Source organism: Pelmatolapia mariae, linkage group LG2 (assembly GCF_036321145.2).
Source record: "Pelmatolapia mariae isolate MD_Pm_ZW linkage group LG2, Pm_UMD_F_2, whole genome shotgun sequence".
In the NCBI taxonomy this organism is placed as follows: domain Eukaryota; kingdom Metazoa; phylum Chordata; class Actinopteri; order Cichliformes; family Cichlidae; genus Pelmatolapia; species Pelmatolapia mariae.
In genome coordinates this window covers 37,115,850-37,187,938 of record NC_086228.1, presented here as the reverse complement: position 1 = coordinate 37,187,938, position 72,089 = coordinate 37,115,850, and the positions used below count along the sequence as shown (strand labels likewise).

The window sequence follows — 72,089 nt, the reverse complement described above, 5'->3', positions numbered from 1 at the left end:
ATTTTAGTTTTTCTTTTTTGTAACTCTTGCCTCTGCATGATGTCATAGAGAGGGAAGATTTCTCACAGGGGCATCTCAAACACACAGTTTTGCCTGTAAGCCCTCAAATCCCACCTACCTACTGTTTGAATCTTTTGTTTTCATGGGGCAAGAGAGGTGACTTAAGGGGAGGGTGACCTTAAATGAAGATGAGCTAAAAGTGAATGAACTGAGAGGCTGCACAAAAACGGGGTGCAGAAGAATTATTTTAAACTGTGCATCATGTAAAGTAGAGTTCAAGGGTAAAAATACTGCACCGGAAAGCATAATAGCTCCTCTTTAAGCAAAAGACTCTTCAGAGACTACAGAAAAGAGAGATGACAGCACTTCACGTAATGCATTTATTGCTCATTACTCATTTAAAAGACCAATCTATGGCAGTTTATAGCCGCTGGCTGTGGGCGAAGCTGCAGTTGCTGTGCCCGGCTGTGATGCGTGAAGCAGTGGTTGGGTATGTGGTTATTGTACAGACTTCAGCTGCACTTGTGGTTGTAGACTGCGTAATGGAAATTTCCAGCTGTACTAATATTTGCGCTTGCAGTGGTTCTTTGACAGATGTGCTACAGGTACACAGTGAGTGCAGAGATATAGATAGTAGACTTGGCTAGCAAAGTAAGCCACTGTAAATGCATTACTGTTTTTTTTTTTCAATAAAGTCACCTGATATTACTATATCTTACCTGTATATACAGGTATATACTGTATAGCATTATCGTTCTGCCACATTAAAGACTGTCTGCTAGTTATAAATGCCATGCACCTGTGTTTCCTTCAACAGACCTTCATTTTAGGAGAAGAAAATGCAAAAGTGTAAAAAATGTTGTTAATGACTAAATTTGACTATAAATTCATTACTTACATTTTCTACATGGAGAAAAGCAACCCTGAGTGTCTCACCTCGAGGCATTCCTCAGGACACCGCACAAGCACTCAGAAACTGCAGAGAGACAAACAAAAAGTAGGTATAACACAATGTTAATAAAACTTCACTTTTTCTAAAGCCCACGGGCACTTTCACATTCAAATTAAATCATTATACAACTCTACATTACAATAAACTTATTGTGGAAACTGTTGTACAGAATCTACTGGGTCAAGCAACCAACATAAAAAATGCTTATTTATTTATTCATTTATATTGGGAGAGCGCTAAATGATCATTGAACTTTATTCAGCCGTGCTAGAATCTCCGTTCACCAAAGAAAATAAAACCTGGTGAAAAAACATCGATCAGAATAATAACAGCTGCCAAACTTGACTGCTGCTCAAAATATCTTTGTGAGGTCAACGAGAATCTGCCGACTCAGCAAAGTAATCATAATGATTGCAGGCAGAAAGTACAGAGTACTGAAGGCATGTGGATAACAAGCACATAATAATTACATTATCTGAACTATCAGATCATCTCTTTAACACCCCGAGAGCATAACGCTTCTTTGGACTTCATTGTAAACGTATATCCTCATTTCACTCTGTGTGCACCAAACACAATGGACCAACCTCAGAGTCAACGTTCATCACTTTCACGTTACACATCCAACAGTGATGCTCGTCCTCACAGAGAAGCACAGAAATCAGAGTTATCACAAAAGCAGAATAACACCTAAGTGCACTCCATGATTCAGTAGCTTACAGACTCACGTGTAGTAGCTCTAACCTGAAGTCATTTATGATGATCAATTAATCAAGTATGAGCGTACTTCATTTCTCATAGACTGCTTTTGCATTTGGGCTTTATTATTGTTAAACGGATGATGTCATAACATGTAATATGTGGTATGTTGTTATTTAGCCAAAGTTGCATTTATCTCCTTTTCTAACCTGCTGAGGACCAGATGTCATCAAAACCAAAACCATAGAACTGAAAGAATGAGTGCGTTCTTTTTTCTCTAAGTAAATGCATTTTTTCTAAAGGGGATATTAACATGAAATTCTCACCAGATGTCTGTAGCAACCCATCCACATGCAAAGAAATCAAACATAGATGCCCATAAAATAAATGTTGTTTAATAATGAGAAATAACACAGAGAAAAAGTATTGAACACATGAAGAAAGGGAGGCGCAAAAAGGCATGGACAGTCATGACATCAGCTGAAATCTATCAGTGATTAAAAAGCAATTCTGCCACTTTAATATCAGCAAATTAATATCAGCTCTCTCAAGACTTTCACAACCTTATTGTAAAACATCCTTACAGATTTTCTAAACTGCTGAAGGTTCCAGTGAGATCATTATTTCAGCATGAAATTTTAGCGCTCCCCGAAAGATTTCAAGGAGGAGTGAAAAGAATTATCAGACGAGTTTTCCAAGAACCGAGGAGCATTTGTGGAGAACCAAAAAAAAGACAGCAAGTACAACTGTTCAACTTTTCAAAGAAAACAAGAAGTAATGCGCTCAACCACCATGGCCTGCATGCACGTTCACCACACAAGACTCCATGGTTGAAGAAAATCATTTAGACAAGCCAGTGGAGTACTGGGAGAATACAGTCGGGTCAGAAGAGACCAAAACTGAACTCTTTGGGTTCCATCATACACACCATGTTCAGAGGTAAGAATGCACTAATATTACCTCAAAAACACCAGACCAGCAGTGAAGTTTGGAGGTGGGAACATCATGGTGTGTTTTTCAGCATATGGCACTGGCACGCTTCGTATCATATCAATCCGTCAATGATTTGAATTCTGTCAAACAGTCTGGAGTCTGTTGCCATCAACCAGGATGATGAAGATGAAACGAGGTTGGACATTTTTCAGCAAGATAATGATCCCAAACATGCAGCCAAGCAAGCTCTCAAAAATAAAGCTGCTAGAATGGCGCGGCTAATCACCTGACCTGAATCCAGCTGAAAACCGTAAGAACTAAAGTTCATAGAAGGGGCCAAAGCAACCTTCAGGATTTGAGGAGTGGGCCAAACCTGAGCAATGCAATGCTAGTTTCTCCATAAGAGGCATCTTGTGAACCTGCCATCACCAACAACGACTTTCATATGAAGTATTAAATACGTTTCAGTAAGTGTGTTTAATACTTTGTCCATGTGTTATTTATTATTACACATAACTTAACTTATGGACATCTACGGTTTGACTTCTTTGCATGTGTGGATTGGACGGGTTGTTACCGACATCTGGTGATGATTTCATGTCAGTAGCACCTTTAGAAATATATTCACTTTACTTCAACTGTGTTGAATAATCCTGAAGCTTGTAAAGCCAGGACTGACAAAAAGCTAACTGCTAGAAACATATCCACATCATGGAATTAATACTTTTAAAAAAAAAGAAGAAAAATGTTAATATCCTCTAATTAGACGTGGGCGAGCTGCTTCCCCCAGCCTTTGCCTTTGAGTCAACTTCGGTGAGACATTATTCATTATTTTTTAAATATTTCGACGGAGAATCATCCACAGTGATTTGTTGTCTGCCACCTTTCTACTTAGTATTCTTTAGTTTTGGTCTTTGAGAGAAGTAGAAGCACCTGTGAACTGCATTCTTTACATTCATACACTTATATTTCTCAGAAATAGCTGCATATGACTGGAGACAGAATGAGAGAAAGTGTTGGTCTGCTATTACAAGGTCTGAAGCCAAAGGCTTGAATTGATACAGCTTGAGACCAACGTATCAGGCGATTTGTCACAATAATGTCTGCTTAAGAGCATTCTGAAGGGAAAAATTCCTCCACCTTAAAAGAGCCCTCTGAGGGCAGAAGTGCCAACTCTGTGTCGCTCTCCATTTTTCTCAGTTCTGAGGATAACCATGCGACTTCTGCCTCACTACCTTGTCTGCTTCTGTGGCTCATACATAAACCTTTGGCCTGAAAACACTATATTCAAAGAAAAAATAATTATTGTCTGCATTCCTTTGGCTAAACCTAACTTACCTTTAGACAGCTAGAAATCTAAACCCAGCTCTCGTGTTTTAGTCAAATCCTTGAGCACGCTAAAGATTTAGACCTACACGTATGTGTAACATTTTCAAGTATAACGTGCAGTTTTATGAAATGCTGCAAAGCGACATGATTCATTACTGAAGAATGTGATTAATGTTTTAAAATACCTGTGTTTGGACAGTTTTCTGCATTCTTAAATTTAACTTGATATCTGAGTATTTTTTGTTTTAGAGCATTTTCAATCCTATAGTTCCTTCACTCTGGTCCACACGAGCTGAAGAGTCTGCAAACTTGGAGCTTTTTGGTTGGTTTGTTTTCACACAGAGAAAAATTCAAGGGAACTCCAAGCAAACCAAAATGCGTCACTATAAATCACGTGAGAATGTTCAGCAAGCTCATTGGCCAGATGTGTCTGGGGTGGGAGGGACAAAGCTAAATACAGGAAGACTGTAGATTTGTATGTGACTGCCTGCACTGAACCCACATCAGGAAAAGTTATGATATATGAGATGATGGGATTTTATTTTAAGATTTCCAAGCTCAGCATGACCCCGTCACAGTTTTAGTGTTAAACATGAGAAGGCCGTCACTGAGGAATGTTATAATAATACTGTGAAACTGTCGTAAATGTTGGAGTTATTGATTCAAGTTTTGATATTGTTCTAACAAAACATTTCAAAATTCATCTTAATCCTCCTATCGTATATCATCATATATACATACACAAGTTAGTTTTTAATGACCACTACTTTAAATAGATAATGATCTGGTCTTCTAGCATTGGGCCTATCTGCTGACCACTCCAATAAATTGATTAAAATGAGGTATTTTAGCGTTGCTCTCTTACCTTGACCTTGTAGGGTCAGAATCAAGAAAGACTTTGACAAAGCATGGGAAATAGGCACAAGGCTGAGAGGGCATGAACAGGAAGTATGGAAATTAATTTAATTCCCTGCTGAGTTACATTTCAGTCTCTTTATTCTAGCTGATCATTATCTTCTTCCCCAACTCTGCCAATGAGAAGCCAATTACATTACGTATGGGTACAAATATGCATTTCAAAGACCTTTAGAAAGTGGCTTCAAATGAGGAAGGTTATTGAAAGGCATATCTACTTAACACAACACAAGCAATCTCTATGCTGCAAACGGTAAAATTCTTTCAAGGGCAAAAGACTCAATTATTCAGTAGGCTATTTACTGCAGTTAAGAGGTAAAAATGCATTCCACATAGCTGTGTGTAATCTCAGTGGTTCTAACATGTGACTCTGTTAAACACCGTGATTGTAAATAACAGCTAGAAATATTAAGGAAACATCAAATTCCTGAGCAAGTCTGTCCAGATGGAGGCTGCTGCTGTCCAGCAGAAAACACATCAAGGATTGTTTATGCACAGCTGGAAAGGTCTCGAAGGGAAAAGAAAGCCAGTTTGATTGTGCTGAGATAAATGGCAGCAGCGATGTTGTGTAAAGAAAGGCCACACCCTGGTGTGAGAGCCACAGTGTTGGTCTGCTGATTCTATCAAGCCCAAGGGGAGAGTTACAGGAGGTGGAATAGTTCTACAGAATGAACCTTGAAGCTGTAAATTGCCCTTTTCACATTTTTCAGAAAATAAACTCTTCTGATGGCTACAATCATGTTAAACTGATGATGACTGGGATCTTCATCTTTAGGAGGTTATGGAAATAGATGAAAAACAGTGTTCTTGGTAAGATGCATACAAACTCAAATCCAGTGGTTTGTTATTACGCTCCTGTGGTGCAGCAATGACCAGCAGCAAGGTTAACTTATGTTAATTTTAATACTGGGCGCCTCAGGGCTTTGAGCAGACAACCACGTGCCATATGGGTGAGAGCGGCCGGCCCGGGTTCGAGTCCGACCCCTGACCCATTGCCGCATGTCTTTCTCCCTCTTCACTGTATCTGTCAATACAATGAATATTAGCAGTAAGTACATAAAATGTTAAACTGTTGCAAGAATATTACAATCTAATGTGGGCATAACAATGTTCCTCTCTGTCACGTTCTTATTGTAAAAGTGTTCACTTATGATCCGTCACCAAGTTTCACCAATTTCAATTATGTCACCAATTTGTAACATAGTGTCATTATTTTTGCAATATCTAAAAAGAAAGAAACATGGACACATCTGGACATTTTTATTAGGCAACTGAAAACAGCAACAACTGTACAAAAAAATAGTGACAAATTAAGAAAAAAAACACATTTACAAAATGATCAACACTCATATCCAGTTCAACTATAATTTGAAACTCAGTTTTGACAAGTTAAACATTTAATGCACATTTTAATTATTATAAACAACCTTTTAATTCCCACCACCAGAAACAAATGAAAATTTGCAGTATGTGTTTAATGAGCTATAACGACTCTGCTTGAACTTTCTCAATGTGGAGTCATCAGAAATCCCTCTGCAAATATGAGGTTGACTTTCTACTGACACCCGAAGAACAATGATGTGAAGTCATGTTTAACCAAAATCTTTAACAATAACCTCAAGAGTACTAAATGCGTCATGATACTGTTCTCTAAATACTAAATAAGGGTATAGTATTTCCAGTTTCAGTTACCCATCATCATTTATAATTTAGAATAATACTAACAAGTAGCCTGATCAGGGTTAATTGTGTTTAGGAAGGTGATACATTTTCTCCCTCAATATGATGTTTGCCAAAGAACGAGGACATCTTGATATGATATACTATGGGTCCAGAAATAGAGAAAAGTGGATGACTGAAAGACAAAATCATTTGTGGCAGGTCTACAGAACTACTGCATCTATGCATCAGCCCCTCAATTAATCTTTTTCTAAACTGATTGAATTATGAATGAGAAAAGTCCTACCATTTGATCCATCATGCAATAGGACCTGGAAAGTTCTGCCAATGGTTCAAGGCATGACAGCATCATTCATCATTCATGACATTGATCCCTTACACCAGGGGTCGGCAACCTTTCTGATGACGAGTGCCGTCTAAAATGTCCTCAGAAGTCAATGTGCCATATGATTGCATTAGCAATAAATTTAATAACACTCTACATCAACAGTTACACACTATATAGAACAACTTTATACAATTATATTTGTTCGCAGATGTTTGCAGTTATCAGCTATTTTGAAACAAAAAAAGACTTTTTTATCCATAACAGCAAGTGAACTGTACAACAGAAAATTCAAATGCTATTTATGGTCTCCTCACAACAATGATAACGAAAATAAACTGGGCCAACATGGCATGTTTGTTAATACAGAGACACACATGTTAATGTGATCTCTGGTCTCCCACTCAGAGACACAGGTCTCCGAGTGTCCAGCATTCAGACGGCTACCTGCTCACACAGATATGTAGAGCCAAATACTGTCAATAAGGCCTCTGCAATGTTCTGAACACAGTTAACCTTGTCAGGTAGTGATGTCCAGCAGGTGAAAATGCAGCTCCATGAACACGCACAGCTGTGGATTCCAGCTGCGTTCGTAGTTCTGCAAACTTTGACCCCACAGAGTCGAGCTTTTCAGTTCAATCAGCTGCATTTCGATGTCGCATTAACTGGCATTAACTCAGCCAGTTAATGCGAGACAAATCCAGCTGCTCATTAAAGCTTTCTGGATTGATCAGTCTCGAGTCTACGGATGTATCCGTGTGTTTCCGTGGTGCTGATGCTGCACTGAGCCGACAGCTCCTGAAGCTTTTGAAGTGTCGGAATGTGGAAATTTCAACATCGCTTGAAAAAACTGCCAGCTAGCAACGTCCCTCTCACCGGTAGGCGAAGTGATTTTTAGCCAATTACAAGTTGAAACTGGTAGTTTGGGTTGTTAGCTAAGATACCGTCATTAAGAAGCGGCACAACTAATGTGTCTATGCGAGCTAATTTGCGATGTGCACTGCTGGCCTGGCCATTTATTTTTTAATGCACCTGCTCAGATTAATTCACTGCGTGTCGTGCCCAGGGCTGGACTGGGACAAAAAAATCGGCCCGGGATTTTTGACTAGAGACTGGCCAACCAGGTATTAAAGCCATAAAGCCTTTGAATGAAAACAGATGCTGCTGTGACAGTGATGTACAGTCTTGTTGGTATATGTATGATTTCTATACATTTTACATCAGATAAAAACTTTGGTTGTAAGATTCAGATAATCATTTAATAAAAGTGAAACATTTTAAATGAGAATAAGAAAGAAAAGTATTTCTTTGTGCCCCCCTCTCCCTGTTAATGCCCTACCTGCCCCCCTGGCAAAACTTTGCTAGACCCGCCCCTGCACAGTTACCAGCTGTCAGCTACTTAGAAAAGGATCCTGGTGTTATTTGTCTCTCAGAAACAGTTCATAACTTCCCTTCAACTCATTCATGTCACCTAAAAGGTAAAGTTGTTTCTCCATCACCTGTTCAGCTCTGATGATTCAGTAAGGACATCTCCTGGTTTCATCTTCATGTTTCCCTCTCACCACATATCCAAACCGACATCATGAGCAGCAGCTTTTACAGCTGTGACTCCAGCAAACATCAGCTGACACTAGAAATTAATATTAAATCAATTCTAACAACAGCTGATCAAGCTTAAAGGTGCTGCTGTTGTTTAGCGCGACATCTGCTGGTTTCCTCTTTCTGGTGCAAAGTGGGCGATAAACAAACAGGAGAGAAAAGCCGATCAGCTGATTATTGATCAGTTTCATGATTGAATTAGCAACAGGAGAGGGAGGGGAGAGAATGAGAGGAGGAGAGGCAGCTGTGCAGCAAAGACACCGAATAAATCCAGCTTTGTGTCTTTTTCCATTCTAGCTGAAGTCCGGGACAAACTGTGTTCCTTTTCAGCTCAATACAAAACGCATAATATTTTCTCTGAATACGAGACGATTCCATTTTTTACAGGACGGTTGGCAACTCTACTAACTAACCTTATGAATAAAATAAAGTTCACTATCAGTAACATCATAGCACCCACCCAGCTGTATAGAAACTCCGTCATGCTAGCTAGTACGCAGTACGAGTTATTGTAACTGACTGTAAAAAGTCAGCACAACGAAAATAAACTCCACCTAAACTTGGTTTATATCTGACCCAGATAGACTGCAGGTCATAACTTCTTACCTGAAATTCAGTTCACCTGACACTCGGACCGGCGGCCGCCTCAGGTCTCTCCTCCTCCTGCCTCCCCTTTCCCTCATCCACCTGCTGGCCTCTGTGGAAGCTCCGCCATAGCCACCACCAAACAACTGAACAACTGAGTTATTTTTACACATCTGCCAGCATCTGGACAATCCACCACCTTTCATTGTTTATACCATTACAAAAAAACAAACAAATAAAAAAAAAAACATCGGCCCATGAAAACAAAAAAATCACCATCGAGTCCAGGTATGGTCATGCTATCAGTTAACCCTCCGTGCCCAGGGTTGCCGACCCCTGGCTTAAAGAAATGTGCATAAAATTAAATCTAAATTAATACGACATAGTTTGCACCGCACATTTAAAATTCTGCAATAAAGATTACATAGCAAATACAGTTTTGGTAAAAAGAAAGTACACTTCAAGTGAAATGTGAGAAAGCGTATGTATTGGCAGTTTGTTGGTCTGGAGCATCCAGGTGTGTGTTAACGCAATGCCAAGTAGGAAACCATCAGCAATGACCCTAAAAAAGGCCCATCAAATTGGGAAGGGTCATCAGAGAATTTTCAAACAATTAGAGATCTCTTGTTCTACTGTGAGGAGGATTATTCACAAGTGGACAGTTCAGTTTTGCTGGCATTTGGTCAAGCACTGGACAAACTTAAACTTTTGTATATATACACTTGTTACATCCCTGGAGCAACTCTGGACTAACAGACTTAAGATGTGTTATTGTATCCTGGGGCTACACCTGAATGATTTCCTGCTTCAATGCCAGATGCTAACAGCAGCTACAGACAGCTGCTGGCTGAGAGTCTGAGGAGCAGCGGCACAGCGATGATCTTGAACCAATCAAATCAAACCCAAACAAGGCTCTGAATCTAACTAGATGCCTGTCATGCTGCTATCTATGAAGTGGAATTGATGAATTTTCTGCTAATTTTTCCTCCTGTTTTTTTGCTGCACAAATTCAATTTACTTCTTAGATCTTATCGCTTCCATGGTTACTGTACATAAGCAGAAATTTCAGGAATTTACTTATTTATTTTTCTGATCAAATTCAAGGTGAACCTCTTCTCATCTGTGAAAAGCACAGACTGGACTTGCTAACTCTGGTATTTCATGGCAAATTCAAACGATTCATTGTGTATCCTGTTCCTCCTTGCACAAAGGAGCAGACGCTGGTCATGCTGATAGGACAGAGGCTTTCTACGGCCCTGTCCAGCTCTGTTAGAGTAACTGCCTGTCTCCTGAAATATCCTCCATACTCTTGACACTGTACTGGGAGACACAGCAAACCTAGCAAAGGCCTGTATTGATGTGTGATGAGCTAGTATCACTCCATGATGCCAGTAGTGACAATGAACCTAAACAAATGCAAAACTAGTAAAAAATAAATAGTTGGAAAAGAAAGAGAGGAAAAAATGTGAGTGGCCTCCACCTGTAGAACCATTCCTGTTTGTGTCGTTGATCCTCCTCTGGTGCACCTGTTTTTAATTTCATTAACACCAAAGCATTAAGCATTCATTAACATTCTAGTGGAGCTAAATTTAGAAATTATTGTGACTTATTTCAACTGATATTAGGGTTCCTTGCACCTGCTTTAACCCCTGGCTGCGTTTATTTTTCTGTGAATGTGTGGAGTCAACCTGCTTTGTAGGATAACAGCAGTGTTTCTTTCATTATTGTTCCAGTACTTTTTCCCTGCTTGTCTTCTACAAAGCAGATGTATAAGCCAGGTACATTCATTAGAATTGAAACAAAGCCATAGTCCGTAGATGTGAGGATATTTTCGCTTGGCAACATCTGATAGAAATGTCCTCCAACGAGCTGCTTTATCATGAAAGTTTTAAATGACTTTAAGTACATTTCACAGCTTGTACTTTTCCCATTTTTACTTGAGTAAAGAAGTAGCAGTAATTTTAGTATTTGAGATTTTACCACATTATTTTTTAACACAAGTATCTGAACTTCTACTTGGTGACAAATGTGTACAATCTTGCCTCCTCTGTTAATATATATTGCAGTGGATGGTGAAGGGCTCACTATCACCAGTATAAGGTAGAGGTCGCCTTATTGTCATCAATTAGCCATCCACATCAAAGATTCAAAATCCAAAGGCATTTCTAAGTCTTCTTCATTAAAACTTTTGTTTTCTCCCTCCATACACCCGGAGCCACAGAATGCAAAGTAATAAAAATGTATAACCCTGCAGAATGTAAGTGCCTGCTCCCTGAGTAGCATGTCGACCGTTACTTAAAGCAGCTGCAAAAAAAGAGCCACAACGCACATACAAAAAAGAGTGTGCATTTTTGATCAGAACATGTTTATCAAAAATAAATGTACAAAACAGCCCTGACTGGGGAACAAACGAGGCGAGAGTTTTATTATTCAATTTTGAAGATGAAGATAAAGTAACATCAGCGATCAAAATGAACAGCGTCCCAGCATCCCAGGGATGATAAAAAATTGATTTGGAACACACCAAACAACATTTGGGACCAGTTCTGGATGATTAGACTGCACGCTACACAAATGATACAAATGAGTAATTCATCAAAACCATCAGGCGTAGACATTTGGTGGGATGAATTTTATGGTACCTTTTTAAGCCAATCAAACAGGAGGAAACAAAACGTATCGCCCTACTTCTGCAGGTTGAGCAGAGCTTTATTAAAGCAGGAAGTTTGAAAAAAAAAAGGTGAAATAATGGCGAAAACGCTGGGATGAAGGTTAGCGAGGAAAAAGGAGAGAGTATTAAGTGATGTGGAGACAGCGAGCTCGAGCACATTTCTCCTGAAGTATATGCTCGCCCTGAGTATCGAGGCATCTGCTATGCTAATGTAACCTTCTCATTTACAAGAATAAGTGGTAGATGCGCGCAGATGTTTAATTCATGGTAAACTAATGACTGCAAATGAGGCTAAACTCCAAAAGAAAACATTAACCTGTTTAGAACATCAAAAATAATGATGCAACATATGCTCAGGACCCGTGATGACTCTTTCATGCTAGCCTGTGGGATCCTCTGCTCTTCACTGGCTCTTCTCTTTTCCTTAAGCTTTACAGTTCATAGATTTGTTATTAGAGCCTTCTTATGATACTTGCTTCCACTTTACTGAGCTTTACTGTGAGTTTCAGCCAACACGTTCTCATCCCAAAACGTAACATACCGACGGTATGTGACAAACCGTCGGTATGTTACACGTTCACAAACACGAGACACGTTTGGAATGAATCTAGACGTCTACATTTATTTTACTTACTCATCAAGAATCGCTTCGGAAAATGTATCTAATACGATTAAGGTTGTGGTTAAGGTTAAGGTTCGAGTTAGGGCTGGAACACACGGCTGGAACGTGAGTTACTGCCGGGAGCATCATTCTGTTAGATTTCATGCACAATCCGGGGTGTATCATAGGGATGCGGTTACCTTTCGCGTTACTATGAGACGCATCGGGACGTGACAAATCGTCGGTATGTTACGCGTTGGGAACGAGAGCGGTTCAGTACATCATTTAGATGCAAGACTACAACTTTATATTTTTGGTGAACTTTGCTCACTTTTCAAGCATTTAGTTGCTTCTACTGCTTTCATTTCCTGATATGAGACAACAAACATCTTTCGTTGGCAGCGTGCGTTCGAGCTGCAAATGTCCTGTGAGTTTGTTGTAGCTACTAAAAGGATCACAGCACGATTAGGGAATGTTGGAAATTGATTTCTTGTGACGTTTGGCCCCAGTAAAGCTCAAAAAGAGTCATCCTTGGTTTTGAAATCATTTCTCAAAGTTAAAGGTTTGTTTGGCCCGATAATCCTCCTTCTCCACAAAGATGTGATCCAGAGGGGAAGCGTGTCGCTGAGGATTGGAACGGTCAGGGCCGAGTTTATTCTGTGGAGATGACTCCACAGTGTTTCACATTTTGATCCACTGAAATCTGGAGGCAATCTCTTTCTGTTTGCCTCCTTATGCACACCTGAGGCAGTAACACCTGCTACTACCTTACCACAACTTAGGAAATGCTGATATGTCTTAACCCGCCCCAAACCTTTGCTCCTTTAGCCGCTCTATAATGTTTTTGGTGACCACTTGGAGCTACTACAGACAGCCTCCTTTTGACAGCATTGTTGTTATTCAGAGTGTTTTGCAAAATTGTATCTATGATGAAACTGCTTTTGTATTTCTCAGTGAGAAAAGCTTGATTTCTTGATCTTCTGATCGTGTGGTAATCTTTAGTCTCCTGGAAGTAATAGATGGAAGACTGAAAGTGCTGAAAAAACAAGCTGATCCATTTGAATAGTGACACTTTTATTCATTCAGATTCTTTCTTGTTCATTATCTCATCTTCTACTTGAGTCACATCCATATTTATAACAGGTGACTGAAAGCTGATGTACTTGAACTTGCTTCTGTTGAGTTGATCCAATCTATCCGAGTATTGAGGTGTTGAAAGTGCAGAAATCTGTTTCAAAGGAAAGGCGATTTGATGTTGTTGTAGCCTTTTGTAGCCTGGTTTCACATGGCTGATTTCCCATGGTTGGTGACCTAGAAATAGGGCGGAATCTGAAATATTGCCCCCAAGCACCAGACATGGACAACAAATAAGTGAAAGCTGACATGTTATATCCTCAGTCTATTAAAAAGACTCAAATTTCATGTAATATAAAGTGTTTCTCAGCTGATGTTTAGCCAGCGGTCTGTTAATTAAAATTCTAAAACATGCCTCGATAGCAAATACAGTAGCCATCAAGGTTAACAGGACAAATATGCTTTAAAAGACAAAGTTCAGTAGATATCAAGTCCAAGCCAGAGTTTCATGAGTTTAAAATGGAAAGATTTGACTGACACTTTCAATGTGAAATTAATTGGTTATAATCAGACAGCCACACAACACACTTCAAATACAAAATATATTTCCATAGTCGGTCTCATCGGTGTGGTAAAGATAATGGAAAGTCTTATAGGGACATTTAGTTTCCTGGAAATATACAAATATATGTTTGTTTGTTTTTTTTTTACATTATAGGCTTTGATTTTATTATAATTTCAGCCAAGCAGTCAGTGAAGTCAGGTAGGCAGTGGATAAAATTTCTGTTTTCAGGGATATTTGGACAATGTTTGAAGCCCAGTTACCCGAATACTAAATCCCTGATCTCGCTGTGTGGATTAACAGTTGGTAGCTTTTAGAAGCAGGTGCAGTTTAAGGCAAAACATTCCCTCAAACCAGCCAAGTATGGCATAAAGATCTGGTGGAAATATGATGCCAAAACTCATTTTGCAAAACTGTGCTGAAAACCACTGATACTCACATTATTAGAAATGTTTACATCTATCATAGATGGAGGAAATGTAGGCAGGGTTAGCTCACTGATTTTATTTTGTATTGTAACACTGGTTAGACATTCTGGAGCAGTTAGCCAAGCCAGGCAGGGTTATTCTGACTATGCCACCAACTGCACAGTCGTCCTGTTGAAAGTGTGACTATATTACAACACTTTAAGGTAATTTGTCAAAGGTGTGCATGTGCCGAGAATAGTGAACCTTGGGATGAGGCAGCCACACACAAAGGCTTTGCATGACCAGTTCAGCAAATATCACACATGGGTGCTCATGCACACACATGCAGTGGTGCGCAGGCAGAAATATGGAGGGCGCAGGCAGTCAAATGAGTAAATATCACAAACACGAGGACACGCACCTCTGCACAGCCACGTGCGCTACATGAGCAAATATCAGCTGTGAAAAAAATGTGATAGGCAGGAGGAAAAATCCATTTGTGGGTAGACAGGGGAAAGACATCCCGTTCAGAAGTTATGAATAATGTAACACAGTAATCACAGCCACTGGTAGAACCTTCTCACTGCACATATTCTTACTTGAATTTTCCTTCTGTGACTTCTCAGGATGTGTTTCATGACAAAGGCCTACTCGAGAATAACGCTGTAACTGCTCGCAGCTCTAAGGATACATCGGTTTAATTGGGGTGTTGATTTTTTTATTGGGCACAATTATAGTGGAGCCAAGCACCCGCCCTCATGAACCTTCAGCAGTACTGAGGCATTCATCTGCACTGTAAAAAAAATTGTAATATAAAAGTGTTTTACTGTGCATTTTACAGTTTTGTACTGTTCTTCTAGAATATCATTAAATTCACATAAATAGACTGTGATTTACATTTCAAATGTACATTAACGTAAAATCACTGTAAGTGTAATAAAACGTAATTTTCTTGTTTTTTAAATGTATCTGTCTGTACATATGCATATTTAGATTGTTAAAATACATTCACAAATGTATCATAATTTCACAAATATTTGTCCGTTATTTGAAAGATTGAACTGTTAAATTCAAATGTAATGCTATGGAAAAATATATAAAATGATTCTTATAAACTTTTTTTACATCAAATAATAATTATTATTATTGTTATTTAGGGCGATCGTGGCTCAAGAGTTGGCAGTTCGCCTTGTAATCAGAAGGTTGCCGGTTCGAGTCCCGGCTCGGACACTCTCGGTCGTTGTGTCCTTGGGCAAGACACTTCACCTACCGCCTACTGGTGATGGCCAGAGGGGAATTATAAAGTGGAATTGTAAAGCGCTTTGAGGGTCTCATAAAGCGCTATATGAATGCAATCCATTATTATTTAAACCAACTGTTAACTGTATATTTCTGTACATTTAAGTATTATTATTCATATTGCCGCATTCATTGACCTTGTTTATAGGTAATTTCATTGTTTAATCACATTAAAATGTTCCTAATTTAATGTTTAAAAGCACTTGTAAAAGGCAAAATCCCATGTAAAATTAGGGCAACAAACTGTATTGTCATTACTGAAAATAACCGTATTTTCATGAGAAAGTTATTTTCTGTTATTTTATGGTATTATTTTGGCGCCCCAGCTGCCAGAATATTACTGTTTTTTTAGGATTTTTTTTTTTTACGGTGTGCCTTACTAGATACTTACTTATTGCCAGACTATTGAGGCACATCCCCTGCTTAGGTTTCATGTTACCTTCAGCTGAACTTTAGAACGCAATCTTTCATTGACAGACAACTGGCCCTTGTCAGCACTTTTTACACTAAGTTCTTTAAAAATCTATATGGCTTTGATGGCACTATAAGGAAGACTTTAATCCATAATTCCATAATTTAAAGCTAATTTACAATTGCTACCAGCAGAATGTGGTAGTAAACCACTTATTCTGATCGTTTTCAGGGGGAGGGCATTCTCAGACGCACTTAGATGCACAGAGTTACACTTAGAATATTAAGTGTTACTATGATTTGGGAAAAATCCTTCAATTCCACTTTTAACCCAGTGGCCAACTCATTAGGACACTAGTCAAAGTAAACTTTATTTTCATCTGTATCCAGTGCAGCATACAGAGAGACGAGATGACAAGGCTCCGGTTACATCAGTGCAACAAAAGCTAATAAAAAAATATAAAAAGAAGAAGAAAATAAATATACGCTTAAGTCTTAGAGGATCAAGAGAAGTTACAATTAGAATTCACAATTTACAGTTTGGGGTGGTTTAAAGTGTAGCAGCTTGTAAACCTGGAGTAAAAAATTATCCATAGATTTTTTTAGTTTGACAGTTAATAACAAGATAAAATGGTGAAGTTTCTCACAATGAAGAGACCTTTAAAAATCCAACCTATCATGTTCAAGTTAATAAAATAAATCCGGCTTTACAGGCTCCAGGGTATAAATTACTACAGAGTGGTTGTGAGTCTGAAGGGAAAGTGGGTTTGTTTATAGCTCAGAAGACCAGTTGTCCAGTCCCTGCTTCCACCAGTCTGTATGTTACAGAGTGCAGATGTATTCATCTGCCTGCATTCTGGATGTTTAGGCTGCTAGTCTATTCTTTGTATAACTTTTGTCCATGAAAATTCAATTATGTTGTTATCATTCAAGCCCAATGATTTTCTCCGAGCCAATGAAATTCTGTTCCTTGTGTCATTCTGCCTTTCAGATTCTGACTCGCTTCTTCCCGGCTCCACCTCATCCTGATCAGCACAAGTGTCAAGACTCTCCTACTTCCATTGTTTGACTCTATTCTGCTTTGAAGCTTCTTCTGATTCTAATCGCCAATTTATTACTTAAACGCTATAATTCAGTAAATGAATTAAGTTATTTTAAATGATCTCACCTCTGAGCCAAGCCTCTGCTATAATGTAAGCTAATTACTGTGCAGCTAACCTTAGGCTGAGGGTAAGTGAAACCTCCTTAAAGACACCATTGCTCCTTTCCTTCTTCATGTGGCCACTGGAGGTCACTTACCTTTAAAACTACCTTTAGACTGCTGTGTCATGTGTGTCTTAGAGGGTGTTTTAATGTTCATACATGAACTTTTAACTAATTTGTGACAATTTGTTTGGGAGATTTTCCACAGTTGTCCATTCTCACGTGTGGCCCACAGCAGGAGACGCTCTGCAGAAGTGTTCATTCTACTGGAAACATGTAAGGTCTAGGTGATGGAGTTTCCTGTATAGACTGTACAGGAGGCATGCACTGGACTGTTGTTTAGTATGTTCTGTTCAAACAGAGAGCTGACAGGTGAAACACAGACTAACGCCCGACATGACTGTGTCTCACATTTGTGTCCTCAGATGAACCTCCGTCTCCTGATATCCACACAAGTTCATGTGTGACAGTGGTTTCAGACACAGAGAGACCCCTAGAGTTGCAATAAGTCTGTAAATGTGCTTAAGTACATTGTTAGCTCACTGCTGCCTTGTGGTCTGTTGAACTGGCAAACACAGCAGAGTGAAGAATAACAACATAAGACAGAGTCATCTGCTTTCTAATGACTGCAACTAGTTGTTATTAGTCTGTTTACTATATACTGTATGGAAACTGGATACATAGGGTGGGCCATAGAGAACTGCAATCATACAAAAAGTAAACAAACATTTGCCATCTTCATGCTTTTATGACAAGCAGGGAGGTTTTACAAGCTGTTCCAAGCCGTGTTGCAGATGTGCAGAATCCAAACAACCAGTCAAAACCTGGAGAGGCTCACACGCTGTACAGTACACTCCAGAAGGAGACCGTCCTCCTCACTCGAGTGTGTCACCTAATTGAACTTTAGCTGCATGAGAGGCATGAAGCTGTATCTCATTAAGGCAGCGAGCATGAAGGATAGATCTCCCTCATATCTGTGTTTTAATTGCCAGCTCTCCTTTATAATCAGATTAACTGGGAGAGCAGTGAAGAGGCAGATAAGACAAAGGGGTAATTGAATTAGAGGCAAGGCAAGAGGGAGCAGGAGGGAAGAGACCAAACAGAAGAGGATGTTTAAAAGAATGAGACAATAGTACACTGACTAGTTGTTAGTAAGAAATGAGGAGTGCAGGAAATGAAAAAGAAACCCAAAAACTAGGGACAGATGCTCTCTGTCTCTCTGCCTCAGTGTATTGGTCGGCTCAAAGTCTTGCAAGGTTCATGCGTAAGCGTTGGCTGGGGTTTGGGCATCATTATACAGTTATTACAGGGTTATCGTTATAGCAACAGCTCTGTCCGCCTCTTGATAAGATAGTGGTTATCAAACCCACTCATCATCTGATGAAAGAATCGAGATGGCTGCAATGATCTGATCAGCAGGCAAAGTAAACACAGCTCTGTTTTATTTGTATGGATGCAGGCTGAGTGATCATGCAAGCCCGCAATGAAAAGTCCTGTTGAAAAATCAAGTGCAGTGCATGTAGTATTAATGTGGCTACACTGGGAACTGCTACACACAACATACAGCACAGAATCATTTCACGAGTTATGTCTCAACCCATTAACAGCAGGTTTTATCCTGAAATCAAGGAAGCAAACAATTTCCCAAGTTTGTCACGTTGTCTAAATAGCCTTGCAGGAGGTTGTTATTACTCTGTCATAATATGATTGTGTCTAATGCAAGTGTCTTGCTCTAAATGTAATTTGGGGTTCAGTTCAATTGGCAGGAGGATGCAGATCTGTAGCTGGTTGATAAATGTGTCTGACACGTGTGCCAACCTGTCAAGAGCTGTCTGCTAAGCTTTGCCTCTGCTAACTCGAGTCACTGAGCTGGACCACGTCTGGGCTTGCCTTCTGGAGCATTTTTAGTAAAATATTATAGTAGTGCTAACCTCGAGGCTTTAAAATGAAAAATTCAAATCCAGTGGGTGAAGATGTTTTGAGACGGAAGAATTACCTGTAATCCAAAATTACACTATAACCAGAGTCCCAGCTCTGACTGGGTGGCTGGGTGGGAGGGACTGGTTACATAAGGCAGACTAAATTTAGATACATAAATATAATGGTTTTTACAATACATACAGCAGGAGATTTTGTTTAGGCTACTGAATCCCCACAGTAGTGCAGTACCTACAGTACGATCAAACAGATACTATGTGTATATACTATGTATATATATATACACACACATATATATATATATATACATATATATATATATATATATATATATATATATATATATATATATATATATATATACATACATATATATATATATATATATATATATATATATATATATATATATATATATATATATATATATATATATATATATATATATATTCACACTAACATCTTGAAGGAATTTGTTGCTCAATTGAATTGTCAAATTTAGATTGTATGAAAGCCTTGTATATGCCATATAGATGTTGGCACTCACACTGCCCTGGGTGATTTTATGAAAGGTTTCATTGGTCCACTTGTCCAGGAACCAATAGGCATTATCCAGTATCTTTATAGTATCATATAGGATACAACAGTTCTGTTGCCTGGAATATTTTGCACCATGCCAAGTGTCTTCTTGAACATAACTCAACAATGGCAATCAGCAAAGGCACTTGGATGAATTTGATTGCAGCACCATCAAGGGCTTACAAGGAGCTGCCACTTTGACCTGAAATACTCTATTCATTTGGCAGTATGTGCTTAAATTTTGAGTGATGGTTTTTATTTAATTTGTGCTTGAATTTTACTGACCTCTTCTCTTCCAGCAACCTCGAGAGCACATTGCTCTAAGCAGCCTGGGTCTGTGATCAGCCAGAAACAGGAACTGAGTCGATGTCATTATCGGCTGACTTCTGCTTTTGCACTTTTAGGAATTTAACAGTTTGGCCAGGACGATTTCTAAAGCATCAAACTTCATTGCCTAGTTACAACATTAGTGAGATAAGACATTTAAAAAATGTTCAAATTTGACATTTACATTACTTTGGTGAAATACTGTGTATACAATATTTGCATTAAATGCATTAGATTTTAGTGTCAAAGTAAACTTTATTATCATCTTTGCTGTATACGGTACAGTATATAGAGAGACGAGACGACGAGGCTCCAGTTACATTCAGTGCAAAAAACAACAATAAACATAAGAAAAATAAGAAATAAATAGCATGATAATAAAGTTCCTTTATTTATTTCCCCTCTTATTTTATTTATTTATTTATTGTGTGTACAACCAAGAGCAACACTACAAATGGCTTTGAGGAGACAGTGTCTTCAGCTTCATCTGCAATAAGAACTACAAAGTCACATGAAAGACATTAAATTCTTGGAGCGAGATCAGCTGTGAGATGCAGCTGGAGGCGGCCATTACAGCCGGCTTTTTGCACTCCCCTCCAGTGTGGTGTTACTGATGTATACTGAAGTCTCTCTGGACAGAAGACATAGTGTGAGAAGCGACGCAGCGCCATCAGCTCCAGAACACCACGCGTGTCTGCACAGGAACACATTTAGGAACATGTAAGTCACGTGCTTGTTGAAAGTGCTCAGATGCCATTACACAGTTGCTGCAGGTATGCTAACAAAGCGCACAAAAACAGAGTTGGAGTGTAAAAATACAAATAACACAAAGGCCATTGAGTCAGCTAGCAGTTAGCGTGAGCTAAACTAGGGTTAACATTGCACTCAACTACCAGTGAATCATAGGAAAAGGCAAATCTCCAGTGAGCATTTAGCAGTGACCACAGCTTTAGATGAATGCTGATCTGCTATATTTCAAAGGGTAATTGAAGAAGAAAGAAAGGGAAAAAAGAAATGTAGTCTTATAATTTTGTGCAGAATTTATGATTTCAAAGCATCTGTGAACAAAATTTTCAGTAGAGTGGAACTGGTGAAGATGATGTGATTAATTTTTGAGTAGCAACATGCTTCAAGACCTGGTGGCAAGGAAATTGCTGAGTGCATTAATTATTACTCACTCAGTATAAAACAGCTGTCTAACCACAGCCTAGATGTATCAATTTTCTTTTCAAAGTCAAGAGCCAAGCAAATACTGCAGTCAGCTGGAAAGCCCAAGCAGACAGCTTGTCATCTCTTTATTGGAGTTGAGGTAGATGTAAACACACACTTAAAAAAAATCAAAAGATTAAAAAAAGACGTCCTTGTTGATAGCCTGTTGCATTGAGGTTTGTCCGTGTGTTGAGTGCATCATTAATGTTATCTGGGACTTCAGCTTCTACTAATTTTCATGTGATGCTGCTGCAGTAGTAATGATATTTAAAGGCAAAAATAAAAAGGCACAGTATTTAACAGCAAGTTTGAAAATCCCCAATGGGAATATTGTTAGCAGCAAAACAGCCAACAGCACGACTGACTAGCAGACATGAACACTGAGAGTTTGTTTTTGCCAATTCGTCCTATAAAATATGGTATTTTGGTCAAACTGTAATTTAGACATCTGTTCAGTATCAAACATATAGTCACTTTAGTGCTCATATTGAGTATATATGTTTTACTAATGATGTAACTCCAGGAAATACCATCTCAAATACAATCTGTCCTTCCCTTCAACAGTTATGGGGAATAAATCCTTCAGGATGTAAAGAATGATACAACTTTTGTTTGTGCCTTTGTTACCTTAACGTGAAGACTGTAAATAGGGAAACTCTACAAACTCTACTTATGTGCTCATCGAAAAAGGTTAGACGGTGTTTCTGGGAAATGAAAAATCACTTGGTGATGGTTCAATACCAAAATTCGCAGTATGACAGCACAAATGCGTTCTGTTTGCACTGATTCTCACTATCTTTGGATGTGTCCTTGTTAGGTTTGGGTTTGTGAGCATGTAGTCTAAGGTTCATATCGTTAACAGGTTATTGTGTGACAGTGCATCTCAGGGCACATTGGGAGTATGGACTTATCATAAGCTTGAGAAGAAAGCCATTTGTTACACTACCCGACATTTGTGCAGTGTTCCCTCTGAGACGCTAGCCTTTCAAAAGTCACATTGTTCACCTGTGAGTATCTGGACTGAGCAGCACTTTCACTTCTTTATCTGTTTCATGTTGCACCTTTAACTTTGACATTTCCTTTTCTTATAAACAACACTTCCTTCAACTTTACATAAAAAGAATCCGTGCAGAATAAAGTTGACAGTGACAAAATAGAAGAAAGCAGCAGGAAAAGGAAGTAGGGATGGCATGACAAAGGTCAAGACTCAGCCAAGTGTACTTAACCTATGGCACAGTCCCTCACCCGCTGAGCCACTGGGGAGACCCCATCATTGTCACGGGCTGCTTGAAAGAGAACAGTCAGCAGGGCACAGTGACTGCCCCTGGGCAAGCCCCGGCATAAAAAAAATCAAACGCACCCCAGCAGTGTGAGTAATCTCACGGCTAATGTCTAATATCTAATGGCCTTAATCAAAAGCCCCTGCTACGATCCTCTCAGCACTGTGTTGATAAATCACAGTGCTAATGAAAAATGGTCCGTATAACAGCACAGCGCTGGTAGGCCGCGGCACAGCCCCATTTGTTAAAGCAGCTTCCTGCGGTTCTGGTGTCAGTTTAGCTTCCTGTCCGCCTCCCTCTCTACTGTTCCCCTCATTTGTATTAGCATCTCTCCCTCATTTGATTTAACCTCTCATTCTCATCTGTTCTCACTCGTCAACATTTTGTTCTAGCTTCCCATTTATTCCTCCGCTTCCTGCGGGTCTCTCCGTCCTCCGTGTGCGTGTTCCCCCATCACGTCCTTCCTCTTTCTCTTGCACTTTCTCTCCACTCACCTGCCTTTCCCTCGCTTTAGTTTGCTGGCTAGCAGCGTCCAGTTCTTTAATCTCTTCTCCGCTACCCCCCCCCCCCCCCCCCCCCCTCATTAGTTCCCTAACGCTGTTCTGTTGTTCCGTCGTCTCCCTCCCTCTCTCTTTACCTCTCTGTCTAATTTGTTAACCAGAGGTGTCGTGTTGTGATCTGTTCTGTGGTCTTGGTGGGTAAAGCTGCATGGTGAACAGAGCTGCTGTGAGGAGGTAATTAACCGCTCCTCATTTAGACAACAGGCTCAATCAGTGAGACAGAATGACTACATGTGGGCTGGAATGCCAATTGCAGAGTCCTCAGGCACACACACACACACACACACACACACACACACACACACCACCTCCTCAAACGACCTTCAGAGGAAGAAGAAGAAGAAACCACCAGATAATGAAGAGTCTACATTCATGCTGAGGATGTATAGATTTTTCAGAATATGAGATGAGAACATTTGCTGATGCCTTTAAAAGAAAAGAAGAAGAAGAAAATTCTACTTTGCATTTAAGCACATTGGCGGCTCCACATGGCAGCAGCTGGTAACTGTTGGTGAAGCGTATTTGAACTACATTTCCCAGGGCTCCTGCGAGGCAACATCAGTAAATGACACTCGTGTTTACACGTCCTGGCAGTCCGCTACGCTTTTGGCTGAAGGCAAACATGAGGGTGGGAGGGGAGAAAAGGGAAGGAGGTTTTGGGGGAGGATATAGGTTTTTCTCTGAGAGCCAAAAAAATAATAAAAATATGGGTTTGCTTTGGAAAGCAGTGGGAGCGTCGAGTGGTCCATTCCTGGATGTTTTCTTTTCTTTGGCTTTTTGCCCACCGTAAACAGCAATGAAGGCAGACTCCAGAGACCTGGGAGGAAGAGAGAAAGGGGAATAACGTGGAAATTGCTGTGGCCTCATTATTAAGAGAACACGCTGCATAACATTCAGCTTATTAGGTTTTCTTTATTATGTTCTCTTTCATGGTTTTATGTGACGTAAAGGGGTTTAATATTTCTGTTCCATAATTGGTGTTTTGCACTGCAACACGATAAATCAAAAATGGAAGCGCTGGTAGTTCGTGTCAGCCTGTGTGCTGCCAGTAACAGTACCTGCACGCTCCTCTATACACAAGGAAGGATTTAACCTTCTAAAGCCTGAACAATGGGATGTGTATCGAACCTTCTGACAATAATAAAAATAAGAAATTAAATATCAGTTTGCATATATGAGTTTTGATTTGTATCATTTTTGCTAAATCCTCCATTTTTGTGCAATTTATTGCTGGAAATTGTGCAATTTTTTTAGGATGAAAAATCAAATTGATGATGTAGAGGTTTCAAAAACTCACAGAAACACATGTACTGTGTTAAGTATGATACCGTGAGTGTTACAGGTTTAAAATATATATTTTTAATTTATTACCTGAGAAAATATGATTAAGCATCGTAGTATTGTAATGCTACAAACTTCCGTTGATGACGGTAATGTAAAGCATGTAAAGCATCTAAAAAACAGCACGAGCACGATGTCTTGCAGTTGGTGGGTAGAAAAAAAGTTGGTTTTTTTTATTATATTTGATTTTGGGGGTTTCAAAGCTAATCCTGATTTCTCATGTAGTACAAAAACCAGTTTCCTAGAAAAAACTGTCACTGCAAGTGCTTCCACTCACATTCGGTGTTTTCAGAACAAGTGCTTTCATTTCTGGTTGGAGCAGCAGTATTTCACAAAAGAAGCAGAAATGAAAACCAGTGCCTTCCTATACTGCTGGATATTAAATGACATGAGCAACAGTCTCAAACTCCTGTGAGGAGACGTCTTCCTGGTTTGTATCAGCTCCACATAAACACTGTTCAAGATGAGATCGGCACTGCTATGTTCAAAGAAAGTTGGCAGTGTTGGGATTTGAACCCAGACCTTCTCAGAGGTGTAAGCCTTTGTCCACTCAGCCCATTTGAATGAACCTGTGGTACTAAGAACTAAATTTACACGTTGTCACATTGCAGTTGTTGATTAATGGGCGTCTTGCATTGGAGCAGTTCTTAGAGATCAGTGAGTTCTGAGCTTTTGCTCTGCAGTCAGCTGACTTCAGTTCCTGTGGAGGAAGAGGAAAAACAGCAGAGGCCTGTATTGATAGAGAAAACCCTGGACAGGGGTCACCAGTTGTTATTTCCTCTGACAAACAACTGCAGAACATTTTAAACTCAGTGTTCAAGTCATCTTTATTAAATCTTGTTGATGTATCTACATTAGTGACTTTTCCACATGTTTGAAGTACCCAGAGTCGGTGATAGCTGGAGCCATAGCAGAGGATGGTTTCAGTCTTCTGCTCCTCTTGAATTATTTACTCAGTGTCTTCGTCCTGTCTTCCTCCCCTCACCCCCAACCAGTTGCAACAGATGGCCCTGCCCCTCCCTGAGCCTGGTTCTGTTGGAGGTTTCTTCCTGTTAAAAGGGAGTTTGTCCTTTCCACTGTCTCCCAGTGCTTGCTAATAAGGGGTCATGTGATTGTTGGGGTTTTCCCTGCGATATTTCAGGGTCTTTACCGTACAATATAAAGTGCCTTGAGGCCACTGTTGGGATTCGGTGCTATATAAATGCAACTGAACTGAATTGAACTGATGTCAGAGATGTTCTGTATGCAAACTGCACACGGTCAAGACATGTTTCAAAACATGAACTTTGGATGACGGTCGTTGAGGTGATTTTTCCCAGTTTTCAGTAAGAGTGAGATAAATCATATAAACTGTAGCTACTAGCTCAATAGTTTGGGACAGTTTGCATTAATCAACACATTCAGCTCTCTGTTCCATACAATTAAATCCGTGTACATGATTTAATTATAGGACTGGGCAGTGAAGGAAGAGAATCACACCATGCTGTTCACAACAACAAAGGCTCTGCTATCAACGATACGTGATTTAAAAATGCGTTTTTAGGTTATCAAGAGCTTCCTTGTGACGAGGTTGTAGTTACTGAGGACTTAGGTTTTTCAAAATCAGTAAAAGCTGAATATGAAACAGCAGAATGTACTTCCACTTTTTAGACTGTGTCTCCTAAATGGGTGGGAGGCTGTAATGCAGGGCCTGGCAGGAAAGCTGCCTGGGCTCCAACCAAAGACACTGATTTCCATCTGTAGCTACTGGCACATTTATTATCTCCTTTTGTTTCAGTTTAGTCCTAACAGTGCTGCCCTATGTTTTGTGTGTTTGTGCGTGCATGGGATTCTGTTTGACCTTGTCAAAGTCCAGTTTAGCTGTGAGTGTACAACATGGGCCTTTTTAAAAGTCTGTTTTGGGTTTCCACTCACATTCATAGACTCCTAAAGAAATGAATACTACATATTATGAATTTTGATTTGTTTTCATGGTCATAAAAACTGAGACTGCCTGGTTTAGGCTGCCTAGTCAGGCATTTTTCTCTGGTAGGACATTGGTCATTTATCCTACCAGCACGCAGCTTGCAGAAAATTGGTCTTAAGTTTGGAGTTTCACTTTAGAGAATGATTTTCATTTAGAGTTGCTGGAGGAGGAATAATAACTTTGCCACTTCCTCTAAAGCTCGGGTCGCATTGCTCGGCTAAATTTCAGATGGGCTGCAAGAAGTTGCAAAGGGCGCTCCATGAAGGCAATTAATCATTGTCAGAGATCTTTGATTTAAAATGCTGACATTGCATATTTCCTTGAATATAAAACAGTGGCTTTTCACACAATTAATATTGGTTGCAAAAGTGTGTGGTCTTAATGCATTTTCACAGGGCATTTCACCCACAAGAAGTTTGAAAAGTGGAGCAAACACTCAAAGCATTTATTTATTTCTAAGCTGACCCCAGAACAGCGTGTCTGCGTGAAACTTTACAGAAAAGAATGATTAATTACTGATTTGTTTTATTCCAGCTTCAAACTGCAGTTTACATCTTCAGTCGTTTAAAAGCTTAGTTGAACCAAACAGCAGATTTTACCAAGTGTTTCTAGTCAGGGCTTAGCATGAAGCCTGCTCAGTACATCTTACTCACATGAAATGGTTGCTAATCTGTTTTCTTATTTCCGTTAGGCATGTACTGTATATCCATAATTGGATTTGGATGGATTGTGTTCAGTTGTCAGTTGCTGTTAGAGGCTTTGAGATAACGAGTAAGTGGGCGATGTGTTTTATTTTATTTTGTCAAGCGTATTCACTTCTTCTGCTCCCAGTATACGCCACCTTAAAAACAAGATCAAGAGTGGATGCTCAAAATTCCCTTCACTCCATTTCATGTGACCAGGATAATACAGTCCCCATCAAAAGTTTAAGACCACTTGAAAAAAAAAATCCTATTTTGCATGGTTGGATCTTAACAAAGTTCCAAGTAGAGCTTCAACATGCAACAAGGAGAAATGGGAGCGAGACAAAACATTTTATTGAAAACGATGCTTAAACTGAAACAGGCTGTTGTACAGCTGATCAAAGGTTTAGGACCACATGCCTTTAAAAGGCCAAATCTGTGCAAAAATTCACTGTCATTGTCTGTCAGGTAGTCACACTGTCATGATGTTCTGATGGCAAAGGCAAAACAAACGCTCCCTTTTTGAACGTGGTCGGGTTGTTGAACCTGCATAGGCGGGGTCTCTCACAGCACCATCACTGCTGAGGTGGGACGCAGTGAGACAGTGCTGGTGAAATTTTTTGTTCCATAACCCTCAGGATCATTTAAGAAATTCCAAATGACTGAGCTGGAGGATCCCATTGGCTGTCCATATTTTAAGTGGTCTTAAACTTTTGATCGGGACTGTAAATAGATGTCAGAAGCTTATCTGCATATGGATATTTTGTGATATCTTATTCATTTCCCAGTTTTTCTTCCTTCAGTTTCATATGCATTTGTTAAGGGGAGGCGGCTTATCCAATTTTGCCCAAAATGCTCTTGATATTTTGCCCCTTTTGGCGATGCTGTTGATGATTTTCCTCATGTCTTAACAATATTCATGTTTAGCACATGTCATATTTCTAAGTCTGTTTCTTCTTCTTGCCAGTAGTACAGTAGATGGCGATTACAGTAAATCATCGACTGCACCATCATCTACCTACTTGTTGATCCTGAGATTAATCATCGATAGCTCAGCAAAAATCTACATGAAATCAAAAAGCCAACAGTTTACAAAACTTTAAATGATTCCACCTCAAAGTGCTTCATCATTTCAGAACTTTTTGCCCTTGGTGACTTTGTGTTAACTTTGTAGGTTTGTTCTTAATACAGTGACTTATAATCTGGCAAATCTCTGAGAGACACTAATCTTTGTCTGCAGCTGCTGACTGACTGACTCTCACTATAATCTTTCAGGGCCTGACAGCAGCACCACAACATGCTTTTGCTGGAATCCCAGCAGAGTTTGTTCGAATTTGAAAACAATCACCAGTCAAGCACCAAACAAGACAGCCTCACTGACATGGCTGCCACAGAAAATTGCACTGACCAGTCTCCAAATCAATGGCTCAGGCTCACAAAAAGGCATTTATTACCATCTGTGGACATTGGCACTGATTGCCTTCCTCTCTTCTCTGGCCTGATCAGAATGATTCCTCTGTATGACTTTGTTGTCTTGCCCAATTGGGAGTTCTATCCCTCTTCTCTCCCCCTCTCAGTCTCTCTCTGTTGCCCTGTCCAATCATTTTTTTCTCTGCAGACAACTGTGCTTTACCAAGTGCCAGCACCAAAATAACTCTAAGCCAGATTTCCATTGCACGATTAACCTCAAATAAGCATCAGTATAGTATAATTATGGAAACATTCAAAAGCTTAAATTAAACATTGGACGCACAAATAACATTTCCACAAAACCTGTCATGTAACATGATGTTTTACATGCCAGAAAATCATTTCTGTGTTTGTGTTTTTTAAGTCTGATTGCATTGCTCACATCCACATATCTTCATAGTAAGAACTGCTAGTGGCTGTAATACCTACAGAATTAGTCTCTACCACAGAGTTGTGTTTATCTGTTTCATTTTAGCCTGATGTATTTTCTAGTTTCAGCGATGAATCAACACAAAATATGTCTTAAATGTAATAAATTTCAAATGTGAGTGTTGCTTGTGATTTTTTAAGGACACATACATTCAAAGCATCACTACTGTGAAACACTTCACTCTGCAGTAGTTTTGTTTGCATAGTGTGAGAATGCCAAATTCTGACATTTCCAAAATGTCCCGACCAGAGGCATCCTGGTACTGGGAACACTTGAGTGGAACTGGTTAAAGTTGTCCTCAACCAGGATGGCAATGTCAATCATACCGACTGAAAAAAACAGTCATGAAACTCAGATCAGATATTTGTTTGTTAGTTAGCATGCTAACCCGATACCATGGCATGCTAATATAATAAACCTTCTATCTGTGTATGTGATGTTGCTGGTGGGTCAACGTGTTCCAAAACCGATGGACTTCTCCATCAGCGTCAGCTTTATTTTATATTTTGTAGCAAATTTTAACATTTTATCAACGTTTATCAAAATAGTGAGTGCAATGACCTTTTTCCTCGTGAACACTCATCAACATGATTAGGTTTTCATAAAATGCCGAACAGTTAGATATGTAATAGTTTGTGGTAATTAGCTCATTTTAACATTCTAACACATCCTGCACATTGCCACATACCTGTGTTTCTATTTAAATTTAGTACAAATTTCAACAGATCCAAGAAAGTGAATTTAAAAAAAAATATGTAGTGCTAATTTTAGAGTTAGGTGTCACTTAGCTGTTGGAAAGTTACAGGTGCAATAAGATGAGACGAGTAATTATTTAAATCTCAAACCATTAAAACTATATTCTGAACAGTTATGCTTACTAATAATAATGTAGCTGTAGTACATGATGTAAGTAATAATGTAGTACATGTAACTGCCATATGTTCTGAATGTCAATAAAGTGGCTATTCTATTTTATTCTATTGTATGTAGACAACATTGTGTCCATGTTTTTCAAACTTACCTCTTGATTTAATCTCTTTTTTCTGCATCCATTTTAGTTTGTGACATTTTGCAATGTGTTCTGTCTATAGGTCCATAGTCTGTAGTTTTTCATGTAATGTTATAAGCACACTGCTTGAGAATTGTCCAATATGTTGGATACAATGGAATCAGCCAATGTGGTATAAGCTGTACAGTACAGCAACTCAACAGCAGCGAATCATTGAACTCATTCTGAGAACTGCCTGAAGAAATGCCGACTGGATATGCAAATGCTAAGAAGGCCAGGTTCAAGTTCATGTGCAAAGCTGTGAGCTGAGCAGATGTAAACGCTGGTCTATGCATGAAGAGCAGGAATCATGTGTTACCTTACTGTACAGTATTAAGGTCATAAATCATGACTTATTCTGTTCAAATGTGTCATTAAAATATATTCTTTGGCTTCATAAAGTATTGATCACTTTTAGTGACACGACTGAACTGAGACATCAAGCCAACGTCACATTTCTAAGTTGGAAAACTCACAGTGTAAAATAGTACATCAATCCAATCACATCCTTTCCTCTCCTTAAATAACTCGACTCTCGAGCCATTTCCTCTGTTTTTCTCTTAACTTTTAAAACCCCTCATTAACTTGAGATGGTGTCCTAAATCCTCCATGATAGAAGGGAATATATTCTCCGCTTTTAACTTATCCTAAGGGATGAGACGAGCCGCTGGACAGTTGGATGGAGGAACTGGGTGAATTAGAGGAGGCTATGAAGTTTTATTTCTCTCACGTGGATGCAATGAGTGAATGGGCTGATGAAGAGATGGATGGCAAAAGATAAAAAATGAACTGAGGAGGCAGGAACCTTTAGAAGGACTGAGTGCTTAACACGTGGATGATAGATGGAGAGCAAAGATGAGTAAGATGAAGGTATAAAATTAAATTTCACCTTCGTTTCTTTACTATGCTTTAAGGTTTTGATTTGATAATTAAAGTCTGTAATCAATCTCAGGCACAGTGTGCATCAATACATTGTTCTCCAGTCATAAAGAAAACAAGGCTAACCACAGCATCCATAAATCTTGCTGCTTTATTGTTGAAGCTAGCGTGAGTTATTCCACAGCTTATCATCCATAACTTTATTCCCACCGGACATTAAGTTGTTAATCCGCAACTGCTGTAATTAACACTCTGCGATCTTGAATACTGCTCGGTGTCAGATTTTTAAAACAGAAGCTTTTTATACACTTCTCCTAGTGCTTAAAACGCCTGATGAGTAGAGAGGAGACAGAAGAAAGACAGAACCTTAGGATTCCACAGTGGAGACGGGAACATGGAGAGAATAAAGGAGGTGCAAATGACTGAAGATTTTCATGACCAGCTAAAGAACACGGCTGATAGAGAGCCAAATGCTTACCAAGAGCCACAAATCTAAATTCAGGACTGTAGTCCTCTGTAAATGACACACAGGCTAAAACTCCATTAACAGTAATTAATGTATCTAAATGTGAATGTGCTAGATAGGGTTTGTATAGTCAAATAGTTTCAGGGTAAAGAAAAAAGACTTGTGATTGGCAAATCATTAACAAGTGAGCGTATTTGGATAATGCTCCTTTCTGATTCTAAGAATGACCGTTTGCTTTAGCGTTTATTCAGCGTGACCTAAAACATGTGATTAAGCCCATAAAGTTATCAGGACAGTCTTTAATGAGGTCACGTGTCAGTGCAGCAATGGCCTGTTTTCCTAAATAGGGATCACCTGTGGTTACATGTATCTTCTTGACAAGAGGTGAACATAATCAAAAATCCTCTCTGGAAGTGTCTGAAGATGTATGTACCTGCTCTGATAAAAAAAAACATTATATTTCATAGAGGGCAAATCATTTGTTCCCATGTGTATGAAATACAGGAGAAAATACAGTAAAACAAACGGTCTCTGTCATGATCTGGAGGTATTAGTGGAAAATGCCATCAGGCACCTGAGTTCCTTGGTCTCCACCCCTGGGTGGAGCCATCATCCCTCCTGCAGTCCTGCACACCTGAAGCTGATTCTGGGTAATAGTACTACTCTCTGCTATGAATTAATCAGTTTTCTTAATAAACACTGTAAAATGTACGAGCCGTCTCTGTTGTGGTTCCCTGCATTTGAGTCCAGTTTAGCTATCGGCCTGTGGCCATTGTTTTCCTCCAACAAGGTTTCTGGGTAATGTAGGTAAACTTACATACCATTGCTTTTTATACTAAAAAAACAGGGTTAAAAAGAGTTCAGCACAGTCAGTTAAAAAGTACATCTTAATGCAGACAGTGGCATATCACATTCACTCAGTCACTCACAGAGAGTGTGGGAGGAACAAACAGTCAATATCACATAGTTCTGGATGAGCAGGGATCATATTGAGCAGATCCACGAATCAACATCTAACCTTCACCAGCTCTGCACTCACGAGTACGGCCCGCGTTTTGCTTCAGGCAGTCGGCCGCTCGGAGAGATGCGCTGAGAGAAACGCAAGAACCCGAATAAAAAACATCAAAATGTGAAGCTCTCCCTAAAATCACTCCCTGTGTCAAGGATTAGGACAAGTGTGGAAGAAACTGACCAAGTAGCCAACTTTGCCCTAGATGCAGCGTTAAAGAACATCAATCTGGTTACCTTACCTTACGTTACCTTGTTGTTGTTCCCATTTTTCCTCCGTATTACATTCTTATTGCAGGTGGATTGAATTCTGCTCCACAGAGGCTGCTTTTGTTCGAGAAATCGTTCTATTTTCTTCTGACAGATTTCTCCCTCGGTTTCCCATAGAAACAGTGATAAGCTGTTCAACAGGCTCCAGACTGCAGCTGCACTTCTTATTCTCATTTCTGATCAGTCTGCCAATTATTTTATGTATGTTCTGTATAATTTAAAAGCTACTACTCAAACAGCAGCCAGTTGTGCATTTGCTGCAGTTTGCTGAGGATTTGCTACATTAGGATCTCTGGTATGCACCACATGCATTTGGGTTTTTTGTTTCTTTTACAATAAAAGAACATGCTATATTAAAAATCTTTGTTCAAAATCAAGTTGTAGGTCCAAAGTTTCAAACAATACAATCAGCGAGTAATGACATTAGGAACAGATATCGCTAACATGGTCAGGTCTTAGGCCTGTGATCACAGATGCCCCATCCACCTGTTGTGGAGGAGCAATCACAAACAGTAGGCTTAAAACTGAACTGCAAAAAATATTTCCAAAAGTCCAAGTAGACTCCAGAAATAAATATATAAAGCAGGGAAAAAAAACACTGAAAACAACAAAAACTGTGAATTCAGGCGCCACACAACAAAATGTCCTCAGGTGGTTTCTCACTGCTCGGTCCTTCTCACTTCCTCGTAGATCCAGTTCTGTGCACTCCTTGCACAGCTTGAAGTATTCAGTTTTGATCATTGCTTCCTTTTTTTTAATCCAACAAATAGTTGTCATAATTATATTCATGCTCTGCTAGAGGCTAGCGCAAATGTTCCTCATCTTCCACTCAATTTACACCGCTGTAGTTACACTCCCTCCCTCGAATCCACTCCAGCCCGCACACTTACATGCACATTCACAAATGTCGTCCCAAGAAAGTCATAAACCATGAAATTATTAGATTACAGCAGAAAGAGAGCTGCAGGATGTTATGGTCATCTCGGCCTTAGCCATGCCCCAAACAGAATTTTTATAACTCTATGCTCGACTTGGTTCTGATGAGAACTAGCCTTAGCTCGCGCTGAGTGTTAGCTTGGCTGCACAGCATTACGCCGGCCAAAGCACAAAATGGTACTCAAGTGTTGGTGTCCTGGCAAAAAAAAAACACAAGCAGACACCTGTTCGCCTTCATAAACGCAACTCCCTGTGAAAAGCTTTACCTCTGAGCCCCGATTAGCTCTTCACAGATTTAACATCTAATCTGTCGGCTTCTGTTCCTCCTTCTCCCTCTGGGATCTTCTAACAGGTCATGTACATATTTGTTTCGCACTAATCTAACACAGATTTCATGGCTAATGAACCCCGCTCCTCTCTACTTACTTCCCAATCCCTCTCAGTCTGTTTTAGAGGCCTTGTGGAAGCTCACTGCCTTATTATTGGATCAGAGTGTGTTTATAGCAAGACTGGTATTTTCTAATAATAATCCACTAGACAGCATTATGGTCTTGCAGCGTGGAGGCCAGTGCACGAAACCCCATCTTGTCACCACGCTCATGAGCTTAAATGCTATGCTTTGATTCTCTGAGACAGCAAAAACTTGCCAAGATCACATAACACAGAAAAAGTAATAGGGATCACATTAATGTGGAAAAATATAGTAAGGGGTAACAAAGGACACAGCCTCAAGTGGAGATGAAATAATAAAAAATGGCCCAGTGAGCCAGAAGTTTGCACTTGTCTGAGGTCGATATCCTCCTGGTCAATAAGCAGAAATAAAACATAATGAAAGGATTAAGAAAACTGCGTTTGGGTGATTCAGCTTATGGATTCATGCTTCACTGCGACTGAAGGTCACTGAACAACTATGGTTCTGAAAAATTATTGTTTTAGCAAATTTTATTTAAAGCATCAACAGTAAAAATGTTTTTTTTATTAAAACAAATCTCTGACAGTGTTTTTCTGTTATACACAATGTTTATGGATGAATGTTGATGATGTAGTCCATTGTACTGTTTCAGATATATGGAATTAAGATCATTTTACATTTTTTTACCTGTGACATTTCAGAAACAGGTTCCTGATAATGTTTACAAATCAGCTGAGGCCAAAGTGAACCGCTCATACTGAACGAAGTGTTCGAAAGTCTTTGTTGTTTCTTTTGTTTGTTGATGTCGAATAAGCTGCGTAACACAGAGCTGTCATAACACTGTAGAAGAGTTGTCAAATTATTAACTTTTATTTCAGGATTCAAATAAAGTAAAGGTCATAAATACATGTGATAACTTTCAGAATTTGTTCAGTACAACATCAACACTATTGGGTTTTCTGTCTTGTGGCCATTAATACATGAACTGTTATGATCTGAGTGGTTTTTATGTGCCTCCTTTAACATTGTGTGTGTGTGTGTGTGTATGTGTGTGTGTGTGTGTGTGTGTGTGTGTGTGTGTGTGAGAAGTAATTAACACATCAAAAACCTCAGGCAAGGTTGTATTATTTCATCTTCCATCACAGCATTAGCATGGCTAGAACCAATATTTGTTTCCATTGCTAATTAACAAAACGATTAAACAACAGATACCCCCGAGCCAGATTTTCTAATTTAGTGTTTTGTGTAACTAACAATGAAAAGTATAAAGGTGTTGAATTCAGTGTTGCATATTCAGCACATGTATCTTTAATTTTTGGTTTTGCAGAAATCAAAGAATCCTATTACATTTTTTCTTAGTCATATTAAGAAAATTATTCATGTAGAGGGAGAAGAAAAATGGTGAAGCCGGGCTAAAAGTTTGGAGGTGTCGTGAACACTACTACTATTGAAATGCACAAAAAGGACAAGCGTGAACACAACACTGTTAACAACTTGCAAGCATATGCAGAGAGTGATGTTAAAACTGAACGTATGCTGACCCGGGCCCAGCAGCCAGAGCCTGAACTGTAACACGTAACAAAGGCAGTGATGAGCACCCAGGCTTGTAGCATTGTAGCCGTCTACTTGTACATGTTTCTGCAGCAGAATTTCAGCAACAATCACTTTGAAGTTTCTTTGGGTTATTTTTGTTCTTAAACTTTTCTTTGTATTGTCAACTTTGTGTTCACATTAAAAGAAACCTTGTATGTGTCCTCATTAGGTTTATATTGTAACACATCCTGTAACACAAAACTAATGTAAGAAGAAGTGCAAGGAATCATTTTCTCTGGGGCAAAATTAGGTAAAGTAAAGAATTCAAAAATGAATTCAATAAAAATGAAATAAATAACAAGTGATTGTAGGTGGGCGGGAGGGATGAACCTGGCACCTTCAGTGGCTGACAGTGGGGACTTAGCAGCAGACATCATTTTGGTGGTGTTTTGCTATCTCAGTCTTCAATCATCTTCTAAATCATCAGAGGGGTGCAGCTGCCTGCAGAGGAAAATCTTCTCATGGTTTGGATAAAACTGATCCAGTTTCCTCAAAGTGTTTTAAAGTGCCACTCACTGCTCCCTCTGAGTCGTGATTTGATGCTGAAAAAGCCCTGTGGCCTCAGAGCACCAATTTCACTTCTCACACTTTCATTTAGTTCTTATGTGTAGTTGAACAAGTCTCTGATGAATGCACCAGTAAATTCTCTCTGAATAGCATCTAAATTCTGCCTCACTGAAAGCACAGATACTCAAAATTTGCATTAACTTTATTGTTCACCTAGAAATATTATATGATCTAAAAGATTTCTTTTTGTGACTCCTTTTGATGTGCTCCCAGGGTTTTGGATGCTGTATTTCTAATACATCCTTAAAAACCTAGCACAAGTGGGCAGTCTACATCCATTTATGATAATTGGTAGTGTATAAGTCAGAGAACCCATAGCCTCCTATTGAAGAGAAATGTGCTGGATTTGTTGACTACTGGACTCATTCAGCAGCTACAGAAGCAGCAAATACTGGGCTGTATTTGTTTCAAGGATTAAAGCAGTTTATTTCAAAAGCACAGAAAACAAAGAGAAAAGAAACAGCGTGCAGCATGTTCTTAGAGGACTTCAAGGACTCCCGTCTCACAGTACAGTGAGTATGTAGCAGTTATGATCAACATGATACCTTTCATTTTCTGTCAGCTAAAGAGACAGAAAGGTGATGCATGACAGAGGTAAGAACAATGCAGGGACAAAATGTACCTGAGACAAGTTTGAAATAACAGAACAATAAACATGGTGCTTAATATTCAGGCAGATAAAAGTCAGTACTATCTCACTTGTTTCATAAATAACTGAAGTCTCGTAAGACCTATATTTCATAATATGAATTACTCATGAAAAAAGCAATTCAAGAGTTATTATATTATTACTTCTGTAACTATAAGAATTAAGTATGAAAACAGTAAACACTGCAGAAGTAAACAAGAGGGAGTAAACCTCCTCCAAAGCTGCTCTATTCATTTTGTTTACTTTATCTTTTTAAACGTACTTTAACAAGGTTAGCATGATGATAGAGCGGTTTTATAATAGAGTAGTGGATCAGAGGTATTGATCAGAAAATAAGTGAGCACACACACACACACGCACACACACACACACACATATATATATATATATATATATATATATATATATATATATATATATATATATATGGATGGTTAGGGTAAGCAGCTAGGGAAAGCATTATGTCAATGGGATGTCCCCACAAGGATAGCAAACCAGACGTGTGTGTGTGTGTGTGTGTGTGTGTGTGTGTGTGTGTGTGTGTGTGTGTGTGTGTGTGTGTGTAATCTGCAATTGGCAAGTGTTAAGCTGTAACACTGAGGTCAGAGGTCAAATGTGACACATGGGTGGAAAATATAAATTTGATATTTACAATCATCATATACCAGTATCATTTTCAAAATGTTGCCAATGCTAACAAAAGCAGGAGAATTTTAAGCAAAGTTTTCAAGAAAAAAGAAAGTTCGACCTTAATTCACCCTGAGAGGTCAGAGGTCAAATGTGACATGATAATTAGAGTCTGAGGCATCGTTGCTTTAATGTCTATATGATGTCAAAACAACCAATGACAGTAGTTTTCTTATCACTTTGACCTTCAGATCAATCTGTTGACCTTGTAGTTGAGGTCAGAGGTCAAATGTTACTTTATATTTTAAATCTTACGTGGTACTTTTCATCTGTTTACAATATACACACCACAGTCTACAAGACTCTTTGTCAACTTTCAACAAATAAATCTTGAAGTTCACCTTGAACACCTTGGTGGATGTAAGCAAAATGGATTGTTAACTTGACCCCACTCTGCACCCTTGCAAAGTTTTATTATAATTCATTCAAGCTTTTTTTTTTTTTTTTTTTGTCTGTCCCATTTGGTTCTTTAGCCATCAGAATTGTTGTCTGAAGACCAACAAGGATACCAAATGGATTTATTTTGCCAAATGGATCATCATGGCACGCAGGACAGACAGCGCACAATGTGCTTTGAAGTAGCAGCTAAGAAAGGTGTAGTTTATGTCTACGAACAGTGAACACCCGTGTGCACACCTGTGTGGATCAGCGCGCTTGTATACAAAAGGTTTCCCCGTGTAACGGTCTGCTAGAGGGTGTGGAGGGCCATAGCCCCATCCCCCAGGGCATGAAGCAGGCATGGAGGAGATCCAGGCTCCAGACACCAGAGGCCCCAGAGTGCGAGAGCCCAAGGAGTACCACCGGAGGGGCATCCGTGCCACCCTCCTGGGAAGGGCTGAGGAGATCCCCAGACGAGGGGTCACCCAGTAGCCACTGAGCAGAAGCCAGAGAGGGCTGCACCGGCGTGCCCATCGGCTCTGCCGGCAGCCAGCTGTGCCAGAGTAAACCGAGTCGCAGGCCCCGAGGCCGGAGGCCCGAGGGCCCCCTTTGCCCCGGAAGAGGCCTGACCGAGCGACAGGCACCAGGCCCCGCCAAGTAGCCACCAGGAGTGAGCTGGTGCATACCTGAGCGCCCAGCCCCGGACACCAAGAACCACCAATGCACCAACCCCTGAGTGCATCAGTTACCGGCAGGGAGTGTGGTGAGGGGAGATAGGCCTCCACACTTTGGAGGGCCTGGGTGTTCCCAGGGAGGTGGAGTCTAAGACCTGACCTGACATATAGACACAGACAAACAGGCACACACAGACACAAACATGCTTTCCCACCCTCATGCACACATATACAAACACTCAGCACTCACCCAACGTAGGGATAGACATACATGGACATGTACACACAATCATACTCCCCAAACATACTCTATACCCCGGGTCCAGGTACCCTCACCCCCAGAGGGGGAAACGGCACCCAGACCCAAGAGAAGTGACCCTTTCCCCCGGGGTGGTGGCAAGCAGACCGCCCCAGGCTCCGCAGCAGCAGGGAGGCCAATCGGACAGCCAACACCTCCTCCCAGTCCCCCGCCCCGATGGCTAGTAGAGAACGGGGGTGTGTGAAGACCCCATACCTCCCTCCTCCCGCTCATGTGTAGTGTTGCTGCGTGTTGTTCTAAAGTGCATTTAAAACAAGGGAGGGCATGGTGCTGCTGCCAGCGAGCATTCATTCAAACTTTTTAAGCTTGCCATGCACACAAACACAAACTCTTTGTCAGATATAATTATTCTATGACACATATCACTGATTTCCATAGATTTGTAAAACATAAAACAGAAGTTGTTTAATTAGAAACTACAAGAATAATTCATAAAACACCTTTCAGAGAAAACCTTAGCATCCAGGCAGGGTCAGGGTGAGCAATAAATGGGTACATGCTGTAGTCACATATAGTGTGAAACAGTACTTAGTCTCTTTAGTGACCATCAACAAGGAAACTCTGAATCAGGTCTCTTTATAGAATTTTACCTTCACCAACAGAGACTGACAAAGAAAAATGACTCCAGAGGCGAATAACGTAAAAATAAAAGACTGCACATAAAAATCAGAACAACAGCAGTTGCTGACATCCACACATAGTTGCTGACTCTTGTCTTTGAAGTTCAGCACTCTTGAAGAAGTACTTTAACTAAGTATAATTGAGCTGATAGAAAAAAAAATGTCACTTTGACATTTGAAAGCTATGTTCTGTCATCCAGTTACTGTAATGGAAAGGAAATTTTGCGGAAGCTTGAAGGAGGGAAAGTAGAGAAACCTGACATGGAAAATTATGTTGGCACATGTAAATAAAAAGTGCTCTTCTCCATGACTACGAATTAGTGTCAAGCAAAGATTATGATGCAGAGCAACCCTTCTCCATTTTCTGCTCTTGTTTCTGTCAGTCGTCCAGTCAATCTTACTGTCTGCGCTTAATAAAATAATCCTTCATTCTTTGGTAAACAGTTTGACCTGATGAGAATCCATCATGGTTTTTTTATGTTTAATAAAGATGTTTAGGCTTTGCACTGACCTTCAGAGTGCTATGTATGAACATTTGATCCAGTTAATGCATGATGAATGTTTAACACACATGCTACTTCTGGCAGTGGGTTCATATATCAAAACAAGACACAGACTCTGGAGCCGTACACCTTGTAGTTTCTATATTGCCATCTACCCAAATATTTGCTAATTAGCTCAGAACAAACATTACAACAGAGCAAATCTGAAAGCAAATCAGCCCGAAAGGAAACGCCTGGGTATCGTCAAGGTCAGTGGGGTGCAATGGGACTCATGCTGTTGATGCGCCACTCAGTCTCTGAAGACACTTTTAGTGCTTTTACGTCAGTGTTTCACATCGAGTGTTATTCCATCCAGGAATGGCAGCAGAAAATGCTCAAAAGTTGGGCGAAATAGAAAAAAATAAGTGTACTCATGCTTTGGCATGAAGGCGGAGCATCTGTTGGGATAACAAGCCTTGAGTTGAGTTGAGTTGAGTTGGGTGGCACTGCTATTTAGTTTTATGTATTTATTTATATAACAAATCACAGCAACATTCATCTCACATTATATTTTAAGGTAATGACACCACAATAATACAGAGACAAGCCCATATGCCGCAACTGCTACTGCAGTGGTATCGTTCAGGATGCCGAACACTTGAGCCAACTTTGGCATTAACCACTGCTCGTTCACTCTGAAAGGTGAAGCTGCTGGGGCTTTCTAATAAGATGGGTTTCCAAACTGGGACCAGTGTAGCCAAAAACCACTCGTGCTACTTTCTTAGGCTGTGGCTGCCATGGCCCAATAATCAAAGCTGTTGACAGTGAGACAGATTCTGTATTGTATTGATTCTTTCACCTTTCACAGTAGTTTATCGCTCTGTCATTACTTCCTGTTAATCAGTCAACATTTTGCTTTCAGTTGCCTCATGTTTGGGTCCTCCAGTACTTTCATATACATAACTCTCCAGAAGTATTTTACAAAAGAAACTTGGTGGTTTTGTGGTGTTTTTTCAATTATTTAGACTTTGTGACGATGTTACAGACATGGCCTGGTATCGAAGTCTCATGAATATGCACCTTTATTAGTTGATCGTTGACAGGTGAGTAGCAGGGAAACATGCCCACACACACACACACACACACACACACACACACACACACACAAACACAAAGTGAGAAAAGCTAGCGGAGAAAAAAAGAAAAAAGAGGCACAAGACACACAGGGACCCTGACAAAGGTGGCATTCATCAGGGTGAAAAAAGTGCTTTTCACAAAAAGTTTTGTTTTATCACATCTATGTTACAAAAAAGATTTTTTTAACAAAACTTGTGTTGTTAAAAGAGTGCCATAAATCTGCGTGAGGGCATTTGCATGAGCAAACCTGCTGTTCAGCTTGAACCACATGCCTCCTCTTTGTTCCTCTGATGAACGACAGTTCCTACTGATACATAAAAAGTGGCAAAAAACAGAAAAGTTTGCTATAAAAATTTGATCATCAGTTCAGTTTTATAATTGAATTCCAAACCCCGGCTCATTCGATATTACGCACCACTCAAAGTTCGTCCTCTGCATTCTTTCTTAGCTGGCTGACACAAGCTTGTGCTTTTCAGGACTCTGTTTTTTCTTTTTTTTAAGACTCCAACTTTCAGAAGATGGAGAAATGAAATGAAGCCATTTGTGGCACATTAAACCAAATCCATGTCAGACATTGTGCCTCTCACTCCCTAGGCATAGCAATTTAGGCATTTGGCTCTGAAAATCCTGGCAAAATAATGTAGCTGCAGCTTTTATCGTGTGATCCCCAAGAGCCATTCATTCAGCTAGCTGTCAAATTATACATGTACTGAAAAAGCACATAGAAATCTGATCCGCTGAATCACCACATTTATAAAAGCCCCAGGAGTCATAGTCTCAGTTTGTTTGCTGAACTCATGAAGGTGGATATGTGGTTGGTGAATGAAGGAGGATAATGAGTGCTTTTTGAGCATACCGATGGATCAGTTTCATACTGTGATGATGAGAGCTGCTGTGAACGGCTCCAACTATTTTACATACAAGTGATAAAATATGCAATTAGCTGGACCATCCATCTCACCCATTATGCATTTATACTCTGAGAGTAAGAACGCATTGATTAAACGCACCACCGTGTGTTGTATTCCAGGGTTAGAGGTTTTGGTAGCCTGACCAGCTGACAGAGGATTTCTTTAAATCACCCTGCCGTTCTTCAGCTGAGACGTCATGAATCATCCTTAAATGTTCGGCACGTTTTGTAGTTTTGCTTCTGTATGCCACCACTGTGCAGTCAAACAGTCAATATTTGGTCAAAATGCAGACTTTCAGCTTCATTCAAAGTGTTTTGCAAAACTATTCTGTTTACGAATTGCAGCTATTGTTATGTCTTCCATGGTGTTCTTCTCATGCATCTCCAAAACTATTTCAAGGTATTTATTGATGACCTATGAGCAAGCACTGATGACAGTGGGAAGGAAAAACTCCCTTTTAAGAGGAAGAAACCTCCGGCAGAACCAGGCTGTCGTTAGTCGGAGTGAGGGAAGGGAGACAGCGCTGAACTGAAGGCAGTTTTATTTGGCCTCACCAACACCATCTTTGGCCATTACATGCCAACACTAGCTGGATTTACAAATCCTAAAATGATTGTACTTAAAAAAAATGAAAACCACATTGAAGGGAACCAACGTGCACTTCAGAGACACACAGGCCAGGAGACAGAGCTCTCAGAGTACATCTATGAGAAGTCTTTGCCTTTTTATGACTCATTTACTAAAGATTCTGATTATACCTTACATTATACACCAAGTCATTGGTTTGAAGTTCACTTTTATATAATAATAAATATTTATTAAGCAATTAAGTCATTTCACATTATTAGATCCACAAAAATAAATCTTAGACATCATCCCATCGTCCAATCAGTGCACACCAGATTCTTGGATCACGTCATACATTTTCAAAGAGGATCTGCATGTGCTAAAAAATACATGTCCAAAGACATGCAGCTTGTGGGGATAGGTTAATTGGATAATCCAAATTGTCACTAGGTGTGAATGTGTGAGTGAATAGTTGTCTGTCCCTGTGTGTTAGCCCTGCGACAGACTGGCGACCTGTCCAGGGTGTACCCCGCCTCTCGCCCTATGACAGCTGGGATAGGCTCCAGCGCCCCCCGCGACCCTGAAAAGGATAAGCGGAAGTGAATGGATGGATGGATCTGCATGTGCTAAAAAATGCACATGCAGATCCATGGACCATTTTTTAAGCTTATTTGTTTGAAAATTTGGTGTATAATGTAAAACTTTGATCAACTACCATAAACAACACATGAACAGAGAGTGTGAATGTTTTGCTAAAGAGTCCAAGTTACTCAGTGGTAAGGCAGAAACTCATAGACCTCACTCGCTCTAATTTGCAGGCTGTGTAATATGTGGTGGAGTAAAATTCTACTTTTACTGGTTGTACAGCCTGATAGTTTGGTCCGTGTGTGCTGCTGACAAACTGATATATTTAATCAACTGTAGTAATGATTCATTCACATGTCTCTTTTTAGATGGTCACTAGGCAACACTATGACACCATAATATATTATGCATCACTCGGGAAATGTGGATATAGGTTAGACGTTACTGAAATGAAATTAAAATGCTGTGATGTTTGCATCAGGTTCTAGGTAAATGCTACAAATGAGTCATTATAGCCCATTAGCTGACAGTTTCTAGGTAACATGTTGATGTCATGTCATGTGATACGTACAGATAAAAACCTTCGGGGGGCCTTAGGTGCACCTGTGTACACACCTGTGTGCCAGAGATTTTGTGTATTCAGTAAGATGTTTTGTAAATCCACTTTTTGTGTTTATACATTTGAAAGCAATAGCAATAAACAAACTCAAACAAGAAGCTACAAAGGAAAAGGGCTTGACCGTATTACTTGCTCAGGGAAGCTCCATCATTCATTGCTATATATGATCAGGGTCACTGTCAGTGCTCTCCTGCCGGTGTGTACCTCTTACTTTCACTTAGTATTGAAAGTGGGAAATAAAGTCCACAGTGTCTTTTGTGTGTTTCTCTAGTCAGTCCTCTCATGTAGAGAGCTGCACCTACACTGCCTATTATTTTCTATGCTGTCACACAATGAGCAATTACATTTTTAGTGCATATTCATCGAGTGCAATTGCTTTTGTTTTCAAATAAATACCGTCTTTGCACTTGAACTCCATCAATAATTTTGAAATATTATATTGTAATATTGTTTTTCTTGTGGAGAAAAATTTATTTATTGCAGTAATTGTATCGCCCTAACAAATAAGGTAAGGCAGGGCTTCAGCCTCGCATTATAGGGACCAAGGGAGCTTTTCCATTCAAAGCCAGCAGTGAATTGAGAAGGAGAAGATAACAGAGCAGAGCTGAGGGTTGAATATTGCCTTGAAAGCCTGAAACATGAATCACTTTAAAAAGGCCCGCTGAGACACAAAGAAATAGCTGGAACACCAGCTTGGACACACACAAATTCAAAAGTATTAGTGGATGAAACTACACTATGAAAGAAAATAACAACTTTAAAGAAGAAAATCAGCTCCTGTGTGGTGTCTTTCCTTGTTTTCTTTGTTCCTTTTTGTTCTTACATTGTGTGTAGGTTCTTGCTTCTCCTCCTCCTCATTCTTTCCCCATCTTCTTCTTCTTCTTCATCCCCCTTTTCTTCTTTTCCCCTCTCTCTGTTCATTTTATCACTTTGGATTTCAGCTGCCTCATATATTCCCACAGATAGCAATACAAAGCAGTGAGCGGGAACTAATCTCCGTTGTACTTCATAAGGAGTGACATCTTTAGAAACAGTCTAACATATGGGTGGTGGGGCAGGTGGGGGTGAGGCGGAGGAGGATGCCAACGAAGCCCGCGGATTGCAGGAAGACAGGAAATTGTGGTAATGGTACACAGGGGAGTAGAGGGTTGAGGAAAAAAAGATAATGGAAAAGTTTTTGATTGTGACAAAGCCTACTACAAGATGTCTTTTCCCATTGTTTTCTTCACACACTACATTACCCAGCATTCTCAGGACACTTTTTAAAAACCAGTTTTAATATACAAACATTTCTGTGACCTTTTCTCTTGGTTCTCTTCTTTCTTGTTCTTTTTCTTTTTTTATATAAGTAGCACTAATGTGCAAAATCCTACCAGTTTGTGGCTGTGGCTGCACTTAACACTCTGTGGTTCTCAGCAGGCTTTTACTTTTATTTTTACCTCTGAGAATGTTCTCCACTCTGCATGCAAAATGTCAGACTCTAAAATGTGTATACAAGCAAGAATGCTTTTCGAGATTGAAGCTGTCATGAAAAAACCTAAAATTAAAACTAAAACATGCATTCTATTTGCTCATTTCTCATGTTTTCATTCTAGCTAGCATCACTTTATAACCACCTTATGTTCTTTAAAGCAAATAAAATAAATCCTTTAAAATTTCCTAGCTATTAATATTTTGTTAAAAAAAAAGGCAACCGCCAGGGCTGAAAACTGCCGTTCTCCTAATGGCCACTTGGCTTTTACCAAACGTAAATAATAGCACATTGCACTTTACAGCAATATTGGTCTCAGCCAAAAATGTTCCTGTGTTGGGCTATTTTTTTAAAAAAAACATAACTTATAAGTGACTAATCTGATGATACGGGGATACAATCAGTAGCTTTAAGGGAAAATCGGCATTCCCCAATTGGGTGAAATCGGTCACAAAAAACATGCTGCAGGAAAACACTCCATGTGATTCCTTTGGTTGGTAGCAGATTGCCACCGTCAATTCAATTCAATTTTGTTTATACAGCACCAAATCTCAACAACAGTTGCGTCAAGGTATTGCACGAAGACAGAAAATTGTGGTAATGGTACACGGGGGAGTAGAGGGCTGAGGAAAAAGATAATGGCAGTCTGTTTGACAAGATGAGATCCTGCAATAATACAGAGAAAACAGAAAATCAGATGATTGTTATGAACAAGCACTTGGTGACAGTAGGAAGGAAAAACTCCCTTTTAACAGGAAGAAACACTCCAGCAGAACCAGGCTCAGGGAGGGACAATGGGAAAAGACATCTTGTAGTAGGCTTTGTCGCTTATATACCTCTCTGCATTTAATCATTAGTTATTATTAATCTCTGTCTCTCTTCCACAGTGACAGAGATTAATAATAACTAATGATTAAATGCAGAGAGGTATATAAGCGCAGAATCAAAAGGGGTTAGTGAAGAAGAAACACGAAGCCCCCAGCAGCCTAGGCCTATCGCAGTGTAACTAAGGGAGCATTCAGGGTCACCTGATCCAGTTCTAACTAGATGCTTTATAAAAAGGAAAGTTTTAAGCCCAATTTTAAAAGTACGTCTGTCTCCTGAATCCAAATTGGGAGCTGGTTCCACAGACGAGAGGCTGAGAGCTGAAGGCTCTGCCTTCAATTCTTCTTTTAAATACTCTTGGAAACAAAGGTCACCTGTGGTTTGCATGGAACTTGTCTAGTTGAGCAGTTGTAAAAGCTGAAAAAGTGCAACACGAACCAGAAAAGGAGAGCGTTCACCTTCAAAGTAAAAGTTTGATTTCCAGTGTCTTCCCTGCAGGTTTTTGCCAGCCATTTGGGGAATACTAATTTTCCCTCATGGTGGCTGCAGACTGATCTCTAGACTTGTGTGACTGGGGCCTCGTGGCAGACAAGTTAGCATTGTGGTTAATGGTCATGTGACTTCCACTGTCTATAAGCATCATCTCCATTAACTTAACCATGTTTGGGTCGTAGTTATTATCTGGAGTTTTTTTCTTGGAGCTTTCTGACAAACACATTTGGCCCACGTGTGCGGTACCAACCAATGAACAATTTTCTACTTCTGTTTAGGTGAGGGAACTTACACTCAGTCTGCTTTTGTATCGGTCGGGGCTGGATTGACATGAATTTGACAACAGATTACTTTTCAAACTCACTTTAAATCTTCTATCTTGAGCAAAAGGAAATACACAGAAAGCTTTTTTGCATTCTGTCTGAGACATTTCTGCTCGAGAACAGAATCTATCTGCTGCTCCTGTGTTGTGACGTCCACAGACCCACCTTTGTCGTCACTGCACTGACGGTGCTGATCATCTGCATCCTGTCCTGAATTTTTTAATATGCCACAGATTTCAGCTGATTCAACTTGGCAGTGAATAGCTGAAGAAATACAAAGTCCAGGAGTGGTTGTTTGTGCCCTGCAGCACAAGTAGCTCCCGAGATGCAGTACTGCAGTTCACACAAATACGAACACACTGCTGCTTGAGTTCTGCTGTAAAACAGTCATCTTGATGAAAAATTATATAGCTATAGATATATAATTATGTAGAAAAGATATATAGCTTTATATGTTGTGTTTTAAAAGCTTAAATTGATGAAAAAGTAGATAATGTAGGAAGAATATTATTTATTATTTTCTCTACAGTTTGTGAAGACCAACCCTGCTCGGGTGCTTCTCACGTGCAATGACACAGCCACGTGCATCTAAATAATAACTGTATGTATGGATTGTGTGTATTGAGTTCTTTCTATTGCACATATATAGCATTAATTACACTGCTGAGCTCTTGCCATGCTTTGTACTTTTATGTCCCCACTGTTCACACTGTTCTCAAGGAAACTCTGAAGTTTCTATCTCTGCAGGAGAATCGTTTTCATTTCCGCCTCTGGTGACATATTATTGTAATTTTTTTTGTATGTGTGTGTGTGTGTGTTTTTCTTTTTTTTATCCGAGTTTAACGTTAGCTGTCAAATTTCAGCAGCTTGTTGTTTTGTGTTACGTTTTGGACTCTGTACTTAAGTCTGCTGCCCTTTAGCTACGCTGCCAGGAATGCTCATCAAATTTCAAAATCAACCATGATTCATTTGCAACAGTTAAGAACCTACTTGGCTGCTTAACAAATCCCACACCGGATTTTTCTGTTTGCTTCTTATTCCATTGTTCAAGAACCAACACAGAACTATTCAGGCTTGACATTCATTATTCAGCTGCATGACAGTTTTGCATGTCTTAGTCTTTAATTACTTATATGAGATAACTTATCTATACAGTCACAGTGTAACACATTCAGGTAACCCCAGTCTGATCTGCCCACAGCTGAGCAGCTTTTGTGCAGTGCTTAATGTTAAGAGCCTTGCTCAAAGGCAGTGGTGTTGTTAAGGCATCAATTATTAAGGTTTCCTGCTCAGATTTGTATCCTGCTGTACAAGACACTGAACCCATCACAAACTCCATATTTTATTCTATCACTTAAATGCTGGCAGAAATATGTAAATGTGAAGCAGTTCACTGAAACAATAAAACAGTAAAGTGACCACTAAAATTATTACAAATAAAAAAAAAATGGCTAAATATGGCCTAAGCAAATTAATTCTTGCATGCTTGTAATGTAATTTCACACAGGAAAAATCAACTACTTTGGTTTTTAATCACACACTTAAACATACTGTCTCTGATCCAATCATGTGGCAGCAACACAATTCATTTAGGCATATAGACATGGTCATGACAACAGACTTAGCAAGTGAATAGGGAAGAAAGGCGATTTACACAGAGGAGCATCTCTCTTCACTGAACACCTGTACACAATATTTGTAAACTTCTTGAACAAAATGACATTGTGTATGATGAACAAAGAATTAACTGAAATAATATGTGTACATCTGCCAGCAGATTTTTCACTTAATACTTGAATTAGAACATGTTAAATTCTGTTAATATAAAGTGCTACAGGGAGGACATATTTTATTCTTATCACTTTAGCTCCCTTAACAAAATGCCACTGTGATTGTTCCACAGGCATTTGGATTATAACAGGAAACAGGCTCTGGGAGAAAGAAAAGTTGATGACTCTTAGTGCCTGCTAAAAGTAGCAAGTAAATAAATCCTCTCCTCAAATAGGAAGTCTCCTGCAAATCAGGAGACTAACTAAGAAATGTGCGATGAGGAGGAGTCAGGGTGTAAGCGTTTAATAACTCCATTTGCACTTACAGTCTTCTCTCAGAGAGAAGATTGAGATGAATTTTCCCACACTGGGTTTGATTAAACAGGCAAGTTCAGCAGGTGCAGGCTCCACCAGGTATTCTCAGATTAGCACATATTTCAGCTGACCTGGTGTGCTACTTTGCACGAGCTGTTTGGATAATGTCTTTTTGAAATGTGTTCTATCACTGTGATTGGTGCTTAGACCAATACGATACAATAATACAATAAGGTCACAGTAATGGAAGCAGCTCTATTTGATACAGCTCTACATGCTACAGCTGTGGTAGTGTGGCCGAGTGGTCAAAGGCGCTGGATTTAGGCTCCAGTCTCTCAGGAGGCGTGGGTTCAAATCCCACCACTGCCAATTATATACCAGTTAAACATTATTCCTTCCATAGGAAGTTGTTCTGTATAGGGGAGCTGCTTCCATCTCACCCTGGTCTTCTCTTCTCTCACAACCACCCTCTGCATGTCCAGATTCTTCTCAGTGGTGTTTCTCTTCCTTCTGTCCAGCAGCTTCAATATCTTCAGTATCCTTTGTCCAGTGTACCACCACCCTGCCTGCACTTCTTCTCCTCTGTTGAGCGCTGTCTGTTGCTTTCCATGGTTGAGCCCATACATCTAAACTCATCTACCTTCATTATCTCCATTCCTTGTATGTTCATCTTTCCACCTGTCTCCCTCTCATCCACACACGTATTCTGTATTCTACTGACTTTCATTCCAGACCTCTCTCTTTCACCTGCTCCCTACTCTCAATACAGATCACAGTGTCGTCTGCAAACATCACAGTGTACCTAGAATCCTGCCTGTCCATCACCAATTTAATCACACTCCCACCCTGCCCCTACTCCTGCATGCCACACCACTCTTTCACTGTCCCCATACATGTCCTGCACCACCCTCTAATACTTTGCCACTCCTGACTTAATCATGCAGTACCACATTTGATCTCTTGGCACGTTATCATGTGCTTTCTCTGGATCCACACATCACAGCTCCTTCTGACCTTCTCCATCAACACTCCCAGAACATCAAAAAAAAGATGGAAAGCCCTCTTGAGCAAGGCTCATGTCCATACCACCCTGAGCTTGTCCAGTCTGGGAAGCTAAAAAGGGTTGAACGCAGTTCATTCTTGAATGGAAGACCCCCTGGGAATAGTGGGTGCTGTAAGCTTAGAGTGGCTATGATTTGGGAGATATTAAACCTGAGGGTTTGTAATTCGATCCCAAAATATCCTCGGGCAAGATACTAAACCCTGAGTTACTCTCAGAGTGTGAATGTTAGATAGAAAACACTTAAAATGCTTGTGTGAATGAGGCTTGTAGAATGGAGTTCCCAAGCAGAGTTGAATAGTGCATTATGAGACAAAATCTATCCCTGCTATTCATCCTCGAATTCTTTGAAATGTCCCCTGAATTGCTTCTGTCCTTCCATTATGAAACTCTGCTCCCTGTAAACTCAAATAATTTCCCACATTGCCTTTATTGTCACAAGCTGTGCTGCCTAAGTCTATCCCGACTAGAATGCAATTAAGAATTAACACCTAGTTTAAGCAGGAAAAAAGCTTAAGCTGGTGCGATCATCTCCTGGCCACTTAGAACCATGATGGATTACTTAAAAAATGAGTTGGAAACACCAACTGCCATTTAGTCTGTGTTTTCAGCTTTGTGAGAGCAGGCACACCATCAAACCGACACACTGGTGGGCAGGGTCAGAGGCTGGGAAAAGGTTTGTTTGAACACTCGACATGTGGAAATGACACCAAATACTCAGAAAAGGTCAGACAGAAATATACGAGCAACTTGGGATTGTGTCTGCATAGTGGCTCAGTACTATGCAAAAGTCTTTAAAAGCCTTCAAATTTAATCTTTACCAAAAACATTTATGATCCATTTATTTTTTTATTTAAAGTCTACAGGGCATATTTCTGTCTTCAGTCATCTTTTTATATGATATTTTATATGATATTCCTGTACACTATGCCGGCCACTTGGTTATACATATATATATATATACATATATATATATATATATATATATATATATATATATATATATATATATATATATATATATATCTTATATCATCTATATCATATATCATTATATATGATGTCTATCACTCCTTACTCTTTACTTTCTGCAGGTTTTGACTGAGTTACTATGGCAACACAGATACAGAATGACTTGCTTGCTAAAGAGATGGGTGTGGGAGAGTTAGTATGTGTGTGTACTAGCACAGACGGAGCAGCAAACGAGTTTAAGAATGTAAGCAATCACTTCTGAACGACAGAGCTAGACCGAATCGTTTGATCCACAGACTAATCGCGCATCTTCTCTAAGGTACTTGCACCTTGAGTTTTCCGCCTAATACACAGTTAATGCATGAGAAGCTTTTGTTCCTACTTCTGAGTGCACAGAATTCCCAAGCTGGATCAGCAGCAGCGGTGGTGAAGAACGCTGGTGGGAAGTTTGAGCGGCTGTGGCAGAAATGGAAAAAGGCATTGATATCGCTTAAGCTTCTCATAGTACAGCTTGTAGGTGCTTCATCCCACAACCAGTCACATTTTTTTAGCAAAAGTTGACGTCTTTTCCAACTGTAGCAGTGGGCAGTGGGTGATGTCCTGTATCCTTCTCATTGCCATGGTGATTGGCCCACATGCTCTTCTGCTCCTCACATTAGTTTCCTGCCCACTGGCCTATTCAACATTTGTGTGAATCTTATCTGAACAATTGTCCTGCTGATATATGGTCCTTATACCGTCTCTGTAATGGTGCCTTTATTTAGTTTTAGCACTGAGGCTACATTTTTATGTGGTCATCATCATCCTTTCTCCCTCTCTCTCTCTGCACATTTAAGAAAGAGAAATAAAGGAAATAATCAGCAGCTGCCCCTCAGAATGGTGTACTGCATTCTTCCACCTGTGACATGGAATATCTGAAAACAACTTTATAAATACTGGCTTAATAAAAGGCTTTCTGGTTACTCCCAATCCTTCCCTCTCACTCTTGCTGCCATCCTTCTGTCACAAATCACCCCTGACAATCATTTCCACCCACTCCACCCTGCTTGCACTCTCTTATCTCTTTCAGACTCCACCTTCTGGATAACATGTACTCTAGTCCACTTGTGTGTACCTTCCTCCACTCTTATTCATCACCCTGTCTATGTATTTGTTCAACACAGCTATTTCTGTCCACTGCCATCTGTCCTTCTATGTTTCTCACCTTAACACCATACCAACCCAACACCTCCTCTGTTCCCTTCACCTACATGTCCACTGAATTCTGGTCCCAGAGAGACACTCTCTACCACGTTATCCAAATTACTCAAGAGTTCTTCTTTGTCTTTGAACTGACATCCAGCTCATGAGGTGTACGAACTAACAACATCCACAATCCTCCTTCAGTTTCTAGTTTCAAACTCGTGATGTCTCCACTCTCATCTTCCTTCACCAACCTTTCCTTCTCTCCCACTGTGTCCTAACATGCCTTCTTCCTTTCTTCTTCCCTCATCTTTACCTAGCAGTGGCACGATTTCCACTGGCACCCTATGGGCAAACAGCAGCAGAGGCAGCCGTCGTGAACCCAAGCCACAAATTATTCAGTATGGAAATCTCATTCTTTATGATGCACATGTCTGATTTGGCAACAATGTTTCTGCTGGATGCCATGTGTTGATGTAACCCTCTCCCTTTATCTAGGCTTGAGACCGGCACTGTTAAGTGGGGCTAAACATGGAATTCAAAAAGTTTTTGGTCCTGAATATTCTAGTTACAGAGATTAAGATAACTCATACAGGGTACATGGACTGGTATTTACATAGTACTTAGTCAAGACACGTTTATACTACAAGTCACATTGATATAGAGATTCATTCTATGTCTTTTCCCCCCCCACACAGAGTAACAACCGGATTCAGTACAAACCACTGTCCTTCCAGTTACTGGATAATCTGCTCTACCACCTGAGCCACAACTGCCCAGTGTATCCTAAGATGACACTATGTAAAATAATATATGCATAGCAAAGAATACAATAATGGACTAATGGCTTGGCATCTGATACATATGATTTTTCATGAGGTCAGGCTAGTGCGGCACATGGAGCGATGAAAGCTCTTATTCCAGAACTCTGAAACCACTTTGAGTAACTGTGACCCTTTTCTGAGTCACACCCATTAGGTTTGGGTTTGTGTTCATTTCAGGATATACGAAGGAGGAAGGAAAAACTCAGGGAGGGGCGGCCGTCAGCCAAGACCAGTTGGGGATGAGAGGAGGACAAAGACACGACGTGGAAGAGATTAATAATAACCAGTGATTAAATGCAGAGTGGTGTATAGACATGTCAATATTCCACTCCCAAACATGAACAGCTTGTTCTCTACTCTGTGCCTTTCTCTTATTTTTGTATATATCCTTCTTAATTGTTTGTTATGTATTCCTGCTGTCTATTTATGTTTTATTCTGGCATAGTTGGTTTGGAGCACACACAATTTTGTTGTGCATGTACAATGATAATAAAGACTATTCTATTCTATCCTATTCTATTCTATTCTATATACTGTAACTGTAATTATTTATCCCTGGTGTTCATTAGAATTGGGATAAATGAAACCACTTAGAGGATGTTGCCCGCTTTTATGCATCAGTGTAACCTGGCCGTGGCTCTACCAGGATGCTGTGACCATGCAAGAGTAGTGTAGGTTGATCTGCTTTGATCAGGTAGCTAAACTGCAGATCCTGATATGCAGCTGAATGGAATCTCAGCTGAAAAAGATTGACCCCACTTAACTCTGATGAATCAGGCTGAGTACCAGCAGTCAATCCAGAGGGTTTTAGCCAGCTCACCTCTTAATCAGCAGGACCCGTCAGCCTTTCCAGCCTTTAGTTTTACACTTTTGACCTGATGCTTTTTTTGCTGACAACCGAGGGAATAAAAAGCTTTTGTCTTTCCCAGTCAGTCTTTTTTCATAACTCTTAACTTTTCATCTTTTGCTGAGCGCTGTAGAGTTTGAAGGATATTTTAAAACATCAGCATCCTGCTGGTAGCTTCTACATATTTAATATTTGTCTATGCAGGAAGCATCAGTTTTATTCATTGACTGTGACAAATTTAAGTAAACACAAGCCATGTTAAGTAATTTTAAGTCTTTATATTGAACTTCAAGTGTAGGTGAGAAATATGTGAAAATAAATTCCAATAACTTTGGTTTAAAAAGGTGCGAAACTTTCTACTCGCCCTAGGCCTGGGAATCTGAGGGTTTTACCTTTGCTGTTCTGAGAACTTAATTGTGATGGCCATATAGTTTAGATGAACTGTGAGTCTACTGAAGCCTTTCCCCCAGTGTAGGGGTTCCAGCTCATATTACCCCTGGCAACAGTGGAACTTAACCTTCTCCATCTTTTCTAGCTGCCCCTTTAGCAGCTTCTTCTCAGTCTTTTCAGGTGGGTTACCTCTATTACAATCGTGATCTTCAGCTCCGTGTCAATCACAACTATGTCAGTTTTGTGAGACATCACCTGCTAAGATGTCAGTAAATTAACGTGGGTGAGATCTGTCCAGGATGTGACCTACATCTTGTCCTGTGAGAGGACAGGCTTCAGCCCCCTTGAAGTTCCAAGTTGGCTAATCGGTTGAGCGGACAAGTCTTTGACACTGACATGTGAGTTAATCAAGCTTTTTTTTATTTTATTGACCAAAAGTGATATTCCAGAGATAATCAGAGATGTGTTGGACTCTAACTAAATTCTTTTACAGGTTAATATGACAAAGACATGAAATATTTGTCCCTTGTAAGATGAAAAAAACAGTTTGTGAAACCTGCTTTTGTCTTCTGTCAGGTGTATTTGAAGAAGTTTTCATCAAAACACCAGCTGTCGAGCTCTTGTTTTTTGTTGAGACAGCTACAAGATAATTAAGTAATATTGGACCCACTGGCCACAGATGGAGATCTTTGGATCGAGATCACTGACAAAAGTGCACCATCACCCGGCCAAAAGCAATTCACATCACTCGTCTGAGAGCTCCTTAAAATTCTGAGTGAGGGATGCAATGATGAAAGTCTCTCGAGACTGTATCATTGAGGAGGTAGCTTATAATCCTCTCATTTGTCATCATTTTAGAATTCCATAATATCAGACATATTATTACTTAACCGCTCAGAAGCCAGAGTTGCAATATATAATCTACTGCTTGCCACTTTGAAAATTAAGAACAGCGAAGATAATGATGTGTTTGCCCTTTACGAGAAGAGTGAGGCCATCTTCCAAAACGAGCCCTCATAAAGCTCGGATGGTCACTGGGCACTACTGTCTATAAAGAGATGAGGAGAGGAAATTAAAGTATTCTACTATATTCTTGTAAATGTATTACCATGTTTGATATTTACATCAGTGGACAATCATTTTTATTGTTTGCTTTTAATTTCTGACATAAAGTCAGAAATAAATGTATCACATTGGTTAAAGTTCATTTTAATTTAGTAAAGTGATAGAAACAAATGTTTTATGAATGTATGTGTGATTTGGCTCTTAGGCTAATGCACTTCATGAAAACCAGCCTAAGTCCACACGACACTTTTTAATTGTCTCACATACTTTATACACTGATCTTGCTTTGAGACACTTTGGGGACTACTTTCTTTATCCACAGCCAACCGATTTCCTTTGTGTGGAAATGGAATCAGATCTCTTTTGGAAAAGTTTCTGTCATCACATCAATGTTGAAGAAATGGTAAAAAAAAGTCTTCAGGACATTTCACCACTTTCTGAAAAATTCAAGCAAACATCATTGAGAAAGTAGTAAGTAAACATATTCTTACATCCATGTTGATTTTACTTCATCTGCTAACTGAAGTCTACGAGCACTCTGCTGGTTTTGTGATGATATGGTCACGAATGAGAGAGACACATTCACTTCCTTCTCAAGTGAAAACTGGCATTCACATGTTTTCTGGTAATAGTTGATATTTCAGAGTCTTGAATCCTGAAAAATTGAAATAATCAGTCAAATCTAAAGAAAAGCCTGCGCTACCAAAGAGAGCTACAGAAATCTTTTTCATTCCCGGTGCACAAACCAGTGCTGGCTTCTCACGTAAGGTGTCGTTCTAGAGTGCTGCTGTTTTGTGTTGAGTAACGGCCACACTGACATAGGTCTCTAATTCTCACATGGATGTAACATGGACGCTTGTGAAAGACTCCTTGGTGTCACATTTAAATGCACTGGTGAAATTTGACCTTACGCTTGTCTCCTCTTCCCTCGACAGAGACTTTATGGCCGTTTAAAAAGGGAGTCGTTATGTCTCAGCTTTCAGTAGTTCAGTTGTAGCAGTCTGCCAAATCATCACTGCTCAGTATAGTGCAGCAAATCTGGAGCTGTGCAGACCACTTTGTGATGGGTTTGTATTCAGCTTTAACATACCGCTGCATATTGTTCAGCTGATAAAACACCGTTTGCTTAGCAATTGGCCATCACAGAAACAATGAGCCCGACAGGTTCAGATCAGCTGTAATTATGGCTTTCATAGCTGCAAGGCTAGACATAGTTAAGTAGGCATACTGTACCTCCCTACAGAGGAGTAACGTTGAAGACGTGCAGAATACACTATTGTTATCCACTTCCCACAACACATCATGCAGCAGTTACAGTGTCCTCTCTTTCTTTTTCTGTGTGTTTGTCATTCATAATAAATTTTCTTCTGAGGGGACAGACTTTAGAGACGTGATGTTCTATGTTGCAGAAGAAGAAACTGGAAGCAGGGAGTCATCCCCTTCCCTGACCTCCATAGTCAAACAGGAAACTGATGAAGTCCAAGATGCATGGAAAAGCAGGCACAGCTACTACAGATACATAAACGTGGCTAAAGTAGGGTGACCATATTTTGATTTCCAAAAAAGAGGAGTGTCTGTGAGCACAGAACAACCACTCACAAAGCAGCAGTTTGAGGATGATGTCACACATATGTGTCCTCTGTAGGCCTATAGGAAAACCCCGACATTTTCATCAATCTTAAAAATCCCCCCGGACGCCCCGGACAGAACGTGAAAAGTGGACATGTCCGGGGAAAAGAGGACGGTTGGTCACCCGAGGCTAAAGGGAGGCAGCATCAGAGGTGTCTGAAGTGAAGGGGTGTATGCACAGCAAAGACAGCCGGCAATGTCGGGATCAGAAACTTTGCAGCTTTGGAATTTCTGATGGCTGTTTCTTCATTAGAAATGCCTGTTGGTAATCGCAAAATTAATAACATAACATAACAAATTCACACTGTGGTAAGTACAATAGTGGGTTACTGATATAACCTGAGCCTGGAATATGCATTACTGCAAAAAATCTATCAGCTACAAAGAGATCAAACAGTCAAATTGCTTCATATATGACTGCAAAGACTGCTCCATAGTGGCCGATACCTTAGAAGCATTAGAGTGTGTTAACAGCTCTGACACACTCATCATTTATGCCATTCCCTTCATTCTGTGTACCTGTAAAGTAGGAAGAGGAATATCATAAACTACACAGACTTTCTGACAGACAGTCCCCAGATGCTACAAACACATTTGAATCTAATTTTCAACACAAGGACTCCCCAGAGCTGTTTAGATATACTGGCTGTGCTTTTTGTTTTGCTTTATTTTTTATTATGTGAGCATATTGATTTAAGCCTTCTCTCTCTATGTAGTCCTACACCAGCTCCAAGATGTTGGAGACATCTGGGTGGGGGTTCAATGTCTGTGGAAACAGACAAATTCTTGTAGATTTTTGGTACGCCTGCTGCTGTAGACAGCTTACTACAGCTGCTTAGGTTTTCTTGGGGGAAGGTTGTTTGTCTTTTTCATTTATCAGAGGCCTCCCTGACAGCGCTGCATGACAGCTAAGTACGTAAACGCCACCTAGTTTCCAATAGTGCAAGTGTAAAGAGCTTGCCATAATGTTACCAAGACAACAGCATCCTATTGAACATCAGCTAGAGCGAGGAAAATGCTATCATGGCTATCTTGTTTCTTCAAAGGAACAAGTCAACATATGACACTCTGCTTAGTGTATCACATAAACACACGCATATATTTATACTAAAATTGCACTCACATAAGCTGGAGATAAATGCATTTAAAATGCTGGAGATGAAAAATCAGGAGTTCCAGTTCACATAATAATGCAGAACTTAAAGCATATTGTTGAGAAGACAGGAAATGGCTATAGAGAGAAAAACTACAGCTGTAAAGTTTTAATGTGGGAATCTTAGGCTACGTTCACTCTGCAGGTCTTAATGCTCAATTCCGATTTTTTGATCAAATCTGATTTTTTTGTCTGCTTGTTCACACGACAAATAAAATGTGACAGCAAACGCGCTCTAGTGTGAACCCTCAAAACGGCCCACATGCACAAAAGAAGACGTCACACACAACGCGCTCTGTTTAGACCCAGACCAACAGTATGGTTTGACTGTTTCGGACTTTATAACTTAAAGCAAAATTGGGAAACGTAAAGTTATTGTGTTATTTACATATGGCCTACTAATAATCCTTATTGCTGTTTTAGAGAGGAGCGGTGCTTCAAAGGATAGTTGCAGATTTCTGTCAGAATCTGCAGATTATACAGTACAAATAAAATGTTCACGTTTCTCCAACGTTGTCTTCCCAACAGTTTCACTGGATGGCCAGGAAGCGTTCACGATGTCTTCTCCAGCGCTGATAATCGGCGTCTGTCTTGTGTCAGTGACGTAAAAAACGGATTTAATGCGACATGACCGTTCAAACAGCAGTCGCTTTCTAAAACATCAGATATGTATCGGATTCAGGACCACATATGAAAGTGACCCAGATCGGATTTGAAAATATCGGATTTGTGCCGTTCACACTGTCATACCATGATCGGATACGGGTCGCATAGGGTCAAAAAAGTCAGATTTACCACTTTTCCCAACAGTTAGAACTTCTGCAGTTTATTTATTTCCAGTTTATTTTTTAGCCCTGGAGGTTCCAGCTTGGTTGAACAACATAAGAGGAGCCTGCCACTGATGTCAGGAGGGAAAAAAGGACCAAGGATTACTTTTATCCCAGTCTTTAGACGTCTGAAGGACTTCCAGATTGCACTCCAAAACTATATGCACCATCAAAGGTGTCCCTTTGAGGAGTGCCGGTTCGCTGTATGGATTCAACACTCAGTAGATGATGGCACAGTTTGCTAAATGCAACTCAACTCTGACGGAGCTGGATCTATATGAGGTGATAAAGGCCCAAGGCAAAGAAAAATATTAAGGACACAAAGCACCTTAGCAATGGCCTCTCTCTTCAGCTGTGGTTTGGGAAATGAAGCCTGAAGACCAGACAAAGAGTCTCACTAGAAGCTCATTTCCTCAGGCCATCAGAATTCCTAATGAGGACAATGCCCCAGGCCTGCATGGTGGGCCTGTAAGCGCAAACAGGGAAAATGCTCTATACCTAGTGTAGTCTCAGCACTTCTTTGAATAATGAATGCACAGTCACTGTTGCCCTAATGCCACGAGCTTGCCACAAGCACTGCATCTGTATATCGTCTACCTCAAAATAAATATTTAAACCCACATGTTGTTGCTGTTTTCTCTATTGATTATCAGTTAACTGCTTCAGTTTCTACCTTTTGCGTTTTTTTACACAGATTATTCATATTTTGTATGCTTGCTCCACAGTCAGTGATGAAAGAAAGTTAGCACTTCACAGCAGTGTTATGGTACGCTGTTGACATATTTTCCAGTAAAAGCAAGTGTAAATGTGACAACGGTGGTGTCCTGGTTTTAAAAAAGGATCTAAATGACTTTCTGTGGCAGTATGGTGCCCATTTGACTGTGTCAACTGAATGAGGTGCAGACGTGGTTTTATTGGATTAGGCTGTGAGCTGATAATTAAAATAATTAGACTTGATTTTGTAAATATTATATATCACACGCTCAGCAAGGGAAATCGTTGCAGCAGTGCAATCATAAATTGTGTGCCGTGTCACCAGCTTGAGATAAAACTAATGATTCCTGCAAACAAATTTAATTGTTGCAGAAGCAGAGAAAAAGAAAAACACTTTACTTTGAGTTGAGAAGTGCATAAGTGAGAGCAGACTGTGGGCATATTTGCAGCCTGCTCTGTTTGTATACTCTCGCTGCAAAGGGGCAAATGAGGCCATGAAACTACCACTATGTCATCTCTGTGCATTTATCACTGTGTTACAAGCAAAGAAATATGCACACTTTACTACATGGAGGCTACACACATAAAGGTGAAAACCTGCAGAATTATTAGCTGAATGTTTCTCAGAACAAAGAAACGATGCAGTGTGAAGTGGGCTGCCTTCCATACTGTTTGTTTAGACGAGTCACTGTTTCACTTTCTTTTGAAATCTCAGTGTGTATGAGTCACATGACACGATAAGTTACAGTGAAGACACCTGCCTAATATTGTGTAGTTCCTCTTCGTGCAGCCAAAATGACTTTGACATTTTGAGGCATGAACATCAGGTCTCTCGTGGTGTTCTGTGTTGATAATGCTCTGATCCCTTTGGTCCTGTGGGCTGGATTGTTGGAGCCCGAGTGGATTCGGCTTGTTCCTGCAACATGCGACCGCTTGATTGGATTGGAATCTGGGGTGTTTGGAGGCCTGGTTGACTCTGTGTCAGGTTTGTTGAGCTGTTCTTGAGAAGTTTTCACAGCCTACAGGAAACACTGTCATGAGCCTCCTGGGGAAGGCTGTAGCTTTGTGCTCTCTGAATCATATGATAATACACCAGACATCAGTCACGACCACAGAAAATGAAGATACTTGTTATTTTCCATGAGCATTACTTTTCTGAATTGAAAGGTAACACCACCCTTTCTCAAAGTATGTTTGATTATCACGTGGTTAAATGTAACCGAGCATTTCCCCAAACAGGTTTCTCTAGCATTAGTATAGTGAAAAGATTGCATAGCTCTCTCGTAAACGTGGTCACTCCAGTTCTTGGAATTTGGAAATGCTCCTGCTTCATTAGCATCAACAATTCTTTTTCTCAAGCCTAAACTGATGTCTTTAATTTTGGGTGTGATGCTTTCTCACACCAAAAACTGTGGATCTACTCTGGTGACATAATCTCCTAGTGCATGTCAGGGGTTGCTGTGTAGATGTGGAGAAGACTCAAACGCAGGACTCACGGTGAAGATTCAGGGTGTTTATTGTGAGGGACAAACGAAGAGAACAGGAGATGGCTGACTGACTGAACACACGCAATGACATTACATTAATGACAAGATGAAGAAACCGAGGAACTTAAATACACAGACTGATGAGGATGATAATGAGAGACCAGTGAGTACACAGCTGAACTTAATCAAACTAACGACACACATGAAAGGAAGTGGCACAGGAAGACAGGAAATGTGAACGAGTGAGAAATAAACTGAACATGAACAAACTGAAAATACTGGGTCAATGACCCAGGAACCCCGACAGTGCACCTTGTTTTGTATATGACAATTTTTTAAATTAAAATAAGCCTAGCTACAATTAACACTGAATATGAATTCTAAATATGAGTGTATTCATAACGCTACCCCCCTACACACCTTTGAAAAGTGGTTCAGCCCATACTGTTCCCTGAAATTGCTTTCTAAAGAAAAACAGTATGATCAGGAACATTGTTTCCATGGTTCACCCTTGCAGTCATAATACCAGGAGGACACATTATCAACAAAACTGCTTCTGCACATAACTAGATTTTCTTCTTTGTTAGAATTCCAATTGAAAGTTTCACACTTTGTTCATTTTTTCCGACAATGCTGTCTGCTCTTCAGTTTTCCATAAGATTCCTGTACATCACTGAAAGAGTCCTACCACCCTGGAATAAACAGCATCAAAGGCCTAAAGGTCATAAGCTCATGAACATAAAAAAAACCCCTGTCCTTTAATTATCTATTTAATTATCTCAGTTATTGCTTTATTACCTCCTCTGAGGAGATTTGGTTTTTGGTAGTGTTTGCGTCACTCTGTCTATAAACACCATCCTGAATGATTTCTGACTAAACTCTGCAGGCGTGTCGAGCGCTGTCATGTTAGAAATCCATTAAACTTTGGCTCACATCCACCAAAGTCTTCAAGGTCAACTTAATTTGATTTATTGGTCAAAAAGTGACTAAATATAACTAATATAATAATTCTTACAATGTGGTGTGTATTGCTGACATTTAGAAAGCACTGTATAAAGATTAAAAACACACCTCACATTTGACCTCTGACCTCACTTTCACCAGCTTTTCCTTTCTTTAACGCTGACCCCAAAATGTGTTCTATCTTTAAAGAAAGTATTGTCAAGAGAAAGAGAAGCTGCCTAGTTATCTCGAAGTATTCTTTAGTAAACATTATACAATAATATTATTTAATATAATAAACTTGAGTTATGTCCATTATCAACTCCCACATATGTTTTATGTATGTTGTATATCTTTCTCTAAGTCTTAGCACTACAAACTATATTCAAAGTAAATACTGCCCAGAGAGTGAGCTGCCTTCGAGGACTGTGTCTTGTTTAAGAACGTTGGGGTTTCATTCCCATCATTTCTGTGGTGGCTTCAGAGTGCAGTGGTCTGACACGTGAAGGCTCCCTGGTTTGATCTCAGCAGGAGATGCAAATTCCTTGGAGGTTGAGTCAGGAAGGGCATCTGATGTAAAAATCTACCTGAGCATTGAGCGAATGTGTGAATAAAGGAATAGCTGAAAGCAGCTTTTTTAATTATTATTACCAAAATTAATTTTTGTCTTCTTTTTTCCATTTTCCAGCATCTGCTTTGTCTGGGATAAATCAAATCAAATCAAATCAAATCACTTTTATTGTCACATCACATGTGCAGGTACACTGGTACAGTACATGTGAGTGAAATTCTTGTGTGCGAGCTTCACAAGCAACAGAGTTGTGCAAAATACAATAATGTAAAACAAGCAAAATATAAAAATGGCTAATCTAAAAAGTAATAAATATATGTACAATATGTAAAGGTATATACATTACTGAATGTGTATACTAAATATGTTTTTCTACGTGTGTGTGTTTGAGTGTGTATATAGTATGTATATACATGTTTTACAAATGAAATAAAGTAAACAATAAAATAAGATATATAAAATATACAGAGGTTGGTATGTGCAAAACAGTGGTATTTATATACAGTATGGAGTGCATAATGTTGAAGTTCCAGTAGTGAAGGTGAGGTGTCTATGACGTGTTCAGCAGTCTGATGGCCTGATGGAAAAAGCTGTCTCTCAGTCTGCTGGTACGGGACCGGATGCTGCAGAACCTCCTTCCTGATGGTAGTAGTCTGTAATCTTAGTATTGTTTACCTGTGTTGTGTTGGATTGACAGTACACACATGTTTGATGGTCACAGATGAACTCCATGCTGGATATGATGAAACCCTGGAGTAAGCAGGATGCACTTCCTTCCCTGTCACAGTCAAACCTGAGACACTGAGAACCAAGGTGACAGACCTAATCTGGAGCCGGCCGCTAAAGTGCTTTTATCTCAACTCTCCGGAGCCCTGTGACGAAACCGGCCTCAGCGTTCCTTCGTGTTGCAGTCTCCTCTCCATTCTGTTTGTTCTCACCCACTTTTTCTTCCACCTGTTTCACTCCATCCTGCAGCTCCCCTCCCCTCCATTGACTATTTTCTTACCTTTTTACCTTTCTTATAACTTTGAGGTTCATTTATAGTCCAGCCTTTGTGTTTTCTCTTCAGTTCAGTTTGTCTTTCTCAGCATCTCTTCCTCTGTCATTTCCAGGATCTATTCTCTCATGTTTACTTCCTCTTCCTACATGTGTTTATCTGTCTTTCTTTGCCCACCCCCTTCTTCATATTTACCACCATCCCTACACTGTAACATTTTAACATTTCTTTCATTGCTCTGTCCCTTTTGTCTCTTCTGTTTCTCCATGATGCCTTTTACCTCATTCTCCCCTTCATTGCTTTGTCCTCCCTCTACACCCTCCGCCCCCCTTTTCCCTTAATCTCATCCCTCCAACAAGCTGGGCTCCAACAGACCTGATCAAACAGTCTCCCAAACCTCAGACCAGTCTACACCGTCGCTCTAGCGCAATCAGACCTGTTCACACCTCCTCCGTTACAGTTTTATGTGTGAGTAAGCATTTTATCACATAGGATGGAAGAGCACGTTTGTGTATAAATAAAGTATGCTTGTGTTTGCCAGTGAGAGTGAAAAGATGCGAGTGAACACAAGGACAAAGACAGGAGGAGGAAAAGGAAAAGGAAAGCACCTTTGAGTTTAAGTAGAAAGTTCATAATCTTGGGTGTGTTAAAGGTGTTCACTTTTACTCGTGGTACTGTATGACTGGATATTCCTACAGTAATAGGGTCATACCCACCTGACCTCCCACCATTTAAACCTCCTGTGCTGAATTAATATTTTCCCACAACTGCATTTGTTCTCGATCGATTTGGTGCAATTTATCACAGCAGAAAAAAGTCATTGTCACTACTCTAACACATCAAATCAGTTTGTACTTTCGTTGAGCATAGCACTAGATCGCTCACTGTCCTGAATACTCTCAAGCATTGTATTCGTGTTTTCAATCAAAATACTTCAAACTTTTGTCAAATGTGAATGAAAGAGCAAGGCCGGTAACACCGTCAGTGAAACTGCCCTTAAACTGAAAGCAGAGATAACCACATGTCCTCAGAAGAGGTTAAGATGGAACTAACAGAATTACAGGACATATTGTTGTGCATATCATGACTCTGTTAATTACACACAAGCATATACTACAAATATGCACTCATCAAACTACATTGTTAGGCACACCTTGCCAGTAAAAGGTTGGACCCATTTACCTTGAGAGCTGTGTTCATTCTTTGTGGCACAAGCTGCTGCAAACATCCCTCACTCCACAGATTTTCTTCCATGTCGACACGATAGCATCACACAGTCGCTGCAGATTTGTTAGTGGCTCTTCCAAATTTCCCATCCAGCCACATCCCAGGGATGCTCTACTGGATGGATATTTGGTGGCAGTGGAGGACATTGGACTACAGTATTTTTTCAGTTTAATTGAATTCAATTATATTTATATAGTGTCAAATCAATGAGAGTCACCTCAAGGCGTTATTTTGTAAGAGGAACCTACTATAATACTCAGGAAAAACCAACAATCCAACAACCCGCATGAGCAATCAGGTGGGGACAGTTTTTTACAGTTTTTGTTGAAAAACTGTAACAATGACCAGTGATGTCACACACCTAACTGTAACTTGTTGTTATTGGTTACAACGGATAATTTTAAGAATGTGCTGGATTGGATTTGGGGTTTACTGAATTTACTAGTTTTGACCTGAACTGAGCATTATTGGCTTTAACGTGAGTTTTGTTCACTTTACCTTGTATTAGATCTTTACCTGAGTCTTCAGTTTGTTGGTTTGTATTTTGAACTTGATTTGGGAATCCATAGTCAACACTTTAGTCGATTAATAAAGATCCTAGACTGCTAGCTTAATGGGATTAGAGATAAAGAATTCTCAAAAACTCATGCATTAAATATAATACACTTGCAATTACAGGGTTAAGGAAAAAAGGAGTAGATTTGATCTGTTTTGACTAAAAAAATCAAAATTATTTTAAATGCCTCATATGCAGTAAACTGGGATCTTACTTATAGATTGAGTTTTAAAATCTACATCATTCTCACACAAGTAGGAAAGCATATGCTGTTATATATTTCTACAACATTACGTAGGTTAGAACAGGTGATTCTCCAACTCACTGGCTGATCTGATCAAATTTGTCTCAGGATGATATTGTCTAGGAATCTATCTCTGTTAGAAAGCATCACACCAATCCAGCTAAATTAACTGGCCATGAAACTTTTGGTTCTGTTCAATATATTTTTCAGCTTGTGTCAGCTCATCTATAATGCTTTTGAGACCCAAGGTTGTTATCCACTGTAATATATTACAGCATTACTTTGAACCTTGCATTATAGGGAAAAATAGCTGACTGAACTCTAGACTGACCGTTTCGTTTCATCTATAAATTAGAAGAAAAATGTTCTTGGCAGAATATTATTAAGTACAAGTATCAGTAGGAGTATTTGAAAGTATAACGTGAACAAATAACGTTGCTTTTGTCATATATTCATAGTTTAATTTGATGTGCAGTCAAGTTGGTGGCATTTGCATCATGCAGCTGGTATTTCAGTGAGTATTTGCTGTGTTGTTCTTAACCAACTCTATTCCTCTGTTATTGCTCAAGTGGTCTTGATGAGCTAGTTTTTGTATCCACAAGATAATCTTTGAGTATATTGTTGCAAAAAATGAAAGTTTGGCCTTGCTTTTAGTTGAAAAGCTCAGATTCAGTACAAAAACACTCAATCTGTTCCAGTTCAACCAATCCTTTTTTCTCTGATACTGACCTCTGGCCTCATAGTGCAGAAAGTGAGAGAAAAGTGGAGGACATGAAGTGTTCAGAGATTATACTGAGAAGGATTTTGCTTGGATCTTGGCCTTAATAATAAAACCTTTTACCAACACAGTACTGTATGTGCTGGGTGAAAGAACAACATTTTGCAGTGGTTTGGAAAAGAGATTTTTCAATTATGTTTTAGGGTAAGCTCCAAGATATAAAATAGCATATTAAACAGAATTAACAGAAGGGGGATAAGCAAGCCCTGTGAAATACTGGATAAATGTCCAATATTTCATCCCACATCTCGCTTTATGACAGCTGGGAACGAATGGATGGATGGATGGATGAATAATGACTAGTACACTAAATCAAATGAGATTTTTTTACTCTTATGTTCTTTTATGCTCCCAGCCAGTCACAGCAGGTGGTTGCTCCACCCTCAGTCGGGTTCTGCTGGAGGTTTCTTCCTCGTCGGGTGTTGTCTGGTTAGTGCAGTTTTCTCTCATATTGTCTGTCTTTCTACTTTGTTTTTGGTTCTTTACTCTTGGTCTTCAGCAAAGTATTGACATTTGTGAGGTCAGTGAACAAGAAGGCCTGGCTCACAGTCCCTGCTCTAACTCATCCCAGAGATGTTGTCTTGGGTTAAGTTGAGACCAGTCAAGTTCTTCCACACCAAACTCGACCTTGCTTTTTACACTTGTATGAAATCATGTTGGAACAGGTAGGGGGCATCTCCTGTCTGTTCCAACAAAGCTGAGAGCATGAAATTGTCCAGTATGTCTTGGTATGACGAAACATTAAGAGTTCCTTTACTGGAACTAAGAGGCAGAACCCACTGGCTGGATTCTTTACACCACTGTATCCGACACTTTGCAATCACTTGGACATGTAAGCCTTGGATGCAGCTTGTTGACCATGGAAACTCATTTTAATAAGTTCTCTGTGCACTGTGTTTGAGCTAATCTGATAATGGAGTTTGGAGGTCTGTAGCAATTGACTCTGCAGAAAGTTGCACACTATGCACCTCAATGTTTGCTGACCCTGCTCTGTGATTTTACGTGGCCTACCACCTTGTGGTTGAGTTGCTGTTTTTCCCAGTTGTTTCCAATTTGTTTAATAACACTTACAGTTAAGGAATATTTAGTAGAGAGGAAATTCCATCACTGGACTAGTTGCACAAGTAGCACCCTATGATGGCACCACGTTGGAATCACTGAGCTCCTTAGAGCGACCCATTCTTTCACAAATGTTTGTAGAAGAGTCTGCATGTCTAGGTGCTTTTATACACGTGCAGCCATGGACGTGATTGGAACACCTGAGCTCAACAATTTATAATTGGGAGGATGAATACTTCTGGCAATATACTGTAGCATTATTTAGCCCTTATGTTACCAAATCATTGTCTGGAGCACATATCCCTGAGGCGCACCATAACTCTGTCTTTTTGTGTAAATTCTTCCACTTGCATTGTTGCCTTGGAAACTGTTTGTCTATGTATATTTTTACGTCAATTTTTAGATACCACCAGGATCAATTATTGCTTTATTATTGGTTTGCTGCTAGCACAGCTGCTAATTAGGACTGCTTGCCTTGTATCTGAAGTAGCTGGAATTTCTTCATCTTGGATTTTTACGTCATACAGTATCATGGAATAATAAATAAACAATAAATTTACTGCTGATTTCTTATTATGGTATTATATTATTAGGGTTTTACATTTTTTCATCTCCCTTAACATTTACACTATTTACAACTCGAATAACGATGACTCATTGCAATATTTCTCCAGTTGTGCATAAAGACCAATTTTTTTGTTTGCTTTTCTTATTTTTAAATCATTATGCCAAATACAAAAAAATATGTGAGTAAAGCATATTGTGTATCCACCAATGGACACTTCAGCTTCTTAAGAGGATATTACAGCATACTAATTTTCCACTTCACATTTTTTTCCTTGGAGTCTACTAAAGTAGGACCATATGATTCACAGTTCAAAATAATCCCTATTTATCTTAGACTGGGCTTTGAAGCAGGTCCATAATTCATCCAAAGCCTGGAACGAGCATTTGAGCTGGCTTCACCCACACATTAAGCAAACTTTCATCTGACTGGCTGATTGGTATAAAGGCTGAGATGACCATATTAGGATATCCTATCAGTACATCCCGCTGATATCAAACAGAACCACAAGAGGAAAAGAGTATCTTGACATAAGCATTAAGAGTAACGGAGCCCTTTGGGTCTTAGGTGTAACTTTTCCATAAATCAACAACATTATTTGGAAACTCCGTCTCTTAGTGCTTTTATTGAAAAGAACTTGATAATAACGATGATGATGATGATGATGATGATGCCTCAGCACAGTGATAACAAATAGGTTTCTAATTCTTGATATTTTTAAACAAACAGATCCAGTTTATCTCCCATCAAAGTTGGTACTTTTCTAAGATTGGCAGAATACACAGTGGGGAGTGTTGTTAGCTCGCCACGGAGGAGAATGGAACTTAAGCTGTTTAATTGGATCAGGCAACAAAAGAATTGTTTACAGTTGTTGAAGCTTAAGAAGATCTGAAAGAGTGAGGAGGAGAAAGAAACAGAACAAGAGGAAATGAAGAGGAAGAGAGAGGTAACAGAGAGCTGGTAGATAATACAGGAGGGGAGGGGAGCGCTTAAAAGTAATGGCGACAAACAGGCAGGATGGGAAAGAAAACATGCAAAGGAATACTGTTAGGAAATAACAAAACAGGTTTAAGAGAGACATCAACCAAGAATAAAAGATGAGGAAGAAATGGAATATATGTGATTATTACTTGCGCTCTGAGCCCCCGTAGGTAAATTAGAGGCAGGCCCCCGTGCAGACAAACGTGACGGCTTCTCTTTGATCTTTACTCTAATTAGATTGGAGCTCAGGGTTTGAGAAAAAAGGCCCAACATTAATTTCTCTCTCTCTCTCTTTGCACACTATGACTGAATGTAAAATGTTGGTGTATGCATATGGAGAGCATGCTCTGGGTGTATGTGTGGCAGATATTTTGTTTGTGAGTGATGAACTGGAATAGCCCCAACTAGCTGCAAATTCATGATCGAGAGTAACAATCCCTGCATTCTGATTAAAGTAGCTTTCTGTGGACAACAGACATTTGAATATTATTTTTAATCAAAACAGTCTGACAGCATTAGAGGAGATCTTGAATGAGCTTCAACCCATGCACCAAATGTTGTTTCATCAAAGCTGGCAGAGGGTTCTTTGGCTTCAGTGCTTCTATACTGACTGTTTAAATGGATGTAAAGCTGTAAATCTTATTCAACATAAGATTTAACATTATCAGACATCATTGTTAAAGGTACTGTCAGACAGACTTATGACAGTGACACAGAGTGAAGAAGTGATATATGTGAAAAAGAAATTTTTACGGGACTCTGGCCAATCCTGTGGAAAAACTCAAAACCTTCATTCTATAGAAACTCACTAGTAAGTAACAGCCAGGTGTTGCTAGTCATATGCACTTAAAGAAGAAAATAAGTATTCTAGTGTCAAATGTGAGGCCATCTGTTTGACAGCTAAAGACTGAGTTATACATCATGACAATGATCCCAAGAAAATCTACAACAAAAGGACTGAAAAAGAAAAGAAATGAGATGTTGGAATGACCCAGACAACATCCAGACCGGATTAAAATGCTGTGCTGTGAATAAACAAGCAAACCCGTGACTGCAGTGTTTCCACAGGATTTGATTCATAGCTGTTATATGTTATTAGGTATGACTTAAGCACCGATTATATGTTAAATGTACGTGAGTCTGCTAGGGTCCACTCAGGTCTTGGTGATGTAAATTTTGTCATCAGATGGTTAACCAAACCCGAGTTGCTTCCAAAGCATTCATCAAAGTGTGACAGAAGGCACTTAGAAATAGAAAACGTGGGTGTGTGAAAAGGTGAATGAGGCTTTAATATAAAGGAACCAATCTATAAAATTAAAATAACATTTTAGAACTGAGTAGCCACTATTATTTTCAACAAAAATGTAGACACCACTAAAACAGTGATGACACTATGATCACAGGGGAACTGGGCTCTTCTCTTTGACTCAAACACACCCACAAACACACAGCAGCCAGTAAAGAAGCAGAGATATAACCAGGATAGTGAACTGAGTTGAAAGCAGCACAGCTCATGAAGTTCACAGGAAATAGCCAATAAGAGTCTGTTATGACACCACAGATTTAACAAGTGAAGAAAATATGCAGTCTACATAGTGACAGTGCTGTTTAATTAAAGACAGGTTACAGCAAAAACTCTGCCTGCCTGCAACAAACTACTTGTTTAGTTTGCCACTTGCTTTAATTGGTTGCAAATAGAAATCCAGTGGCAGAGGATAAAGTCAGCCCTCAGTTCCCTTTTGGGTGAACTCAGTAAACGGTGTCCTGATGAGTTTATGCTCCCAGTTGCTAATTTCAAGCATACAACATGAGCTCATTTTGTAAATTATAGTCCCCATTAGAGCAAAAAAAAGAGCTGGGTATGCTTTAGGCTGAGCTTTGACAGTCACTACCCTAATAGCATACAATGTGCCACCGTTGTTCAGATGTCATAACACCAAAATGCTCAGCTTAGGGCCTCATAACGGGACATCATTAACTAATGGGTGATGTTACATCCAGCATTTACAGTCCATTAGTACACTAACACTGAGTTTTATTAACTTGAAATCATTATTTCAGTTCCATTTAATTTTATGTATATATAGTTCTAAATCACAATCAAGGTACTTTATATTGTAAGGTAAAGACCTTCTTTGAGCAAGCACTTGGTGACAGTGGGAAAGAAAATCTCCCTTTTAACAGGAAGAAAGCTCCAGCAGAACAGGCTCAGGGAGACATGCTGTGGAAGGGAGCCAGAGATAATCAATAACTATGATTGAATGCAGAGACGTGTATAAACACACAGAAAGTGAAAAGAGGTGAGTGAAGAAGAAATGCTCAATTTAGCATGGGAAGCCCTGAGAAGCCTAGGCCTATTGCAGTGTGACTTAGGGATGAGTCAGGGTCACCTGATCCAGCCCTAACTATAAGCTTTATCAAAAAGTAAAATGTTAAAGCTAGTCCTTAAATAAAGCAGTTGTTTGTGTCCCAAAATCTAAACTGGAAGCACAGAAGAGGGGACTGAAAGCTGAAGCCTCTGGGAACCTGAGAGTCTGAGAGCAAAGTGATCTAAGATGTAATAACTTGAGTTTACTCTGAAGATCAAGCAGGAAATTACAAGTCATCCAGGTCTTTATGTCTTTAAGATATTCCTGCATTTTAACTAATTAGTATGTGCCATTTGGTTTCATGGATAAATAAAGAGGGGCATCATCTACATAGCTATAAAAATGCATGTTGTGCCTTCAAATGATACTAAGGAACATGGAAACTTCATGCACAAAGGGCCCAGCCAGATGACGGAGTCAAACCCAGAATTTTCTTGATATGAGGTAACGGTGCTAACACCCATGCTACTGTGGTGTCATCATAGAGAGCTGCTATCTCTGAGATGGTCACCTCACACCCTGTCAGTTAACCATGGGAGAGAAGTCCAATCCACCTGCAGTTCAAACCATTGGTTTAACAAAGGCAGCCAATCTGAGGAACGCTGGCTTAAGGTGAAGGG

At 39.7% G+C, this 72,089-nt stretch overlaps 1 non-coding gene across 1 annotated transcript; it reads left to right on the top strand.

Moving 5' to 3' along the window:
* The first annotated feature begins 49,317 nt into the window (after positions 1 to 49,317).
* On the top strand, positions 49,318 to 49,399 carry trnal-uag (transfer RNA leucine (anticodon UAG)). The gene has a single exon. It is a non-coding gene; the product is annotated as a tRNA-Leu (tRNA).
* Positions 49,400 to 72,089: the final 22,690 nt, after the last annotated feature.